The sequence below is a fragment of the Perognathus longimembris genome, chromosome 2, assembly GCF_023159225.1.
Source record: "Perognathus longimembris pacificus isolate PPM17 chromosome 2, ASM2315922v1, whole genome shotgun sequence".
Taxonomy (NCBI): Eukaryota; Metazoa; Chordata; class Mammalia; order Rodentia; family Heteromyidae; genus Perognathus; species Perognathus longimembris.
In genome coordinates, this window is record NC_063162.1 from 35998179 (window position 1) to 36070267 (window position 72089).

General features: G+C 37.5%; 1 protein-coding gene across 4 annotated transcripts; it reads right to left on the reverse strand.

Annotated features, from left to right (window-relative positions):
• Nucleotides 1-8651: 8651 nt before the first annotated feature.
• Zwint (ZW10 interacting kinetochore protein) lies at nucleotides 8652-16371 on the reverse strand. Of its 4 annotated transcripts, none has more exons than XM_048335456.1 (8): nucleotides 16300-16371; nucleotides 15141-15231; nucleotides 14871-14994; nucleotides 14555-14709; nucleotides 14345-14401; nucleotides 13896-14038; nucleotides 13691-13816; nucleotides 8652-8664 (listed from the first exon to the last, which is right to left on the reverse strand). In XM_048335456.1, exons 1-7 carry the CDS (start codon nucleotides 16338-16340, stop codon nucleotides 13714-13716), a joined length of 714 nt encoding a protein of 237 aa, XP_048191413.1. In that variant the 5' UTR covers nucleotides 16341-16371; the 3' UTR covers nucleotides 8652-8664; nucleotides 13691-13713. The 4 variants fall into 4 exon arrangements, with proteins under 4 accessions (XP_048191413.1, XP_048191419.1, XP_048191406.1 ...); XM_048335462.1 differs by lacking the exon at nucleotides 8652-8664 and adding an exon at nucleotides 12623-13290 and having other exon boundaries at nucleotides 13712-13816; nucleotides 13896-14035; XM_048335449.1 differs by lacking the exon at nucleotides 8652-8664 and adding an exon at nucleotides 12623-13287 and having other exon boundaries at nucleotides 13712-13816.
• Between the last annotated feature and the right edge of the window lie 55718 nt (nucleotides 16372-72089).

The window sequence follows — 72089 nt, forward strand, 5'->3', positions numbered from 1 at the left end:
AGTGACAGAAGGGTGAATATTGTCAAAGTACATTAAATGAATGTATGGAAAATACAATAAAACCTCTTGCTCTGTACAACTGATATACAGTCAAAGAATGTTAAAACATGAGAGTTCAAACTTCCACAAGGAGGGTATAGCATTATGGACAGACTAGAGTCAACATGAATTTCAATAAATCCCAAGACAATGCTTTTCCATACAACAAACTTAGAAAAATGTATGTTCTGTGATATTTTCTTGATATGTACAAATTGTAGCTTAGGTGTCCTTATACAGTTTAGTGAAGTTATACTGACACGAATTCTTTTTTTTCAGCTTTCAGGGCCAACTAACAAAAAATTAGCAAATATTTCCTACCAATATCCCTAATTTATATACATTGTCTTCATATTCCATGGTTACACACACACACACACACACACACACACACACACACACACACAATTTAGAATTAATAGTTTCACATTATGGAGGTAGATTTTAGATTTTATCAGTATGACTTACTTTAAACCATTGACATAGCTTTGTAATAATTCTCATCACTTTATCTTATAGAATAAAAAAGAAGATAAAGAATGAAATATGTAACATTTTTTCAGGCTTCTGACCAAATCAGAGAGAGGAAGGCTGTTTCTGTCAAAGCTCAAGCATAACAAATAAATAAAGCTACAAGAATAACAGAACAATTACATGTCTAGGTGTTAAAGGTGGAATTAAGTAACCAAGGTGTTCTATCTTCAGGCCTTACTTGATTAAATCTTTACAAATCAGGTTGACTGTAAAAGATAGGCCAGCTATCCATCTGCACCTGTAAACTAGTGCAGATTCTGTTTCTATTCTCCTGTGTTATGACAGAGGATTAACTTTGACATTTACACATCAGTTATCAGATAAAATAACCTTTAAGACACTTTTCAGAACTTAAATTCTACAATCTTCTGATTCTGAGCATTGGAACTACTGAGTATCAAGGACAAATATCCCTTGAGGAGGCTGACATGCCAGTGAGAGCAGCTGCCTGCTCACTGATGGGTACAGATGTGGGGAGATGACCTCCATCTGGAAGTTCAGCAGGCCCTCTCCCCAACAGAGCCCTATCTAAATGACTGTCTGTTTGCATTTTTCACTTGCCTCCCTTAGCTAACCTTGAACAAGGTCAAGCAAAGACACACTTGATCATATACCAATCAAATTCTACTGCTAGCAACCAAGACAAGGAGATTTCTAAAAAATGATCAGAGACAGGCTTGACAGTAACAGTCTGAGGTTATTCTAGACTAGAGAGACTTCTTACTTAGGAACCGTCTATGTTGTTTCTGTCAGCTCTTTTGGTCCATTACATTTATTAGTTTGGATATACCTACTTGGTGTCATGAGAAGGGTTCCAGCCTATCAAGACCTTGCCTTAGTGTATTCTACCAAATGACTCACAGCTAGGAATATTTTCATTTCACGATATAATATTCTTATGGCTATGCATTTGTTAGGAATCTGAACTAAGCACATTTTGTCAGATCTTTTCTTAAGACATTTCCATATCTAATCATTTACCATACCTCCAAATGAGAGCATTCCTCAGTATTAGCTCTTGTCCATCCCTCCTATTTACATTTTTCCCAAAGATTCCTCCTTGATTTTCTTTTGTATTACAGGTTAAATAATATCATTCTGGCATCAAAATCCTTCCTAATTCATCTAAGGTAAAAGTTTAAATGCCTTACTAAGGAGTACAAAGCTACCATGTGACCTGACCCTGTGTTTTTGAGGTTTTTTTAGGCATATTTCATACTTCTTCCTCTCCATGCTTATTTTTTTCTAAACTTCATGATCTTCCCATTACTCTCCAATCTCTGTTGTTTCAAGATCTTTGCTATTGTGCGCATCTAAGAACTATGCCCTCACTCACTGAGTTTCTGCCATGTTTGGTCCTTGTCTGTTCTAATGCCCCCTTCCCAATGTTAAGCACAGATACAAGTCTTTCATTCTATCTCTTTTATCTTAGCTTCATCTCATATAATAGTAATGTAATCAAAGTCAGAAATTTGGGTTTTATCTTTATGTCTCAAATGGTGGGTATAAACCATGGCATACAAAACAGTGAATTTACTTTTAGAATAAGTCTCTTTTAATATGTGATGCATTTCTGCAAATCAAAATGGCACGGAATCAGTAATGATATGAACCATTGGCCCAAACTGTACACAGGCATATTTCTTAGGCAGCACTGAGTGACAGCTTTGAAAAGATTTCATATATAGTCAGGCTTCCATACTCATGGATTCTCTGCTTGTGGATTCAGCCAATCATTGAGCAAAAATATTTGCAGAAATTTGCTTTAGTGATAAACATAATCTGGTTTCCTTATTCCATAAACAATATGTTCTAACAACTATACTACATTGTGTATATCTTATTAGATATAAATAAGTATATATGACATAAAGTATGCTGAAAGACATATAGGTTATATTCAAATGTTATACTATTTCTTTTTTTAAAATTTTTGTCAAACTGATATACAGAGAGGTTAGTTTCATATGTTAGGCATTGGATATATTTCTTATACTGTTTATTACCTCCTCCCTCATTTTCCCCTCCCCCTTTCCCCCTCATGAGTTGTTCAGTTCATTTACACCAAACAGTTTTGCAAGTATTGCTTTTGTAGTCATTAGTCTTTTTTACCCTGTCTCTTGATTTTGGTATTCCCTTTCAGTTTCCTAGTTCTAATACCAGTATACACAGTTTCCAATGTATTCAGATAAGATACAGGGATAGTGCAGGTACACCACAGGAAGGGGATACAAGAAGATCATAATAGAAACTATGGTTACACACAGCATGTTGAAAGTAGTTACAACAGTGATATACAAATGTTATACTATTTCTTAAAAGGCTGGTCTGGGGCCAATCTTTCATAGATATGGAGAGATAACTGTGAATTATACCCAAGTTGGTCAAAGTTATATAGCTATCTTACTATCTTTCTAATGATCACTTAAGCATATTTATCCATTCTATCTTACATGGCATTAGGTAAACTCCTCCACCAGTATTGCTGCTGAATATATGCTTTATGTTGATTTTAACACATTTTAGTTGCTACAGCAGATATTTTACATGGAAAATGTCTATCACTTAGTAGTGGGCAAATGGAGGCAAAGTTCTGGGAGCTATCTTTCAGTGGCACTTTTAGGAGAGAGGCAGGGTTAACTACTGATGCCTGTTATGGGAACACAAGCTGAGAATGGCCATTATATAGAACAATTTATACCCATGATCAAAGCCAATCAGAATTGGCATGGCATGGCATGGCATTACAGCAACCTTTCATCTAAACTTAAACTATAAAACCTTACCATAGATATTCAAAAATGTTTGTGATCAAAGGACACCTGAATTGTTTGTTATGATCATACACAGGAGGTCATTTTATGAAGAAAAATCAGATGTTCAAAAGACCTCTGGTTATAGTCAAAAGACTATTCTCCCATGAGATATGCTTAACATAACACCAGACATACAAGGAAAGTGAATGAGCATGCTTACTTTTCATTCTTTTACATGCATTAGGTAATAAGTATATTTCCTTTTTTGTTTGTTTTGTTTTTGTTGCCAGTCCTGGGGCATGGACTCAGGGCCTGAGCACTGTCCCTGGCTTCTTTTTGCTCAAGGCTAGTACTCTACCTCTTGAGCCACAGCTCCACTTCTGGCTTTTTTCTATATATGTGGTGCTGAGGAATCGAACCCAGAGCTTCATGTATATGAGGCGAGCACTTTACCACTAGGCCATATTCCCAGCCCGTATATTTCCTTTTGTACAGAGCCATCTGCTCCCTCATTTTCTCCCATTTCCTCCCATCTCCACCAACGAGTGGTATAGTTCACGTTCATCAATGTCCAGTGTACTGCATATTTTTATCATTTTTTCTCAGATACTGTGCCTCTCTCCACTTTACTTTTCATTTTGTTTCCTAGGTAGACAATTCAGCAAGACAATTGGTGCAAGCAATTAGTGTTCAATACAATATGAGATATCCTAGTACTTTCATTTTTGATTCAGTAGGACAATAAGGGTAAAATGAGTAAGGTCAGTCCAACAGGGATATATGACTATAAAATGGATCTTGGAGTTAAAAAAATCAGAAATGAAACTGAGGACCAAAAATAAAACTTTATGGAAACTTTAGAAGGATTTGTTTTAATGATGGAGATTCAGTACCCAGATTTCTTATCAAGCACATGTACTTCTGTGAAGACAGAAATGCCTGGAGAAAACACAACATACTTACTTTCCTTAATTCAAATTACATAAAAATTATAAATGCTCTATAAATTATATATAATTCTTAACATATATTCTTAACAGTATACATTTATTTTATGTATATACAGATATAAACATACATAGACATGCATATGGGCACAGATATATGGATATATATATCTATATGTATATCTACAGAGATGTATACATATATAGATATATCATATACATGTATCCATATATGCATATATGTATACCTATATGTATGTGTATATATATGCACACATATATATATATATACATTTTTTTTTTTTTGGCCGTCCTGGGGCTTGGACTCAGGGCCTGAGCACTGTCCCTGGCTTCTTTTTGCTCAAGGCTCTACCACTTGAGCCACAGCACCACTTCTGGCCGTTTTCTGTATATGTGGTGCTGGGGAATTGAACCCAGGGCCTCATGTATAGGAGGCAAGCATTCTTGCCACTAGGCCATATCCCCAGCCCCTATATGCATATATATTATATTTCAAATTTTATATAATTTATATAACATTTACAATTTATATAATTTCAAGTATATACAAATATAGATCTGTAAACATACATCACTTTATATACAACTACACATGTAACATATATACAATATATAATTTCATAGAATTAATCATATGGAAAATATGTTCTAAGATTGAATTTCAAAAAGAATATATTCTCTTTACCAAACTCCAATATTGTCAAAGTAGAATATTTAAAAAGCAAACATCTTGAATTCTTAGATAGCACTAAATGTGAATGTTGCTTGTGACAGAAAATTTAAAAATGAACAAGACTGTCATTTAGCTTCTTTACAAATAAACAGGAAGCTAGGGTAAAAATACAGCAAACTCTTGATAGCAATCAGTACTACAGCAAAGATAGATGAGATTCCTGTAGTTTCCAGGTGTCTTCTTAATTGAAATAAAAGACTCCTTTTAAAAATAAAGCAAAATATCATATAAAAAGAGAAGATGCTATACTTCACAGTATAGAATACATTTAAATGAATATAATTATGAATATGCATTTTTCTTAAATATTAGACACATATTAGAAGTACTGTGTCACAAAGCTTTTGTAACCTAAGATTACAAAGTAAAAGTAAACCATTAAATAATATAAACCATATTTTAAAATTAAATTTTTAAATATAAGCAGAAATTATTTTTATGGAAGACATTAAATACAGATTTTCCCAATATGGCATCTCTTTAATAGGAATTACATTTCTAGAGGTAATATAAAATGTAATACAAAAGGAAAAATTATTAGATATAAAACACATTATGCCTTAACCACTATCAAGCCCCAGTTTTTTCCTGATACAAAATATATCCGTTACTGATAGACTGTGATGGTTTGGACATAAAATTAATCTATCTTCCTCTGCTACATATACAAAAGATCACAGGTAATGGTCTGGCCCCAGCTGGTATTGCTACTGACGGAATTGACTGAAGTCTCTGACTTCAGTGAATTAATCCATAAAATCCTGGTTACTTTGAAGGCTAAGATTTAAGGACCAAGCTTCCCCTGCAGACGAATCAGAGACTCAACTCAATTAACTAGAAAAAAATTAAAAATAAAACTAGAACTGAAGACGTGGGTCAAGTGGTAGAACACCAGCTATGAGCACAAACTAAGCTAGCTTGAGACTCAAGTTCAAGCCATGATACAGGCCACAAGAAAAGAAAAAAAATATTTTTTTCTAAAGATAGAGAAAATAGGACTGGAGGGGACAAAATAGAAAACCTTCTTACAGTACCAGGTATTTTCCTAAATAACAATTTTACTATTATTTTTTAAATTTAATATTCTTAAATTACCTGTAAGGATTTGACCGAGGTTAGGCAAATTCCAAGTTTATAGGTTATAGTAAGAGGAATTGTGGGCTGGGGATATGGCCTAGTGGAAAGAGCGCTTTCCTTTTATACCTGAAGCCCTGAGTTCGATTCCCCAGCACCACATATATAGAAAATGGCCAGAAGTGGCGCTGTGGCTCAAGTGGCAGAGTGCTAGCCTTGAACAAGAAGAAGCCAGGGACAGTGCTCAGGCCCTGAGTCCAAGCCCAGGACTGGCAAAAAAAAAAAAAAGAGGAATTGTGATCTCTTGAGGTTGTTTCAGAGTTGGGCTGGATTGTCTTCAAATAGTTCTAAAGTGTGTTATTTTCAGTCACTGTCACTTTCAAAGACTCCTGTGTCCAATATTCTCCAACAAATTCTTTGGAATATTGGATAAAGTTAAAGAAAGAAGTGAATAAGACTGCTTGTTAGGCAAAATTTGCCTAACACTGAGCAATGTGTATTCTGATTCCTGGAACATTTGACCAGTTTCCTAAGACTGCAGAGCAGTGAGAAACCACTGTGGAGGGAGGCCTTTCTCTGCAGGGGACAGGGTGTAGAGTGTAATACTGGTGACATTAACCAGGGTAAATAATACAACCATATTCCCTCCACACCAGTATCTGTAAAGCAGTGCTAAAATAGCAAGATTACCATGAATCAGGAAGGTAAAGGGTTGTTGGTGGCAAACTATATACAATACTTCTGAGAAAAAAATATTCTGTGATACCCATCTTATACTCTACAAGAATTTTGCTTTGCTATAAATCTACAGTTATACTTGGTCTTTATGGGTAGACACCTGTCAAAAATATTCCTATAGCAAAAAGTCTGAAAGCCCAAAGTTGTCCAGAACATTTTCAGGACTTTACTACACCGTATTTAGGAAATCATGTAAACATTCTCCTTCTCTCCATCTCCACACCTATGCTAATACTTCATTAAGGTTCTCATTTAAACTATTACTTTTTTTTTTTTTTTCCAGTCGTGGGAGTTGGACTCAGGGCCTGAGCACTGTCCCTGGCTTCTTTTTTTGCTCAAGGCTAGCACTCTGCCACTTGAGCCACAGCGCCACTGGAGGCTGTTTTCTGTATATGTAGTGCTGGGGAACTGAACCCAGGGCATTTATTGGAGACAAGCACTCTTTGCCTAGAACTAGGCCATATCCCCTTTTTGCAAAGTAATTTGAACAGTCCACTGCTTATGCCAAGGTTGACACTGACATCTCACACATAGTTCCTTTTACATGTAAATATTATTAGATATAACTTTTAGTATAGGATTCATAGTAATTGTTAATCCTTCCTCACTTTGTCAATTAATGTGAAACTGAACCCTGTTCTTTGCTAATATTCCTATTACAGAAGAATTGTTTCGCTTTATATTTCCAATTGTTACCTGTAAAACTGATAAAGATTTTATTACTCTGGTACAATTAAGGACTCAGCACAGTGGCAAATGCACTCCAATGTTTTCAGAATGTTATGAGACCTCAGTGACTATTATCAAAAAACACCAGCCTGAGAGTTAGGGGGCTCACTACTTTCCAGTAGGTGGGTTCTCATTTTGATTGGTAACTGTCACCATCCCAGAACACAAGTGTCACTGAGCCGCTTTAGTGATTATACACATAAAATGTGAGCATAACACGCAGCAGTGCATAATTACAATCCCTGTGTTCTCTTAAAGTAGCCCTTTCAAAGTAACAACATTCTAAAATAGAGGCTCAATTCTGGTGCCACTTCAGTGTTTTCTTATGACATCTAATTGCCTAAAATGGCTTCAGCTTTTCAGCTACTGTCATTATATCAAGTCTCAGTAAGCAGTAAGGATGGAAGTACTTGTTCTGCTTTTTTAAATGAGTAATTTGCCAAAAACTCATCAGTGAGCAAGAGTTCTCTCGGTTTTATTTCAATATATTAAAATCCATGTGGAGATTTTTTGCCAGAGTAGAAAACTTCTATTGGTTATGGCTTCAGTGACAGGTTTGACTTTATAGCTGTAAGGGTAGTTTTAAAAACCCATGCCTGTAGTCCTAGACACTGATACCCAGACAATCTTGGTTCCAAGCCAGCCTAGGGAGAAAAGCTTGTGAGACTTCCACTTCAATTAACCAGCAAACAGCTGGAGCTGGAAGTGTGGTTGCTCAAGTGGTAGAGCAATAGCTGGGAACAAGCAACCTGAGAATCCAAGGCCCTTGAGTTCAAGCACAAAACAAAAGCAAAATGAAAACATTGCAAACTCACTAAGTCTTTCCTACCTTAGTATCTTCTATTTAGTTTTAAACCCTAGCCATTTGCATTTGAAATTACATGATTCTCACTCCCTAAACTTCATTACTGATTTTTTATTAGTGTTAATTATCCTCTGTCGTTTTTTGCCAAAACTTTGTTAGCTTTTAGAACCATTATATTAGTTTGAATTACCTTTTCCAGTTTTGGTTGTTTTTTTTTTTTTTTCTCCAAACTTTAACTTTGACAAAGCAGGATAACTGTTCTACAATTTTCAAGCTATAATTCAATAGCTATTTGAGAACATTTACATGTTAATTTCATCTATTTAAAATTGAGTTCAAAGGGCAGCTCTTTGGGGGGAGCCTTCCATTCTATCACCCGATACATACTTAGTAAGAACTAATCAAGATTGAGGTCTCTGTTATATATACTCATCTATGAATGCAAAGATAATGCTTATGACAGGATCAGCATCTCAAAAAAACAAAAAAGCTCCACCTATCAGTCACATTCACTTCCTGCCTTAACTCCAGCTTTCTGCCAATTTTGTGTTTGTGTGTGTAGGCAAAAACCATGTATGTATGAAACATTTTTATCACTGAATTCCTATAATGAAGTAGCCATTTTTTTCATTTTCCTCTTTTTTCTCATGTTGTAAATGGCACACTGGAAGAAAAGGTAGATATGATAGTTATCATTAAGAATAATTTTCTACTTAGAACCAATGTATCCTCTCCAGTTACTCCACTGTATTCATTAACCAAAGTAAACAATTAAAGGTAGTTCTACATTTCATTAAAAAAAAACAAACTAATTTCAAATTACTCCTTTAATTGTAGACTAGCTGATCATCTTAATCCATATCTCATTTGTTTAGGACTGGAACAACTTCTGTTCCCAAAAAGAAATATCTTCCTATAAATACATATCCAAAGTATAAATTGTGGTCATGTAATTAGACATATGATCAAGTTGAAATATCATATAACTACATTTTAATGAGAAATACTTCTGAATATGCTAAAATGTTATTTTGAGGTGAAAGTCTGTGAAGATTTCCTTAATAGCTATAAATTCAAATTAACTAAGTGGGAAATTATACCCTACAAATATGTCAGTTCAAAAAGGCTTCAGAACTAATATTAAAAACTGTTGATGCTCTAACTAATGCCTGCTGGTTTACAAAAGGCTTAAAAACAAAGTGTTTCAGTGAAGCATGTTTGTTAATTAATAGATTACAATTCCAAACACTGTTCATCAGAGTCCAATATTCTATGTATCAAAAGGGTCATTTAAAGACTGGGCTGAGAATAATAATAAAATCAATTTATTTAATTTCACAGTTCACTAGTATTTCAAAACTTATGCATAAGGAAAAGACATAAAAAGGCTTAAAAAGGAAGACAAACATTTCAGTACAAGTTACTTAAGTCCTTTAAGATTGTATTAACCTCAGGAAGGCTCTGAAAAGGGAGAAAATTAACACTGTGTGAAACCAGGTAATCATTCTATTTTCAAAGTTAGCCCAAATTTCTCAAGTACTATAGCTAATAATTCTATACACTTCTAGATACTCAATTTACTTCCCTTTAGAAGAATAAGTTCATGAAAATAATGCCACAATAAGATACAGAAGCCCACTTCCACATTAAGTTCATACTGATGACACAGGAAAAGTATTTATTTTTAGGGACACTTAAGACCTATGTAGATCACCAGTGCTCCAAGAACTACAAGTCTGGTATTATAAAGAGAAGCATGAAGGAAACTTTCTTGTCATAATATTTAATAGGATAGGTAGAGAATTATGAAGCCAGAGTTTTAAAAGTTTTATATATTTCAAATTGGTACAGAAATAATAGAAGGCACTGGCTTTGCTGGAATTATTCTTTAGGAAAATCAAGAATTGCCTGACAGAAACACATGACATAAATATCAAAGATTCTCAACAAGTTGTGATACTGGACCTTGAGCAAGGTTTACTTCTCTCATATTGTTTTGGGAAAGTAATACAACTAATAGTATTTTTAAACCTATGAACACAACAGATTCACAGAAACTACAATGTAATTTAGAATGAATAAACTCAAAAGAAGGTGATATTAAAAAGCTTTAGAAAATGTAGCTGATATCAGAAGCAGATATTATAAGGGAAGTCAAGAATATTTCTTAAAAGAGTCCAGACATCCTGAGCTCCATTTCTGCTTGTATGTGCCATCAAGGATTCTGCTTTATCCTTCATCTCATTCGTGCTCTTTTTACAAGATACTTTGGAAGTGGATTCTTTATAGTGTTTGTTTTGTTTTTTAATGTACAAAAATAGATTTTATGTTCTCTTTCTCTGTTAAATTAGAAGTTCACAATCATAATGTAAAAAGGAAAAGCCTGACGTATTGTACTTCAAGATGTTTCCCTGACGTACACAATCTCCTTGTAAGATATAAAACTGCATTGTACATCAGTCTTCTCACCAATATTAAAATAATTATTATTAAAGTATTTTAGAAGCTTAAAATATCAAACAAAAAAAGAATATTTCTTAAAACTTTAGGCTAAAAAATACTGAATTACTGAACAATTAGTAACTATAGATACAGAAAGCACAACTAATTACAAGTAAAAGCAGACTCCAAAGCATTAATAACACAATAAGACTATTGTGGAGGATGTTTGTAAGTAGCCAAGGAGAACATATGAGAAAGTCCTGGAGGGCTTGGATCCCCAGTACCAAAAAAGAAGACAAAAAAAAAAAAAAAACCACACACACAGAGAAAGTCCTGGAAATCTATTACATAAAACGGTGACTATAGTCAATAATGTATTGCATACTTAAAAACTGCTAAGAAGATAGAGTTCTTTCACAAATATCAGTATATATACATCATAAATATACATATTTTCATGTCAAGTTTTCCTTAATAAAGTTGAAAGGGGAGAAAATACTATAGTTTTTAAGTGGGTAGCTGATTTCTCATGAACAACAATGAAAACCAGTTAACTGGGGAAAATACCTTTAATATATTAAGTTAAAGTTAATGTCTAAAAATAAATTCCTGAATAATTTTTTGTTCTGCATTCAAAAGAAAATGTATGCAATATATGATATATACATTAACCAAGGGAAATCAGGTGGTATTTATTTTAGATGGTGATGTTATTTCACATTAAAACAATGAAAAAAGAAGTGCAAAATTGTAGATACTACAAAGCACCATCCAGATAAAATAATGGTAAAAAATCTAAGTTTGAGAAAATAAATGGCTAGAATAAGCTGAATAAATGTACTAGGTAAGACGAGGCCACGGGGTGCCAGTGACTTATGCCTGTAATCCTAGCTAGTCAAAAGGTTGAGATTTGAGGATTATGGTTCAAAGCCAGCCAGGGCAAAAACATCCGCGAGATTCTTATCTCCAAATAAGCATCAAAATGACAAGTGGAGTTGTGGCTCAATTAGAAGAGCCTTGAGTAAAAATGCTTAGGGCCCTCAGTTCAAGTCCTAGGACTGGCACCAAATGAAAAAAAAAAAGGATGGTCCATTAATCAACCTTCTAAGCTTCACTTTTGTTTAAAATCCATCTTATACACAATTTAGATTTGTTCAATGAAGGCTAACCAAGCAAAGAGGTACCAATCAATAAATAAAATGAAGGACATAAAACTAACAAACAAACAAGTATATAAGAAACATTTACAAATACATATAACAATAAAGAAGCGTTGAAACTCAAGTTCAATTCAAGGGAAAGATGTACAAGGAAAAGGCTAACTGAACAGAGTTCACAAAGATATATTAACAGTAACAAATTTCAAGTCTAAAAGGACTACACAAATGCAAAAGTTCAGTTAAGAATAAAGATACAAATGCAATAATATATGTACCTTAATAAGGTGGCCACAAATAGTGTAAAGCAAACTTAATTAAAGTATAAGGAAAAATAAAACAAACCCATTGTTAAACTCAGAGATTTGCACACACTTCTCTCAGGAGATAAAATATGCACTCTACAAAATAAATAAAACATCAGACACAAACTTGAAATACACATTTGCGCCAAACCCACATGGAAAAGATTGAACAAAGATCACACCAAAGCTACAACTGCTTCTCTTCACAAACTTTTTTACTATATAGGTGCCATTCAAGCAAATTAGAATAAACTTGTATTACCTTCCATTAAGTACAGTAGAAAACATCACAATTATTTTTAAAAACTCCTAAAGAAACAATTACAGTAGAAAATGTCACAAAAGTCTGTAAAGTATAATCTTATATGTTTATTTGAAAAAAAAGCTGAAATACAGATTATCTTCTGATAAAAAAAGGAACTTACAAAGGAACTTCTCCATGGAAAAAACAGAAGATCCCACTGAACAACAAATAAAACATATAATAGATTATAGAAGCAAATCTTTGAATCAAAGTGAATGAGTAAGAGTGATCAAGGAAATATAATGCACACAAATCAAGGAAGTATAATGCACAAAAAGGTATCAGGACATTCTAAAACAGGTTAGGGAACTCACTATTGTATGTAGCTACTTGTATTCATATGAAGGGTCTTACTTGGCACAAAGTAAGAATCTAACAACCACATGCATCAATAAAATTATCTTTTCACAGCTAACCACTAACATAAAGGATTTTCTTCCCTAAATTAAGCTCACAATATCTGCCTCATATGATTTGAGTAAACAACTAATGAGGACACTCATTCTCTTTCCAATCATTCATATCAGTGCAGCTGCTGTAACGTTACCTAGCTTTTCAATAACCATTATTCTTCCCACCACCTTATGAAAGTAACAAATAGGTAACAGAGACAGATGGAGTTTTTAATTGAAAAAAAAAAAACCACACAAAACAAAAAACCACTAGAGATTGAAATGGTCAGTACTCAAGTTCACAGTCCACTCTGCTGGAGAAGAAAGAAAGCAAGAGTTAGTCCTGGAGGGCCATGCATGAGAACAATGTGCTAAATTTCAACCCTTCAACTACAACACACACTCATTCCCACATCCAGTCTCCATTATATACTGGACAGACAGCAGATCTCAAATACAAAATGAAGTAAACCAGAAGCCCCCTTTTTTCCACACCTCATCAGTGACATCAAACCCTGAGTTGGACTTTGATCTTTACCTAGGATCCTTACCCATGCTCCTATCCAGGTACCTTCTAAAAACTGTGGGCTTCAGACCTCAGAGAAGTAGGGCCTAAACGACTGGTCATATCAGCTTCCTAACTTCTCTACCTCCCAGTCCTCTCTTTCACTCATCCTGAAGGATATTATGTACCCAGTGTTCTTATCCTGGGACTGAATTAACTAACAGTCTTACCCTTAAGGAGATGCAGGTGCTGGGGAAGCTCCTGTGGTAGCTTTGTCTTCAGGGATGGAGGATTTGCCCTGTAGGGTATACAGCAGTTGGAGAAAAGTCTGGTGCCTGGAAGGAGGATGTAAATGTGAAAAGAAGAAATTCAGACGAATTACCTAAGTTTTTAGTGCACATTCCCAAATCTCACCTCTGTAGTTTGTCTTGTTCCTGCCCTTCTTGCTGTTTTAGAGTTCCAAGTTCCTGATTCAATTGCTCAAGCTGTTGCTGAGTTGCTATTTGCCGCTCCTTTACCTCTGCAGAAATTTCTGCCAGACTCTGCAGATTCTTCTGCTACCAGGAGTGGAAGAGCAACATGGCTCATCAAATGATGCCTTACACCCATCTCCCGATCCCTCCAGGTTAATCTAGTTTGGGCCTCAAACGAACAGGGAGAGAGGAGAGGGGAGAGGGAGAGAGAGAGAGAGAAGGAGGGAGGGAGGGAGGGAGAGTGGGAGGGAGAGGGAGAGAGAGAGAGAGAGGGAGAGGGAGAGAGAGAGAGGGAGGGAGGGAGGGAGGGAGGGAGGGAGAGAGGGAGAGAGGGAGAGAGAAGAAAAGGGGCAGGGGAGCAAGAACCTATGTACTTTAAAATAGGAACACCTGTTGCAGCTGCCGCTGTTTTTGTGCTGCTCTGAATTTTTCCATGGCCACTTGTTTCTGCTGGTTAGAAAGGGAAAATGACTTTTTTTCAGGTTTGGCTTTTGAAGAGAGCAAGTAAATACAACCCAGCTTATTCATCCTTTCCTCTTTCCCTTCTTGCCTTTCTCTCCCTCAACTCAAGTAACCTCAACTCAAGTACCCTAGGTGCACCTTAGCCTGGAGCTGTTCAAAGGCCTCCTGGAGCTGGACTCGCTTCCTCTGGGCCTCCTCTGCTCGGGACAGGGTACTTCTTATGGCCTCCACGTGCTCCTGGTAGGTGGCCTTCAGCTCTTTCCATTGTTCCTTGGCTGCAGTAGCATTCTGTCCTGAGGTGAGCACCAGGAATGAGAACATGAGTAAAGCTGTCCTCTAGCTTGCCTCCCTATAACTAGGCCTCAGTCCCCCCATTAGCCATATACCAGAATTAACATATCTCTCTCCTTAGCCACCTAGCCCCAGCCCCTATCTCAATCCCTAGTCTACTCACGGCTCATGTCTTCAGAAAACAAGGGGTCCAAGCCGTGGGAAGTATCCTCCTGAGCCAGGAAATTCTGCAGGAAGTCTAGTACCTGCAGCTGACTGCAAAGTAGCTTGTCTTTCTTTCTGGAGTTCTGTTTAAGAGGGAGGAAACAAGGAATATCCTTACCTACTTGCAGTATAAGCCAACAAGGTTGCTTTCCATAGTCCCAATAATTCAACAGAGGATCCTAGGGCTAGCTCCAAACTTCTGAAAACCTGGGGTCCATATCCAACATACCCTCACATATTCAGCCAAGATCCGGGCTGGCAATTCTATCTCTTCTTGCAGACCCACGGGTTCTAGCACATGTGCTGCTTCATCCAGGACCCTGGAGGTGCAAGGAAACAGCAATGAAATGTAGTTACACACATGTACATCTGAGGATGTGTGTGTCAATACTCAAAGTATTACTCTGATCAGTTTGTACAAGTGCATGAAGTGCCACCAGTCTGATACCAAGTAAGTCCATGTTGCATACCGTACTGTCATGAGGAAAAGGACTAAGAGATGGTAAGGAGGGGAAGGAACTAAAAACAAAGTCAAAGAAAAAATAACGAGTGTTAACCTTGAGCAAAAAGAAGCCAGGGACAGTGCTCAGGCTCTGAGTTCAAGGCCAGGACTGGCAAAAAAGAAAAAAATAACTATTGGGTCAAAATCTGAAGACATGAAGGTATGCAGGAGAAGGGCAGACAGAATAAGGGCAAAGCTCTGTGGAGCTCGGGAGCCCTTCTAGCAGAGATCACTAGTTGTGAGTCTGGGTGTCAGAATATCTGAGAATGGGCACCTGACAGAGGGCTCTCAAGGATGCACACAGTGGTCTCGGGACCTGGCAACTACTTCTTCAGACTGGATCTGCCCACTGCTTCGGGATAAAAGAGCTCACAGCGGGTGGGATGCAGGTGACTCAAATCTAGAATCCTTAGCTACTCCGGAGGCTGAGACGTGAGGAACACATTTCGAGGTCAGCACAGGCAGTAAATTCCACAAGACTCCAGTTAACCACCCAAAAGCTGGCCGTGGAGCTGTAGGCAGCTCTATCTCACCCTCCAAAACACAGCCCACTTGGGAAATGTGTTGGGAGCAGCAAGACAGAAATTATAGTGCCCTTCTAGGATGGCTCTGGGATGTGCATACTACTTTAAGAACACGTGAAAAAGGCTATGGATAGACAGGAACGGAACTGTCCCCTTCTAGGGCACCTCTGGAGAGAGAAGGGGCGACCGGCCCTCGGAGACCAATACTCCCGGCGCGGGGCCTTCCGGAATTAAAACCCTGGAGACTGAGGTCAGAATCAATTCACATCGGGGTCGAGCTCCAACAGCTATTCAGAGTCCCTTCCATGGACTAAAGCCCATCTCAGCCAGCTCCCAGCTGCCATGCGGCAACAAATACTTACTTCAGCGTTACCGCTTCCAATTCGGTCTCCGCGGCGTCCATGGCTGCACCGCGCTCAGCTGCCCTTAGTCTGTTTTGGATTCACCTGGAACTGCGCGCCAGAACAGACGATTGGCTACCAAGTTTGGGGGCGGGGATTAAGGAGCGTTCAGCGCTCTGATTGGTAAATTCCGAATCGCCGCCCGCGCCTCGACGCAGGCGCAGTTGTAACTAGGTGCTGAGGCGGGCTAACGCCGTTCAGGCGCATGCGCAAAAACCCATACCTGGTGTTGGAAACCGGAAGTGGGTTCTGCAGGCTAATAGCTTGCAGAGGCTTTCTGCGTTACAAGTTCTAAAAGTTGAAACTTTTTCCTGAGTTTCTCATTTAGAGGAAATGACAGTCACGCTTCATTTTCAAAAGTTACTAGTGCAAGTTGGGACTGTCTGCTGAAAAGCTGAGGCGTAGGGAACCGTGAGAGTTGAAAGCTTAGCTGCTTGTAAGACAGGGTGGAGGAGAGGGGAGCCAGACAGCGCCCAGTGCTTGGCTTTGTTTCTGAAATCTCGTGGCTGCAATCGTTTTCTGCAGAATGTCTGAGAAGGGAAAGAACTCCTCGGAGAGGAAGCTCGGCGTTCTGCAGTTTCCTTGATCACTTGCTTGCACACACATCAGCATCTGAAGAAGTTTCACCAGAGGTTTTTAATAATGCCTGGAGACTGTACAGAGTAAGAATTAGTAACGTAAATTAGAAAGTAAGGTAGTAAATGTAAGTTAGTAAGAACTTTTACAACCTACAATGTGTAGTAGTTACTAGTTACCGAGCTTGACTAAGTGAAAATTTATAATGGAAAAAAAAAAAAAAACTAGTCACTGGTTAGATCTTAAATAAATCTCAGAATCAAGAGATAAGGTCATCAAAGCAGTGGTTAAAACTAGATCCCATAAGTCCAAAAAGATAAAGTGACTATAATCAAAGAGATGATAAGAATGTGTTAAAGGAGGAACTCTAATTTTCCTGGTGGGAAGGTAAAACCGTTCATATGCTTTGGGAAACAATTTTCACAGCTCCTAAAAATGTAAACCATAATTAACATGAAAGCCACAGTTTCACAACTACATGTATCCAAAGAAAAGAAAGCATGTGCAAACAGAACCCAGCACAAAAACTTAATAGCAATATTATTCTTAAACACCCAAAGTAAAACCAACGTACCATGATCTAGTGAATGGAAAAAAAAAAAAGAACATCCTTTTAATGGAATGTTAGTCATACTGTGGTAAGAAGACATGATAAAAAAAATTAAAAAACAAAGAACCCAGAAAATGATTCATAAACTTTTCCTGGTGCTTTCATTGTAAGGCATCTGGGTTGTTTCCATAACTTGAATATAATGAATAATGCTGCAATGAACATGCTTATTCAAGTTTCACTGTTATATCCTCATTTATATTCATTTGGATAAATGACCAAGAATGATATTTTTGGATCATAGGATAATTTTACATTTAGTTTTTGGTGGAACTTCCAAACTGATTTCCATAATTGTTACCCAAGTTTAAAGGGCTGCCAGCCATAAAAGAAGATTTCTGGAAAAAATACTGTGTTTAATTTCTTGATATTAATGTTTTTGTTTCTGTTTCAGTCAGCTCATTAAAGGAGTTACACGTAAATAAGAGCCAAGATATGGATAATGGCATACATTTTTTATCAGTAGTTCATCATATAAGAAATTAGGAAATGCTTCATTGTCTAAAACATGGATTAGACAAATTACCCAATTGCACTGAGGTTTAGTATGATTTTCAATCTTTACCTTTCATAATTTTCTATCTTTTTTCCAGTGCCATCTTGATCAGTAAACTTAAAACGAATTTTGGTTTACACTGAAACACTTTAGAAAGGCCATACCGGATGCCTAGCATTTAGTTCAGAAAGCTATTGCTGGTCTTCTATGAACTATGAATCAGAAAGTCAGTATTAATATGATGCTAGCTACAGTGATTCTTTGCTGGAACTTACAGATCAAAAGAATGTATTTTGTTTTAGGAATGATCCTCATGTTTAGCATCTAAATTGCAGATCATAAGACAATTCTTGCCTTGGCTTGCTAATTCCAGATGGATAGATTCTGACTTATGCATTTCTCAATTCCCTATCTAATCTGTCATTCCTCCAAAAATGCTCAGCAGCCATGCAATTTGGACACAGACTATTTGAACTAAATTACAAGGCTCTCCTGAGAGGATGTCTCACTAGAAGCAAATGCCCATGAAAGCCTATTCAATCTTTCTGATTACAGTCTAACCCTCCAGCTTTCTAGCTTTTGTTTTCTGGTAGTAATGAACTGAAATGCCATGATGAAAGCCAGAAAGCAGGAGATTTGTTGTGGTTATTTGGGTTTATTTCAACTGTATTTTTTTGTCTTTTTTTTTTTGGTACTGGGGATTGAACCCAGTACATTGCACTTGCTTGCCAAGTGCTTTGCCACTGAGCTGCATCCCAGCCTAATTATTATTATTTATTTGAAGAATTAAACACACACATACTTATAATGTTCCCAAGGCTTCCATCTCATTTTTAAGGATATAATTTCAACTTATTTGTATAAATATTTCTTTTTCATTTCAATAAAAGTATCTGCATTGTACATAGTTAAGCTAAATGCTATGTTGATTTGGTTTTACCATTCAATAACCATCACAAATCACACATGGACAGCTAATTAATGATAGGTACTATAAAATGTAAACATTATAAATCATACTAAATATTAATGCACTTGGGAAATCAGTCTAATCCATGTTTGACCCATTGGAACATTTCCTAAATTCTTCTATGATGGATTTCCTCTATATAGTTTATGATTGGATTGGAACTTGAGTTCCTCCTATCTCTGCTTCCCAAGTGTTGAGATGATAGGTTTGTGCCACTATGCCTGGCTATGACATTTTTATATCATGAGAAATAATCAGTGATTCTAAAACGTACTAGGTACCTGTGAAACAAAATTGCGAAAAGTTAACTAACAGCATTTATAGAAATGAAAGAAGCATAAAAGGAAAGAAAGTGGTGTTGGCAGTAGTCTAAGCTAATGAATACATTGCATATTGGAAAAAGAACACTGCTTGTGTTAGTAACGAATGTAGAATTTGAGACAGTAAATTTAATTGTATAAACATATTTCCTGTGTATAAAACCTGGTCTGTTAAGCTTCTAGTTGCAGCTCTCTTGGCAACATGCAGTCTCCTTGGAACAGCCTGGAGCAGTAGGAAAAACTAGTAATTCAATGGATTGGTGAAAAACAATATGGGATTGTATTCATTTTGCCCAAACAATGGCATATGTTTGGTATATGTTAAAGTAGTGAAGCTTTCAAAAATGAAAGGCTAACAGAGATTTCACCTGTGAGCAGCTGGTCACACACTTGGTTTTCCAAATATGTTCACACATTGAGAGAAATCCATGTAGTGGCTATGACTTTGGAGCATCAAGGACAAGTACATCAAATCTAATGTGCATCCAACTATTAATGCAGTCTGTGCCTTTGTTAGAACTTCTGGCTTGCATTATTGAACGAATATTCTATTGCACTGACACAGTCTGCCCCTACAATTAGTGGAGTGTATCATTTAGGTACCATTAGTACTTAAAACTGTTTTTCTGTATGAAGTCATTAGGAATATGCTGAGGGTGCATATGTCAATTCTTTTGGCCCAAACTCAGACATGATTATACGTAAAGAATATTAAGCATATCTTGGAATTGAGAATTGTCAGCAAAATACAAACATCTATCATTGTAATATTATTTGTCATAATATAATAGTTTTATAAACACACATTTTGGAAATCAATCTACACACTCCACCTACCAGGTAAACAGTATGTTACATGATTATAAATGACACTGTGGTCACTCTTTTCAAATGGAAGAAGTAATACTTTTCAGAGTTAATAAGAGCTTTTCTACAATGTGCTTACCAAAAATAATTTGAGCTTTTACACACACACACATATATACTCACCTCTTAGGAAGTTTTTAATGCATATTTTGAACATCAAAATCAAACACTGCATTCACTGAATACAGTGTGAAGTCATGGTACATGGCGTTCATGAAATAAATGTGAATATTTTAGATTCAATGTCTCTAATTCTTTTACAGTTTCTACACAACGTAGACATTCTAAACTTTTTACTATTTTCTCCTCACTAATTTCTACCAGACCATACCAAATAAAAGTCTGGTTTTTATTCTTTATCTTTTTGACATCCTTTGTCTTTGGACTGAAATTCTATCTCTTCTTCAGATGGTAAATCCTCTTGAACATCAGCTGTACACATTGAGTCTTGATAAATAAGGTCAAGAACATTAGCGAAGTTTAGGGTCTGGGAAAGCTCTAGCAGCTACACAGGTGAAGAGAAGCAGAGCTATGCTTTGCCATGGAAATATGAATAAGGTTTTCTTCTGAAATCTACTGAAAATAATTATATTTCACAGACTTTAGAGTTACTTGAAGAATCAAATCATGTAACAAAATATAGGTGAAGTACCAGAGAGTCTGGCTTATGGTGCTGTCTTAATGTTATTACCTACTTAGGCTTTATAATAAAAACATGTCCCAATTCCTTCATATTATTCCCTTATTATTATTCTGAATATCATGATAACCTTGAGAAGAAGTATGTAGATATAATCTACAGTCCAAAATAACTGGAAGGACCAACAGTAGCATATTTCCGGGAAGTCCAAGAGTATTATTCTATAATACCCAGTAGTTTGTAATGAAATTTTAAAGTCAATACTTTGAAGTGAATAGTGTCCCACTCTAGTTGAAATCTCATATCTCATTGGGGCTGTATTTAGAGAAAGAGTTTTCAAAAAACAAATCATGATTAAACAAGTGTGACTACATACTCAATTATGACTTAAATTAAGTGATAAAAGCTGAGCCACAATGCAGTCCCACTGGTGTCTTTATTTTTTTTAAGAGGAAGAGTGAAAAATAAGCACATATCAAGAAGGTAGTATAACTATATAAGTCAATAAGAGAGATCTCAGCAGATACCACCACCTTTGGTACATGCATTTGTACTTCCAGTCTCCAGAACAGTGAGACAATAAACTTGTGTTTTAATAAACCAAATAACTCTGTGGAATTGTGTTACAGTCTGTCTAACAGACGCATTTAACCAATTTGAAACTGAGTATGATGTTATAGCTTTATGTCATTCAGTTATTTAATCACATTATTTAGCTATTAATTGTAAAATTATTTTTACCCATAACCATTTTGGTATCATGCTTTATTTGTTCTTGAGAATTGAAATTGTATTTCCTGTTACTCAGATAGCTAGAACACTTTTATCTTATTGCTCTGTATGGACAAATGAACCATGGAATTATATCAAAATTAATTAAACTATAATACAGGAAAGAATACCTTGTATTTTAAGACTGATGGTCATATAAAAATCTTTTCTATTTAAGAAAAAATAAACTAGAGATAAGTGCATATACTAGTTGTTTAAGGGTAACGAAAATGGAAGCAATTGATTTTGGGCCTCTACATAATTTATTTAATTTATTATTTAAACAGAAAAATGAAAGTCAAACATTATTTTCAATTAAATAAAATGTAATGACAAATGCTTAGTAAACTACGCCCTGTTTCTCATGAAGAATATAGTATACATATACAAAATGAATTTAATAATCACAAAATGAATAGCAAAGTAGGACCATGAATATTAATCATTTGTTAATCAAATATTTTAAAATTAAACTCTAATGTGTTTTATGCCTACCATATGTAGCTTGTATTTGTGACTGGGGAACAATGTTCATCTTGTCCTTCACATGTCTAAGTACATAATAAAAATAAAAACATCATGAAGGAAAACAAGACAAAATTACTGGAATATGAAGTAATGAAGAAAAGAGGTTCATTAGTCTGTGGACCAAATTTTGAGAAGTATGAGTACAGAATTTTCTAGTAATATCCTTCTAGACTTTACATGTGTTTGATGATTTATTACGTCAATTTCACTTAACATAGTTAAGGGGTGATGACAAATTATAGAAAGAGAGTAGGGCTTGGTGTCAGTGATTTACACTGTATTCCTAGCTACTCAGAAGGATAATAACAGGATGAATCTAATTTTAGGAGTCTATCTCTAAAATATTAACCAGCACAAAGGAGAGCTGGAGGTTTGCCTCAATTGGTAGAGAGCAGCCAACCAAGCTGAAGACCTTGAGTTGAAACTCTGCTACTGTGAAAAACAAAAGAAGAAAGGAAGGGAATAAGAAAGGAGAGAGAGAAGGAGAAAGGGAGGAAGGAAAGGAGGAAATGCACCATTATCAAAACAGTAGTACCGAGTCTTAGATTCACTTTCACGTAATAGCCTGATTTTGAATAAGCTGCTTGCACTTGTTCAAATGCTTTTAATTGTAAAGTGGAAAAAAAAGAAAAACAGGTTCAATGACCTCTATAGTGCCTTAAACTTTAACAGCTAATAATGTTTCTCATGTCCTTTCTTTCTATAAGGATAACATTTTCCTTAATATTTCTAAGTGGAACTTAGTAAATGAAATGGGAAACATATACTGACATTCTCATGGGATTGCTATAGAACTCAAACTAGACAACATAAAATTGTCTACTGAAAAGTGTGTCCTCTGGCTTTGGGACATGAAATAGGTTTCTTTGTGTCTCTGATTTTCATCTTTATGAAAAAAGCAGTTTTGTCATTTGTGCTTAAATGATATTCCCATAATTTCAGTTCTAATCTCAGGGAAACATGATTGGCCCTTCAGTTAACATTCAGCATATGTACAATAGTAAGGTCATCTGCATAAAAGAACTTGGATGATGAGCTAGTTGTGCATGCAGTGACATGTAAATTTCAGACACATAACAAACACTGATGAGCTGTCATTTTTTTCTCTCACACTCTTCTTTCTGTTGCCTACTGCTATCCCTGAAACAAGAAGAAAAAGAGACTTTACCATCATAAAGGACTTCTAATTATTTTCACTATCACACCTCTGTGCAGTTCATGTCAATAGTTACCTCCCTGACAGATACTGTAAAGACAGTGAAATATGTTTTGCAATTCATCTTGTCATAATTTTCCCACATGTTGAGCTGGTAAACTTGTCTGTACAGGAACTCATATACTTTGTGTGGAAATAATGTTTTTATTCCTTTTAAGAATGAAATATACTCACTAAAATGATGTGATTAATGCATCATCATTGACTTTTAATGGTTCACTACAAAGACCACAAATATGGTGAAATGGGGGAAATTAATTCTCTGAATAGCAACAAAACTTAGAAAGGGGACTGAATGTTCTAGACTTTAAGAGACAATAGACTATGTTAGACTGACTTTGTTTACCTCTGAAGTCTTGCCTCAGAAATGGGATCATCAGACTAAAGGCAACCGATTATAGATGCTTTTCTTAGATACTCAGTAGTTTTGAGAGCCAGGACACTCCATAGTAAAAATGATTCAGTGTGTCAAGATGAATAACTTATCTGTGGTGCTGGGGTGTATACACATGGGTCCACTAAAGACTGACATGTTGAGTGTATGACAATGTACATATGTATACATAAACTCTACTGAATGTATATCTTCATTGTATGAGAAAATATGAACTTTGGGAATAGTGATTCCTAAGGGTAGATCTCCCATGATTGAGTCACTGCTTTAATAAAGTAAATATTTAAAAAAGACCATTTTAAGCTCTTTCACACTTTATACCATGTGTAGGATATGGTCGCCTAAAAACCAATAAGTCAGTCCTCATCTCGTACCTGATCCACAAGCTCTTTTATTTTGTACAACTCAACCTCTAGCCTCATAAGAAATTATCTCACAACCTAGCTTATAGTGACTTGTGATAGCATCCCAAAGGGAATAGGCTTTAAATTTTTGTCATATGAACTATGAAGTTATTTATAATAGTGATTGGAGAATATCTGTAGGACATCTAGTTCACTTAACAAATATTCATTTATCTACAAATTCTACTGCTTCTGACTTCTGTCTTATTACTCCTTCTTTCTTGAAGTCCTCTGTCTCGTGACTCATATGATCTTTAGTTTTCAAGTAGATTTGTACATGACAATTTGGAGTTTTGGGCTAGATTTGAATTCCTCTGTAATTGTAGGGAATTTGCTGCTTTATATTCCCCCAAGTACCTTATATGTGGCACAAAATATACTCTGAATAGCCAACATTTGCTTCTTACTCACCTAAAAGAGAAAGAAAAAGAAAAGATAAGCACATTTTAATGAGACTAAGAAGATTTATCTCATAATGTCTCTTGTAGCATGCTAGCTATTGAGATGCAAATATAGCTTCTTTAAAAATATTACCATGAAGTGTCCTTGAAAAGGAAGAGGGACCCTCATTCACCTATTGTTGAGAATATCAATGTGATAACTAGCACTCTAAGGCATCCTAGAATATGTATAGACATTTTTCAAGGAATAACAAGAAAGAAAAAGCCGATTACTCTGACAATACCCACTGGTGACATCAATTAAATCCCTTATTTTCTTCTTATGGAAGAATGAACATCTATCAGCCTAGGACATTTCTTTCTAAACCTATGCCACTCAAAACGTGAATTCTAGCAAGTAAAATCCAATCACTAGTCACATATCAATAACCTTGATAAATGAATATTTGACTCTAATTTTATGGCTGTACCTATATCTAGGTAATATAATTGAATCTGTACTTTTATCAGCACCTGTCATATATAGAAATTAACTCTTCCTCCCTGAACGCATCTGATCTCTTCTGATCTCGGAAGCTAAGCAGGGTCGGGTCTGGTTAGTACTTGGATGGGAGAAAGTAACTCTGTGGCAGTAAGTGTCAGCCCTTGAATTCTACAAGGCTTATTTAATTTTAGTTTGAATTAGCATAAGCCTTTTATTTTTTAGCACTTTAGAGAAATAGAAATGATAAAATTATGAAAACCACAAAATGAGCATTAAAGATTACCTTACTATCATACATTTTGCATTTGCAATGGCTCCTCATAGTATTCAAAGTGAAACGATACTTTAGTCTAGCCCATCTTAACTGTTTCCCAGATATTTTTAAAAAGCACTATTTTTGTCAGTGTATTTCCAGGTCAGAATATCTTCTGTGCTAACATTCACTTTCCAATCAACAAGCATTTACTCATGGTCTACTATTTGCTGTGTACTAAGGCGTGAGCTGTTTCTGCCAAAGTGAGATATAGACCCCATCTAAGCCATAAGATTTAGGCATAATATTTAGTAACAGATATGGGGTAAGCAAAGAAGTGAATATATGAAGAAGTCTAGTTAGTGAAGAGACCAAGCAGGTACTATGAAAGGAAATGTCAGTGAGACCTGATTTATATCAGGCAACCATGAGACATTTCTTCATAGCAATCTTTAAGTGCTTTCAAGAAGGATAAGAAAATGTCAGGAAAGTGAATACTGTGAAGGACGTGTGTTTCAACACCTGCAAATAGCTGGTGGCGGGGTGGGGGGTAGGAGAAGCTGAGATGGAAATGATTTTAGAAACAATGAAAATCTGAAAGAATTGCAAGGTGATTACAGCATGTACATGGAAGAGAAAATTAATATTATTGGCTAAAATTAGGAGCTGAGTCACTAAGAGCTAATAGGCCACATGAAACATGGTTTATTGTTCTTTCATAGGGAAACTGGAGGTCAACAAATGATCTTAATCAAGAAGAAAAATATTTCCTATTAGGTTCTTTTGAATTGTAAAGAGGTCCCACATCACTCTGCAAAAGAGAATTAGATGTGATTGATGTGTCACCCTAAATGTTGAAATCAGAGAAGTAATGATGTATTATTGATGTCTTCTCAGAGAATAGCAGCAAGAGGAAATCTGGAAGGGAGGAGAGGGAAGTAGAGGGGAGAGGAGAGAAGATGGGGAAGGTGGGAGGGAAAGAAGAAGAAAGGGAAATGAGAGAGAGAGAGAAGAAGGGAGAGAAGTAAGGGAAGGAGGAAGGAGGGAGAGAGATAAGAGACAGATTTGTTTTAAGGAACATGTGATTGGCATGCATGATCATGGAGGCTGAGAAGTACATCATCTAAAAAAGGAGCCAAGGGATTTAAACCTAGGATAATTGGGTTGAACCCTAAAGCCACTCTAAAACACTGATATTCAGGTTTTGTTGGGTTACAGCCAACCAAATTATGAAGGTCACTGTGTTTATTCAAAAATGACTAATTTAACCAATTTAAAATGTTCATATCACTCCCCCAAAATGCAAGAATAGAAGTGGCAAAAAAAGGTATAAATCCTAAACTGGGTTTCTGAATAATGAGTAAAAATTACCTAAAAAGAAAAATGTTATGTTTGCATGCATGGAGAAAAAAATGAACCGAGTAGTAGAAATTTCAAGGACAAATAAGGACATATATATTTTTTTCTGCTTTTGAGGTTTGTGTTAGAAGCTGCTTTTTGTTTTTTATGACAGTGGCATTTTCTACTCTGTGTGTGTGTGTGTGTGTGTGTGTGTGTGTGTGTGTGTGTGTGTGTTTTCTTAGTGTCCAGTATAATCATTGTTGGGCTATTCTTTTATTCTGGAATTAGCTCAATCTATTTTGTAGTCACCAGACTGGAGGGTTTGCATGCAAAAATGACAGTATGGGATAAAGAAAAGGCACTCAGACTCCTCTTTATTATCAGAGAATTAATCACCACCAATGGCCACACTGGAGTTTAAATCCCCAAATTGATCTCAATCATACATAAATGCTTCTCTGCTCCTAACTGCATCAACTTACAGCCAGTCGCAATTGGAGATGAGGCCTACTGAAAGTGCATAACCATTTTAATACATTTCTCTTCAGTTCCTCAGAGATAACTTCCTTTGAAATCAGCCACATTTTACAAACGTTGATTATTCAAATGGCATGAGAATTAGACACTCTTTAGAGTGGATCTTTTCATTTTTCTACTTCTCTCATTTTCTTACAAAAATACTTTAATCTTTCCTCAGAGGAGGATACTGTTATGTAGTGAACCAGACAGGCTTTGAAACTTAAAAGCACTTATACATGTTTTCTCTGATTTTTATGAAAAGTTTAACAAGTTTTCTTAATGTAAAATGATTATTTTAGGAAACAAAAAAGAAAAAGATAAGTAAATAAAACAGAAAAGAAAAGAAAAGAAAATTCTGCAGCCTGGGAAACCTCATAGAGAAATCACCTTCTTGCCTAAGGTATAAAAGTACATAAGGAGAGACATTTTGTGAGATAGAATTGAGCTACCGTCTGTGAAAAATCTTAATGATATAGCCTCTGTCCCTTTATTTCAGGCAATTTGATCCTGAAAAGTACAAGTTCCTATGGTTAAAATTTCCTGACCATGTACTCAGAAATAACTGCATCATTTTCAGTTTCTCCTTTCTTCCTTTTATCCCCTCATATCTTATTATGTTAGGCAAAGCTCTCAGTAAACAGCTGGACATATATAGACCTGTAGTAGTTGGGGGGGGGGGTGTTCAACACACAACCACATACAAGGAAGCTCATATCACATGCAATGCCATGGCCAGTGCTGAGCCACAAATGTAAATTAGGAGTTGAAATGCCTGTAGCATGATACACTCATGCCTGAGCGCTCTTTTCACTGCTCACATGACTGCCTCCTTTTTATCTTTCCCGTCCCAATAGAAAATGTTTAAAAGATCCTTAACACTATTTCATAACGGTTATGACATGATTCACTGTGTCAACTTGACAAGCATTTTGATGATGAATTTCTGTACAGATTATTTGGGATGTGGCCATGAGGTATTTCTTTATAAAAGATAATATGTGGATTAAGAGACTAAATAAACCAGAGAGCCTCTGTTGAAGTGGTAATGCTTCTCTCATCTGATCTGATGGGAGCTGGAATAGGACAAAAAGGTCAGGAAAAGAATTCACTGTCTCTCACTTTACCCACCTGGGATATGTGTCCTTTTCTGTACTCAGACAGGAACTGCATTACTAGCACTTTTGGGTCTTCAGCTTTGCTGACAGATTTGGGACTTCTCACAATTGCATGAAAGAATCCTTATAATTCTCTGTTTCTGTCGATACCTGTCTCTGTCTCTTTTTCTCCCCCCATCCTCCTCCCTTCCCTTTCTTTCTCCCTCTGTGTTGCATACATATGATCTTCTAATCATTCTGCCTCCCTAGAGAACCCTGACTTTTATTCATAATACTGGTTTGAAGTTTATAATTACATGTGTGACAGTTTCAGTGTTATCATTCACATCTCCCTGTACAATGTTAAATAAGTCCTGTGAAGGCAAATGCCTCTCTTTTTTCCTACAAATGAAACATCCATTATACTACTCAGCACAAAAAAAGGTACTAAATCAATTTGAGCTAATTATATAAGTGAATAGATGAATAAATTAACTTAAAATATGAAATAAAACTTTTCAATATCGGACTAGTTACTTAACATTTGAGGTTTAGTTTACTTGTGTGTATGAAGAGGCAATTGTAATTTTTTAAAAAATGTACTTAACATATTTATGGGAAGATGCACTTTGAAAATGTATGAGAAACTATTTAGAATTTCTCAACTCCATAGAGTAACAAAGGATACTGTAAATATGATTACATATAACAAGCTATTAAAGTCCCAAATATAAATAGTATGGCTTTACTAAGTATCAAACTGACTTAGCAGGACTTCTCTCTTTGTTATACTTTCTCCTCTAGTTTTCTTGTCCTTATTAAATAGGAGTTCAGTTGCATTGTTAGATGAGCTGTGGCTCAAGTAGCTACAGTCTGTTCAACCTTACTTAATACATGCCAGTCAGAAACATGTTGTGTCCCATGGCTTTGTTTATACATAAGTTTAAGACACTAGATGGAATCAGTACATGTAGTCACAATCAATAAAGATGCTACAGAAGTCTCACCACTTTTTGAAACCACCTTTTGCTTACTTATTCAATAATAGAAAGTTCGGGGGGAGAGGGGAATGAGGGAGCAGGTAACAGACAGTAAAAGAAATCTATCCAATGCCTAATGTATGAAACTGTAACCTCTCTGTACATCACTTTGACAATAAATAATAAAAAAATAATAAAAAATTAAAAAATAAAATAACAAATAATAGAAAGTTCAACCAAGTAGCAGTGTGGATTATTAATTATACATGCTGGAATTCTTAGTCAAAATAGACTGTAATACAATTTCAGAAATGGTCGGTTTCAACCACAGAGATTTAGACACTTTAGACCTGCCTCACTTGCAGGTATACACTTCCTCCCTCAGCCATGCTCTATTAACTATGCATTCATGTTAGTGCTAGCCATTATTCCTTTTCAGGAAGGCAGGCAGGCAGGCAGGCAAGAAGGAAGGAAGGAAGGAAGGAAGGAAGGAAGGAAGGAAGGAAGGAAGGAAGGAAGGAAGGAAGGAAGGAAGGAAGGGGAAGGAAGGAAGGAAGGAAGGAAGGAAGGAAGGAAGGAAGGAAGGAAGGAAGGAAGGAAGGAAGGAGCAAGCAAACACATGTTTTCATTTTCTGTCCTTGATGCAAAGAATTGGTGAGTAAATTTAAGATTACCTTCCAGGACTAAAATCAATATAATTAACACAGAGTGCTTGTGTTGGAATTTATATATATATATATATATATATGCACACACACACACACACACACACAAACACACGCACACACACACATACATATATATACTGGATGTGTATGTATGTTACATTATTTTTAAATAACTTGATTTTTAGCACACTGAGAAAAAATATTGAAAGAAAATATCTCTTGACAAAATGTCCTCTTCTTTAGAAGTGTGCATGTTCAGAGAGAACCATGAAAGTATAAGTGTGTGGTTGTCTATAAAGAAGTGTGTGTATGTGAATTTGTGTGTATGTGTGGAGTATGTGAATGTATGTGTACAAGTGTATGAGTGTGCATATAAATTCTTCTGCCTCTCTTTGGCTTTCTAGGTAGTCCACAAGTTGTTGATTCATCTTCAATAAAGAGTTATTATAACCATAAATTATCATTTTGCTAGTTACCTTGATATTCTGGGTGGAACACTTTTGGAAGCAATTCTGACATACTGTTCCACTAGTGTACAAAAAATGTAAAATTACACTGTAAGTAATTTATTACTTGTAATAATAAAATAAACAAGTAAATAAGTAAATTTGGTAGGCCAAATACTGTTTTCCAAGGATGTCATATCATAATACTCAAAACCCGTGCATGTTTTACCTTCCATGGAAGAAGGTACTTTTCATATGTGATTAAATAAAATGATCTTGAAACAGGAGTTGATTATGGATTATCCAAGTGGGTTCACTGTCTTGGCAAGAAGTCTGAAAAGAGAAGCATGAGAGGATCACAAACAGGAAATGTGAGGATGGAAGCAGAGATTGGAAATTTGAAGACCTTATGCTGCTGGCTTTCCACATGACTTTCAGCAAAAATATACAGGCCACACTGGAAAATCTAGGAAAGGGAAGGAAACATCCTCCTCCACAGGTTTAGAGGGAGGGCAGCCTGCCCAACATGAAATTTTTGGCTCATTTAAACTCATTTCAAATTTGTGACCTCTAGAACTGCAAGATAATACATTTACAGTATTTATTGCCTAAGTGTCTTTCTGTTTCAGCTGCTATGAAAAAATACCCTAAATAGTATAATTAATGAATACAAAAACCATTTTTCACAGTTTTGAAGGTTGGGAAGCTGAAAGAGCAAGACTCTGGCTGATTGGGTGTTTAGGGAGGACCCAATTTCTTGTTGATGGATAGCTCCTTCTAGCTGTGTCCTTACATGGTAGAAGGGCATGAAAACTCTTCGGATCCCTTTTTATAAGGACATTAGTGAAGACACTGTAAAACAGACACTTTTCTGAGCTATCATTGCTCAAAGACCCCTGCTTCCTAATACAAAAGCACTGCTGATTAGGTTCTAAATCATGTAATTTGAGGGATGAGGGCAAAAACATTCTGATTATAGCAAGCAGAAAAGGGAAGTCATCTAAAAAGAAATAACTGAAGTTTATACTGCTAGAACTTTGATTGTCTTCATTTCATCAATCACACTTCTACCAAATACCTTGTCTTGAACCTGACACTAAAAGAAAATATTTATCAACTATTCAATAAATATTTACTGAGAATAAATTCCCAGCACTTACAGATACTGGACATAAGTATAAAGCCAAATAATACTAAACCCCAGCCATAGGCACCTGCTCCAGAGAAAGGACTGGAGAATATCATCCATTATGAGTCTCTGAGCACAACATGCTGGGAGAACCATGAGATTAGACTGGAGTTTTCTACAGAGTGCAATTCGTGACAAGGTTCAAGGGAGGTTACCTTTAGAAGTACCTGTAATTCAAGTAACAGCCTTTGTGTGTTTCAGCAACAGATGAAATTCATCCATCATTCCAGAAGGAAATAGATCTCCTAGAGATCATCTCACACAAATATTTCTAAGGATTGGCCGTGACTTATGGTTTCTTTCTCTGTGTGAAATGCAGAAATTTCACTTTTGTACTGGGACAGGTGATGTCAAAGTATGTAGGTCAGTCAACTATCAATTTGAATTCAAAGCAAAATAGTGAAATCAGTTTCCTCATAATGGACACCAGGGTCCCATCCCCTTTCAAAGTAACCACTTGTAAAATTTAGCCCCTCCTATATCAATGTGTGTTCTTAGCATGTGTCTCCTTAGAATGTCACCAATATTGTTCATGTAATATTTGCTATAGTGCTTAAGGGAAAGGGAACACAATAATTGAACAGTATATTTTTCTTAATTAAAGTCTCCTTTTTAAGGAAGTCATAGAAATAGCCACAGTATTTTAAATTCTTTCAGTAGGATAAACTACACATATAAAAAGAAAGTTGCTTCATTTACTTTTAGCAGTGATAAACTCAGGACCAACTTCCTTTCACCTATACCCCTATTTTTAAAGCATATCCCCAAACATGGTGTTGTTTTGTGTGCAATGATGTCTGTGTGCATCTCTAGAAGGTTAAGATACTTAAATAAACAAAGCAAGATTATTAGTAAATATCTATAAACATAGTTCATATTAGGTCTCAAAATCTGCATAGTAATTCTGAATTTGCTTAGCATGTAACACTATCTTTTAGGTTTCTGAAAAAATAGTAGAGAAATTAGGATAGAAAGTTCAAAGCTAGCCTGAGTGACACAGCAAGATGGTTTCTGAAAAAACACTCATAATGTGAAAAAATATGAATTATTGATTCTGTATCATATGATTTTCTCTTAGGTGTTGATTTATTCTTCCTTAAAATACTTCCCTGAGATTAGAGTTATCAAATCCTTTTTGAAGATGGAAATTGAAGCTCAGGAAAGCTATTTTTATCTCCACAAACAAACTCAGTGAATGGCTGAACTTGATTCTCAAAAACAACAATATTTCGCCAAACCCATTCTTCAACTTTACACACATGTTGCTCCTGATTTAGCAACCAGTACTTCCTTTACCTGTACATAATGCAGATTTCATCTTTGGTTAGATTTCTTTTACAGCAATAGGAGCGCCAAATATGCATCTTGCCATCAACATTACTTGTAGGAAAACATGTTTTACAAAAGAGTTTTGAATAATCTGATGTGAAAGGCAGGCGATAAAACACTCTTATTTACAGGTGGTAGTCTTATTTCACTTTGGATTAACTGGTTCTTACAAAGAATAAAAGGTTGAGGAAGTTTGTGAAAACTTCACTGATGATTTTAGAAACCATCAGTAAGAGGTATACATCACAGGGTACACACAAAATATAATTGTTGTTGTTTTTGTTTGTTTGGTCTTGAGGCTTGAACTCAAGGCCTGGGCACTATCCCTGAATTTTTATTTATTTTTATTTATTTTTTTTTTTGCTCAAGTTTAGCTCTCTACCATTTTGAGCCACAGAATCACTTCCTGTTTTGTGGTGGCTAATTGAAGATAATGGTCCCAATGGATTTCCCTGCCAGGGCTGGCTTTGAATGTTGATCCTCATATCTCAGCCTTCTGAGTAGCTTGGATTACAGGCATGCGTCACCCCCTCCCAGAAAATATACTTAAAAATATTTAAAACCCTTAAAATATATTTTTAATATATTACAGTTAAATCTGTGAATTTTTTTCTGCTGAGAAAATTTAAGTATTCAATTTCAAATATTTCTCATAGAACATAATGTCAAAAATACAACTTGTAAAAAAATCAATTAAAGTCACATTATTGATTCACAAAGGCTATAGTTTGTTTCTTTTTTAATTGCTAAGGAAGTAAGTGATCACTATCTACAATAAATGTAGCAAAGTTTCACTTGTTTATTCTGGGTATAAAACCCTATCATCTGAAGGTGGAAATGAACATTTGGAAGGTACATTGCACAGGAACGAGTCTAGGCATTTGGAAATTAAAGCCTCATGCAATACACAGTATGACATTTTAGAAGTTAAATGGAATACAATTCCTTTCAGATTGGATGGCCATTGTCAATCCAGACCACTGTTTGATTTGCAATTTACATTGAGATGAAGCAGAAAGAATTTTTCTGCCTCAGCTTCTTGGCTTTTAACACAATGTTTCACAGATGTCTGACCTTTGAGTTTTAATGTGATAATGCGGCTTCCCCAGAACAAAACCTAAAAGCTGATTGTCAGAACAGAAGTTGTTTTTCAAAGGAGAACGATCCCAAGTTGTATACAAAAGAGATGCCATGTACTTTTTTAAATGCCTAGGCACATCAAATGTCAAGTTCCTGGGGCTATTTCAAAACTGGTAGGTAAATAAAAAAGACAGCATATGTTAAAGCTCTGCTTTTTAATTTTTTTTTTCCAGTGAGTAGCTTGAGGAAAAAAAAGTTGTTTTTATTCTCTCCTTGTGAGAAACACATATTCATTATGATAGCTGCCACTTTCCCTTGAAGTTTTACAGTATACATCGTTGTTGTCACATGCTCCTGATAGTTTGTATTTTGTTCTGCGGATTTTTATTTCACATCTCTTATCTGCACATTAAATTCTCAATAGTTTTTGTCTTCTTATCTACATTCTTTCACTCTCTATTATAATTTACATGCTCAGTTTTGTTGATACATTTTGGTGTTTGGAAGAGATTTTAGGTAGGATTTATTTTATTACAACAGATAAAAAGTAGGAGGGGGTTAAGGGAGGAAGGTGTGGATAAAATCTCCTTCCTGAATGCTGGAAATAGAAGTCGAAAGCCCATAATGAGCTTGCACAGCTGGGAGAATATCTATGGTCATGTGACTAGCAACTCCTAATCCTTAGACAAGGTCTGAGAGAGTATAATGGGTAAGATCTAACCAAAACACAGGTTGTCTTTGGGACCTCAGTTTTCCAGAGATACCTTTAATCTTTCCATATCTTTCCGTTCATTAAGAGTTCCCAGAGTTTTACTGTTTTAAAATTGAGGACAGATGACATTGCCTTTATATTTTTGTTCTTCATGGGGCTTTAACTCAGGGGCCTGGGCCCTGTCCCTAAGCTCTTCAGCTCAGTGTCCTACCACTCTAGCCACAGCACCACTTCCAGCTTTTTCTGTGTCTGTGGTACTGAGGAATCAAACCCAGGGCTTGGAGCGCGCTAGGCAAGCACTCTACCACTAGGCCACCTACCCAGCTTTCTTTTACTTTTTCTTTTTCTTTTTTTCTCTAGGGTAAGGCTATACCAATTTGATCCACAGCTTCACCTCCAGTTTTCTGGTGGTGAAGTGGACATAAGACTTTCCTGCCAAGCTAGGCTTTGGAACTATGATACTCAGATCTCAGCCCCTGACAGCTAGGATTACTGGCCCCAGCAACCAGCGCCTGGAGGAAATTGCCTTTTTTATGTCTCTTACTCTGTTAAATTAACATCTAAAAGAAAGTATGGGAAGAAAGCTTACCTTCTTTCCTTTGCTTCCTAATTTTCACTCCTGGGCCTGGTCCTTTTGAAATTTGTTTAAAAATAGTGTAATTTCCCTTTTTCCTCATCTATTTAGCCTGCCTCATTGTCCTCCTAAAAATGGTTTTGGTCCTTCCTAATCTTAGAAAGATGTGTAAGGAATCAACAGTCTGTCTTCTGTTGCTGCTTCAAGATGAAGGTGGTTTGATGGCTATGCCCAGTAAAAGTGAGTCAAAGAAATGATTCCTAATTTGGTAAAATAGAGAAATTTAATTAACTGGAAATTTGGTTGACAGGATACCTTGATCAGTCTGTCAATACAGTAAATAATTAAGACCACAATATACCAAGTTATTCTCTTAATAAAAACATATCGAAATTAGTGAAGAAAACTCCTTAAAAGTTAAGCAAATAATTCTGAAATGCAGTGCAAGCTTTGTTGATATCTTTTATTCACAAATTTCCAATCATTATTTACATTTACCAATTTCTTTTCTGTCTATGTTTAATCCCTACTGCTATATTGAGGGCAATTTCCCTTATTGGTTATTCTGTGAATTCCTTTTTTCATCTGTTCAGATGTATTTTCCCTGCACATAAGGGCTTTCATTTTCTTTTGTTTTCTCCAGTAATAATTTCAAATCTCAAAAGCCAACTGTCAATAAAGCTGGTTTCAACAATAGCTGAGCCTGTGACAGTTTTTTCCTTTCTTTTGTACTCAAATGAAATGGTTTCAATTAACTCCTCTGAGAAGACCAGATCTGCCAGTATTGCATGTCATTTGTGCCAACTTCTGTTTCCCCACATCTTTCTCCACATCTATTGTTTACTGTGAATTGATGGCTTTTCTGTGCTCACTTTCCCACTTATCTCTTTCTCACTGACTTCAGCTCTTTCCTTCTGTCTGGCATTATAATGCATACTCTTCCTACACCTGAACTACCTGAATAGCTTTGGTCTACTAGATGCTCCAGTATTTCTACGAACATAAAATGTAATCCTGTCTGGTGGCATGGCTCAAACAGTAGAGCACCTTCCTGGTAAGTATAAGACCATGAATTTAGGTACCAGTATCAAAAGATAAAGAGTGTATACTCACTGTATGTCCATCTTCTGTCCAGCTATATAACAGGGAGTGCCAACAAGTCTATGTGCTTACTACAGGTGCTTTGGATTGATATATGGCCAGAATCTTGCCCCGGCCTGCGGGGTTTCGTCAACAGGAGCCCGAGGGGGAATTGACCTGAATGAGAGACAAACCAGACACAAGGAGGGAGACCAAGACAGGATTCTGATCAAGGTCTCAAACTTTATTTTCGCAGGGCAGCTTATATAGTAATCGGCAAAGGGTAACTCACACAGACAGGGTCATTAGGTTGCTAGGTTACAGAACCATGGGATGGTCCTTCTCAGGACAGGGACTGGGTAAAGTTTACAAGGTTGTTAATTAAAACTAGACAAGATGTTAGGCTTAACAGGCAAGGTTGTAAAAGCATCAAACATTCTTATCAGCTAAGACTTATAGTGTCTTCTTGTTAGAGCATGACAAACAGTGCCAGATTTTCTTATCAGTTAAGTTTTATAGTTTCTTTATGTTACATCCTGACAGCCATTTTGGCTCCCGGCATCTCCTCCCTTTTTATTATAATTAAAAAGCCAATTATTACTTTGGTGGGGGTGGAAGGCCCAGAACATAGCCAGCGCTTTAGAAGACTGTTTTTGTACAGTTATATCGGGAATGGGGGCATTAACCCATGGAAGGAAGTAGGGACCCATCCCCCTAAAGTGTTTTAATGATCCTTTTTTGAGGGGAGAGGATTTTAAATGGATCCAACCTCTATGCAGATGGGTATGCTTCCACGAGCCCGAACGGCAATTGTTTATAGCCCTCGCCGGCAGATACCGCTAGGTTCTACCCTCCCATAGGTGCCCATGGCATATGTGTCTAGCCGGTCCGGGTTCCGGCCGCCTTGGAGGCACAAGGCTCTCTGTCCTGGCCACACAGGTAGCAGGACACAGTGACCGAACCGCTGTTGTCCTGCCTTTGGCTGGCCAAATCCAGCCTATGATAGTGAATTTGAAGGGGTTTAGATGCAAGGGAGTCAATTTGCTGTTTTACAAAGCTCATAATTCTATTAAAAATACAGGGGCCGACAGCCACAAAAATTAACATTCCAAGCAGAGGGCCTAGTAAAGGGAGAAGATAGGGAAGGAGTCCGTTCAGTCCGGTCCACAATGGGCTGTCAAACAGTTCTCGCCTCCGTTTGATCAGGTCCTCCTGGAGCCTTTTGACCTTGTCTCTAACGATCCCAGATTTGTTGGCATAAAAGCAGCAGCGTTCCTGTAAAGCTAAGCAAATCCCTCCCTGTTCTGCAGTAAGTAAATCCAGTCCCCTCCTGTTTTGTAGGACTACTTCAGCCAGGGAGTCAATTTGATCTTGAAGATCGTTTATGGTGCTGGATAGTGCCTGAACATCCTCTATTAATTGATTAGACAGTTTTGCATAAGAATGTACAGCTACTCCCAGGCCTGCAGTTCCCGAGCCCAGGGCAGCAGTTACACCTAGTCCTGCCAAAAGGGGTATAAGTTGAACTGCTCTTTTCTTTCTTCCTCCTATCATATCAAAACTAGGAATGGGTAATGGTTCACTACCTGGAACAATGTCTATGTCTGGAAGTAACAAAGCAACCACACACAATCCGGTCCAGTTAGCAGGAAGCATAGAGAAAGCCAAGTTTCCTCCACATACAAATATCCTTCCTTTTGGGGGGCAAAGGGGGCTTGTGGGAGAAGAATAATTAGTTACTTGTAAGCATTTGCCAAATGAGATCAGGCCCACATCTATATCTAGGCTATTATTTTGGAAATCACCATATATGCAAATAGAAAAATTACCAACAGGTTGTATTTTAAAAGGCAGACTCGGACTGCAAGTAAGATTGTTATCTGTAATATTAATTAAGTTATCAGAGGGAATAGCAAGGGGCATGGGCGTTCCTAAAGATATGCATAATCAGCAATCATTAGCCAATTCGGGGTTGGAAGTATTTAGGATGTTAAGTGTGGCCTTTAGGATATCCGAGGTATGGACATCTAGATCTGTTTCCTTGGGCCTTGGGAGGGCCAAGGGGTGGTAATCAATTTTGAGGTAAATTTGTCTTTCTAGTTCCTCAAGCCTTTTTTGTACTTCAGCTTCTCTAATTATATCTATAGGTCCTCCTCCATCAGAGATATGAATAGGGGCTTTAGTGGGCCAACAGGCATCAGCACCTGGGGTGCCCATGCAGGAGGCTTGAGTGTATTTATTGTTGCCCACTACTTGAGGAAAATTGGACCAATCGCCTCCCTGAACTGCCAGTTTATTTTTTTGTAATATGGCAGTAAAATATCTTTTGCCATCCGTACCAGTGCATTCCTGTACAGTGGAATAACAAGAGGAGTGCATTTGGGTAACATAGCTACAACTCTGGGGACATTTTCCAGGAATACCATTATTGGATGGTATAATTTTTGGTTTATTGATGCATATCCATTCTTGTTTTCTAAAACCTCCTGCATTACTAGGCTCCATCTGAAGGTATGCAGTGCTAGTGCCACAGTCAACAACATTAGTATATCGTTTGGGAATAATGGTCTTAAATTGTCCTCCCCAACACTCGCATGGGGGACCAAAAAGGGCTTTAAGCAATTCTTGTTTGTTTATCGGGGCCCCCAATCCAGCATGAGTTGTGAAGGGCAGGGCCAGCAGGATTGTTGTTATAAAGGTCCACGTCATCATTGTTATTCCTGAAAAAGAAAAAGGTGTTCTCAGGGGATCATGTTTCCCTGGAAGATAGGTTATGATCAACAGGTTTAATCAAACGTTCAGGAAGCCAGCGTGCTGCACCTTCTTTGTTGTCAAATATACAAGCAGACCCTCGACCCCAGATTAATACAGGGTCCGGGCCTTTCCATTGAAAGGTCAGTGGATCTTTCCACATAACAGTAGCATAATTATGAATTGTTTGTGGATGCCAGAGACGATCGGCTGCAGATTTTCCGTTAGCATCCAAAGTTAAAAAATTAATGACAAACAAGGCATGATGAAGAATATTTTTGGGGGATCCTTTTGTGAGGTAAAATTCCCCCGTTTTTTATTTCTGAAGAGTATTTTTAAGAGTTTGGTGAGCTCGTTCAACAATTCCTTGGCCTTGAGGGTTGTAGGGAATGCCAGTAATATGTTTTATTTGTAATTGGCCACAAAACTGTTGAAAGTTTTTCCCTGTATACCCAGGGCCATTATCAGTCTTGATAAGTTTGGGCTTTCCCATGACTGTTAGACAATTAAGTACATGGGCAATAACATTTTTAGAGGCCTCTCCAGTGTGGAGGCTGGCAAAAATAAAGCCACTAAAAGTGTCAATAGTGACGTGAAGATATTTAAGATTACCAAAAGAAGGGACGTGGGTAACGTCCATTTGCCAAATTTCATTAGGGACCAATCCTCTGGGGTTGACACCTAAGTGAGGGATTGGCAAAAAGGTGACACAATTGTGACATTGTTTGACAATTTGTCGTGCCTGCTCCCTGGTAATGTTATAGAGGAGGCGCAGGGTTTGAGCATTAAGGTGATGCAGAGAGTGAGCTTCTTTTGCTCGAGCTGTAGGGTCACATTCGACCAAAAGGGCAAGTTGAGTTGCTTGATCAGTTACTTTATTGCCTGCTGTCAAAGGCCCTGGGAGACCAGAGTGAGCACAAATATGTCCTGTATAAAAGGGACAATGTCCAATTAAAATATGTTGTTGGATTAAAGAAAACAAGGGAGTGGCATTTGTAGTTGGTTTAATATAGGATACAGTTTCAAGTAAGGGGATGGAGTGGGCAATATAAGAGCTATCTGTATACAAATTAAAAGGAGTATTAGGTAACTGAATAAACACTTGTAAAACAGCAAAAAGCTCAACCATTTGTGCAGAGCGATAAGGGGATTGTAGGGAAGTGGTTTGGTTGTCAATAGTAAAGGCTGCCATTCCATTTGAGGAACCATCAGTAAACACCAGGGAAGCGTGAGAAAGAGGTTGATGAGAAGTTTGAGTGGGGAAAACAAGGGATTGGTATTTTAAAAATTGGAGGAGTTTATCAGCAGGGTAATGATTATCAAAGATTCCTTGAAAAGAAATGCAAGACACCGTCCAAGTGTCATCATTTTGCATTAGCCACTGAATCTGAGTGGGGGAATATGGCAATATTATTTTATAAGGGTCTCTGCCAAACATTTTTCTGCTATGTTCTCTTTCAACTTTAATTAGTTCCGCCACCCAGGTGGCATAAGGGGTGAGAACTTTAAGCGAGGAGGCAGGTAAATTTACCCAAAAGAGGGGTCCCTCTTGCCAGAAGACTCCAGTAGGTGTAAAGGTGGTGGCACAAATAATAAATTGGAGGGGTTTATTGTAAGAAATAAAAGTTACTTGTTGATTTGTGATGGCAGTTTCCACTATCTTTAAGGCCTCTTGGGCGGGGGCAGTTAGTGACCGACTAGAGGTTGGATTTGGGTCCCCTTTAAGGATGTCAAATAAAGGCTTAAGTTCACCAGTGGTTAGTTTAAAGTATGGCCAAAGCCAATTAATGTCTCCTAAAAGTTTTTTTAAAATCATGCAAGGTACACAAATGAGAAGTCTTAATCTGTAATTTTTGACTAGTAAAATAACAATGACCTAAAATAAGACCAACAAATACTTGCCAGAGTTCTGCTGTAACACTTAGAAAACAGCAGACTGAATGAGATCCATGTGCCATCAAATCAAATCATATTATTTAACCTTACCTTACCAGCAGGTGGAAGAGAACACAAATGAATAACAATCAAGAGGGCAAAGGATCAGGACAATGTAAAAGTCTCAGCTTCAGTGGATCCCAAGTGGCTTATGTCTTACATCCCGAATCAGTAGGCCAGCAGGAGGGATGGGTTGGATCTGGGCAAGGCTGTAGTGGCATCTCTGAGTCCCCTGGATAGATTGTCACACCTTCTTCTGGGTTTCCTGCAAATTTCTACACAGACTGGTTAAAGACATTTGAAACCTTCCAGTATTCCTTGGTTGTTTACCCTGAGTACTCTGGCTTTTGTTGGCTGGTGCCCTACTGGTTTAAGCAGGGTGACAACTTTAAAAGATTTTAGAAGGCTTGGGCCTTTAACCATCTTCTTAGTCACAAAATCCACAAAGGCCAAACGCCAACAAAGTCTGCTCTCTGCAGCAGCCACGACAGTTTCTGAGACATGGAGGGGGAAGATACCAATGCTTCCCCAATGCAACCCTGTGGCCACCAAACACAACTCTGATGCTTTTAACCTTGGAGTAAATTTCTGTTGCAACTCTGTCATGATAGGCCTGCTATAAATCCAACTCTAATCTTGGGAGGGGGTGGGGCAGAGCTGGGCCTGTCAAAATCTTTACAGGACTCATAGATTTCCTGAACAGTTTTCCATGAAAGAGAGAGAAAGGAATCAGTGAAACCAGGCAGTTTGGGAGCAGACTGTGGAGGCAGCTTTCTGTAGCCACGGACTGCCACAGTCCACACAGCTAGCACATGTGCATCTAGCACATATGTCGACCTGAATCCTATAAAGCAAAATATTAATCCTGGGTTAGGAAAATATAGGTTAGCAGCCACATTTGTATACTTGTTTTAAAATGACTCTTGTCCCTTGATCTTAAAGAGTTTATGAGAGCACAGAAAAAATAAATGGAGAAGCAAATCTTAATCTATACCAAAGAATTGTCAGGATTAGATATACATTTGACTCTTAGCATAGATAGAAATAAAGAATAACACACTGGTTTTACATCATTGTACTTATATCACGTGCTGTATATTAGAACTTTTTGGAGTTTTTCTTAGATACACTTGCTTGCACCCAAACATGGGTTTAAAACCTGTTTTTTTTTTTTTTTTTGTTGTTGTTGTTGTTTTACTTTTACCAACAGACATACAGACAGACAGACAAACAGACATACAGACAGTTGTGCACAAGCTTTGGGGCGCGCTTAGAATTGTTTTTTAATTGGCCATGTACATTTTCTGGAATTCCAGTAGCAAAATGATATTATTTTGCCCATATTTTAGAACCACGTGGTTAGAAAACAAAAAACTTTTTCAGCAAACAAAAATTTTCACAGATTATCTGAGAAGCCACATTTTGAGAAACCAGTTTAGTTCCAATGAGGAGCTGAAATGGGACACTATGACCAGAGAAGGTCCAGGAGATGGGAGACAGGGCATGAACAGAAAGAACACAGACATGTGGCAAGGCATAATGGCAAAGGAGCTGGTCAGAGCCTTAGCAGGCTCACAGCAAGACAGCTTCACCTCCCAGCATTTGAATTGCAAGGCACCTTTGAATTGCAAGACCACAGTTCCAGAGTTCAGGGTGGGCTTCCACCTCCAACCAATTCTATTGTCCACCATGTGCTGAATGCTAGAGAAAACTTAGGATTTAGCCAAACAAGCAGAATTTAATGCAATCTCCAAACTTAACAAACATCAATAACAAGAATAAAAAACCTTTCTTTGTGTCTTTCAAACAGATGCTAAACAAACATTGGTACCTTTGGAACTAGCACCAGCCCATCACATATCACAAGCAGGCAGGCAGGCAGAGTTTAGAGAGAGGCAGAAAAAGAGAGAGACAGAGAGAACTTCGTCTGCCCAAGCACTCATAGAAGTTAAATAAAATATTCCAAATTTGTAAGGCTGGGCTCAAACTTGAGCAGCTTTTAGATTGTGCTCCTCCCATTGTAGAGCACTCGGTCAGGAGAAGTTACCTCAGTGGTGTTAGCACTTCCCTAGCCTCAGTAAGACGTCCGATAAAATCACTATACGGCTCATGGGGCCCTTGTCGAATCTTGGCGAGGGAGGTGATAGCAGATCCCTGAGAGGGAAGGCTTTTCCAGGCTTTAAGGGCTGCATGCTGAATTTGAACAAGCAGACCCGGAGGAAATTTAGCCTGCTTTTCATTAGTATTAAATGGTTTATCGCCTAACAATTTTTCTATGGTCCAGGATTTAGAATGGCCACCAGCAGACATATTGCGTCGGGCTATGTCCTGACATCTATCAGCATAATCCACTTTCCATAGGAGGAAATCGCCCGTGTTAGGGTGGCTTTGGTGAGCATGGCCCAGTCATTAACTGTAAGCCATTCATCACTTAGCGATTCTAGAAGGGAGATGGTAAAAGGAGCAGTAGGGCCATATAAAGAAACTGCATTTTTTAGTTCCTTAACATGTCTGAATTTGAGCTCTGATCAAAGCCTCACTGTACCGTCCCTCCTCTGAACTTTCTGACTCGGCAGGCTCTCCTGTCTCTGATACCTCTTTTTCACCCTCCTCTTCACCCTCTATCTCAGCCTCCTCTTCCTCCCCCTCTTCAGGTTCCTGAGTTGGAGTCTCACTGGGGGTATTCTTTGTTGATTTAATCACAGGGAAGGCGTGAAGAGTTTGTTTAGATTTTGGCTTAGTTTTGCTTAAAGAGGTGGGAGGAGATGTTAACTCTAAGTCAAGTTTAAGTAGCTGAGACCTTTCCTTTTTGGCTTGAAGAAGGGCTTTTAAGGACTGAGCCTCCCAGGAGAGTTTAGCTGTTGCTTGTCTGGTTATTTCCTCAAGATCGGGGGAATCGGCAAGAGTGGGAGCACAAAAGGAAGGTGCTGTATTATAAGGAGGTGGCCGTGTGCTGGAAGCGGCCAAGGGGGGGGCCAGTCAGGATTATGGTATTTGGCTATCTCCTCCCCTAAAGTGGCCCTATCTCCCGGTGGAGGCATATCATCATTAGAGCCACCAGATTCTAAACCAGAGAGGGCCGGGTAAATGGACTTTGGGCCCCTAGGCTGGGGATCACTGCTGACTTCAGGCATGGGAATGGAAACAGAAGGACAAGGAGACATAACAGAGGGAGGGCGGGGCGTTTTAGCAGGCTCCTCGTGGAGAGAAGCCTGGCTCCCTTTGAACTTTTCTTTTAGGAAAGTTTCACTATCTTCAACTACCTTGGAAACATCCGCCTGATAATGGCGGACTTGTAGAACCTCATGTATAAGATTCCAATAGGAGAAGGCCTGCACAGGTACCTTCTTGGGACCAAAAGTCTGATAATAATCTTTAAGGCAATCTCCAACACGACATCATCTTTTTTCATCTATCGTCCCTTCTTGTGGGAACCATGTACAAATATCTTCCAAAAATATAAAGAATTCTACTAAGTCCTTTTTCTTAACCCGTACTCCTCGTGCCTTGATAGAGGCCTTTAGCCCCCGGAGAAACAGCTCATGCTTGCTGAGTGTTTGTCCCATAATTGCGTCGCCTCTCTTACCTCACGGATCTGTATCGCAGATGGGCGTTTCTGCGGTGATCTCAGTGCGGATCTTCACTCACCGGCTGGGTGGCGATCCAATGAAGTGTGCAGCGCTGCCCCATGAGGTCGACGTTCAGACCAAACTCCGTTCCTCGAGCCCCACGTTGGGCGCCACTCTGCCCCGGCCTGCGGGGTTTCGTCAACAGGAGCCCGAGGGGGAATTGACCTGAATGAGAGACAAACCAGACACAAGGAGGGAGACCAAGACAGGATTCTGATCAAGGTCTCAAACTTTATTTTCGCAGGGCAGCTTATATAGTAATCGGCAAAGGGTAACTCACACAGACAGGGTCATTAGGTTGCTAGGTTACAGAACCATGGGATGGTCCTTCTCAGGACAGGGACTGGGTAAAGTTTACAAGGTTGTTAATTAAAACTAGACAAGATGTTAGGCTTAACAGGCAAGGTTGTAAAAGCATCAAACATTCTTATCAGCTAAGACTTATAGTGTCTTCTTGTTAGAGCATGACAAACAGTGCCAGATTTTCTTATCAGTTAAGTTTTATAGTTTCTTTATGTTACATCCTGACAGCCATTTTGGCTCCCGGCAGAATCTACTTAAAAATAAAAAATGCTTTCCTCTTTTTCATTTTCTTTTTTTTATATTCCTCAACCAAACTCAGGTTTTCATTGAAGTGCTTCTTCTGCTTAATGTTCTGTACTAAATGGTAGCCATTTTTCTGACTTACTGACGGTACATCACTGATTCTCATCAGCATTCATCCATTCTGTAGTACCTCATCTCTGAACTTCAGGTTAGCTCATACAATAACTAGATTCACTCTGGTTTACATTCCAATTATTTCATCTCCATTTCCTTTGTGTGATCTCTGTCTCATGTTATTTCCCTCCTGTGCCATTCCATTTATTTCTGTGTAGGACAGATTTTCTTTGCAGCTTCCTTTTTGGGGGAAAATTATACATTTTCACTCTAAGGATTTTAAAATGTTACATCAATTCTGGCTTATATAGGAAATCTTAACAATGAGATGTTGTCTTTAACTCATGTCTTTTATCCAGATGGCAACTATGATTAAATGTCTCTAAAACACCACTAAAGCACTTATACTCTAAATACAACATATTTTTATAAAACCATGTCATTTATGTGAAATAAACAGAAATTTAAAATACTCTTCTCTGAGAGTGCATGGTATATTGGGATTGTAAAACAATAGGTATTATATTTACATATTTTGATAGCATTAAGACAAAAGTATACACAGGATCTCTGGGAAGCTAAGATTCAATCCAATGGCGTTGACAATAAATGATTAATTTATCATTTAGTTCCTGAGGACAGAGAATGTGAATATTCCATTTCCCCCATTTTAGCACTTTCTTTACATGATCAGAGTGCCTAAGAAACAGTGAGGAAATAAAAAATATGAAATTTGTGTAAGTTTCTAGCATGTGCTCATGATAGGCCCACGATTATCACATCAGTGACAGAAAAGCTACCAAGGATAGAGAAAGTATAAGAAATTTGACATGACAGATTTCCATATGCAAGTAACTCATCCTAGCTAGATCAAAACTCATAGATGATCAGAACCCTTTAAATAATGTGAGGTAAGAGGATGATATGACCAGACAGATGTTTCAAAGAAGTAATTCTAACCTGAAAAATGGATTTGCTTAGAGGTGAAAAAAATATAGAGGAAGATGTGAGGAATTTCTTAGGTGGCATGGTTGGAAGGCACTGTCATCAAATGGACTTAGCTAGGTAATAGCATGTGTTCCCTTGTTCTGAGTGCCATAATGAACTTGCAGAGAGAAAAGGGAAAGTTACATTTGTTGTCCCACTGAAAGACTTGTTCGAGGAATTAATAGAGGTATGAAGGTAGTCTGACATAATGTCTGAGTTGTATGCAACATCAAAATTCCATTTCCTTTGTCCTGTGCCAGACGCTTAAATATCTTCAGGTATCCTTTCCACAACACACAGAGATAGGAATGAAAGTGACTTTAACCACAATTAAGGATGCATCTAAGTTATTTCTTCCCATTTTGTCCAAGTTAGATAAAAACTCATTATGTTTAAATTTCTTCATGTTTTTAGAGGTAATCAAGTCCTAATCTTTATCCATTGTCCAAAGAATGCCTTCCATACCTTAGGAATTCCTTCCATGCATTTTCCATTTCTACACAGCCATTAGAATTCATTAGATAATATATTTCTTTAGAGGGTTTTCAACATATGAATGTCAATTAATAGAATGCTATTGTATTTATTAATAGAATCCATGAATAGAATAAATAGAATAAACAAAGTGCTAGTTCAAAATGGAACAAGCATATTCAGAATTATATCCTACAAGTTAAATTCATGTTTCAAATTGTTATTCTATGTGGGTGAATGGCTAGTACGTAAGCATTAACTGTTCTACAGTTTTTTCACATACATACATTGTTTAAAGTAGAGGGGGATTATAATTGTATCTATACTACATCCCTAATATAATAAATGTTTGAGTACCAGCATTTTATGTGAGAGTAATAATTTATTAATCGTAGAAACCATTTGAGGACTCATTTACTTCCTCTCAACTACAGTAAAAGAGTATTATTCATCAAAGGGAAAAACACAAAGATGATATTTGTTGTTAAGGAACTCATGTTTTTATAATTCAATCAAACCACAGGAATTTGCTATTAACATGCCAACAAATATCTTTTGACTGAACATTATATTAATAGAGGAAAGAAAAACAATCTCATCCATTAAAATAGATTTGGAGAAGAGATCAAAATAGGTCATTCCATACTTTGTCTTCAGCAAACCTGAGATAAAAATATTCATGTTACTAACTTAAAATTAGGATACTCTGGGGATTTACATCTGGGATAATTGTTATGGGGTTAGAGGGAAGGATTCCCCATCCCTCCCAGAGTCCACCACTCAGACACAGTCTCAAGCAAAAAGATGAAAAAGATGGATTTATTGGGAAAGTAGAAAGCAAACTGACCGGCCAGGGCTGTAGCCCAGACTGAACCACTGATTCTGAGTGGCCTTCGAGTTGGGGTTATAAGGCAAACACCACATAGTCAATCCTGGCCACACACAGGTGGTCAATGAGTTTACAACACACACAGAAAACCACACAGTCATGCTAGGTCATAAACAGGTGGCCAATGACATTGCAGCCTGCCACATAGTATCTGTTTGAACCAACCTATCATTCTAGTTAGAAATGGTGTGTGAATTTGGCGGGTCCTCACAGGATGATGGCGTATGTATTTGGCGGGTCCTCACAGGATGATGGCGTATGTGCTTACTCATGAGGTCTGAGGTAAGGCCAGTCCTTGATGGAAGAGTACAGGTTTAATCTTGAATGTTCCACAACTCAGGTGGCCAAGCAGTTTACACAATCTTATCACAGTGAGGGGGACCTTCCCTGGATTCCCAGAAGGCAAGGCACATCCCAACCCTGAGGCTCAGGGGTAGGGGAGATCTTAGTGAAGATGGAATCAGCTTTTGCTCTCTTTAATCTGAAATGGAGTCAGTCTGACTCTCCTTAACAAACAGTAATAGAATTTCAGCTACATGGGAATAGAAACATTTGCTTTTTTCTTGTTATAGGAATTCTAGAAGTGTGCCATTTCCATCCCTTTGTGAATAAATATGTAACCAAGATTTTCTTAGATTTGTTTCCAATGTGTTTCTCTTTAGCAAGTGAAAACTAACAATCTTTCCCTGGTAGAAAAATGCATCTATCTTGTAATCAGAGAAGGTTGAGAATAATGATTCAAGAGTGGTTATTATTGTGCCATGATCTGCCTACCTGAGTGGAAAAACACAGATAAGAGGAAGAGAAGCTACTGACTTACACAGAGATTAGTGATTTAGATGACACTCTAAATGCTTCGCCACATACAAAAGCATTATGAAATCAGAACAAACACACAAAGCTAATTGCCTCTTTATAGGCTACTCCTATGTGCCCTGTGCTTTGGATAGTTTTCATTTAACCACATTAACCCTATGCTGATCATAGAGAGCACCATGTACTGCTTTAACAGTTCATGACTGCAATGCATCCTGATGAAAGTTACCCTTTTTTTTCATTTTCATTTTAATTTTTTTTCAAATTTTTATTATCATACGTTATCATACGTATTATCATACGTTAGGCATTGGATACACTTCTAGTACTGTTTGTTACCTTGTCCCTCATACCCCCCTCCCTCCTCCCCCTTTCCCTTTCCCCCCATGAGGTGTTTAGTTCACTTACACCAAACAGTTTTGCAAGTATTGCTTTTGTAGTTGCTTGTCTATTTTTACCCTGTGTCTCTCAATTTTGGTATTCCCTTCAATTTCCTAGTTCTAATACCAGTATACACAGTTTCCAATATACTCAGATAAGATTACAGAGATAGTGTAGGTACAACCACAGGAAGGTGATACAAGAACATCATCAATAATATAAGCTATAGATACACATGGGATATTGAAAGTAGTTACAACTGTGATATAACAATTGTTTCCATAACATGGAGTTCATTTCACTTAGCATCATCTTATGTGTTCATAAGGGTATAGCTATTGGGCTCTTGTGATGCTCTGCTATGACTTGCCTAAACCTGTACTAATTCTTCCCAATAAGGAAGACCATAGAGTCCATGTTTCTTTGGATCTGGCTAACTTCAATTAGTATAATTTTTTCCAAGTCCTTCCATTTCCTTACAAATGGGGCAATGTCATTCTTTCTGACAGAGGCATAAATTTCCATTGTGTATATGTACCACATATTCCTGATCCATTCGTCCACTGAGGGGCATCTGGGTTGGTTCCAGATTCTAGCTATGACAAATAGCGCTGTGATGAACATTGTTGTGCTGGTGGCTTTACTGTGATTTTCTTTGTGGTCTTTTGGGTAGATACCCAAAAGTGGGGCTGCTGGGTCGAAGGGGAGTTCTATATTTAGCCTTCTGAGGTCTCTCCATACTGCTTGCCAGAGTGGCTGAACCAGTTTACATTCCCACCAACAATGAAGTAGGGTTCCCTTTTGGCCATATCCCCTCCAACAATTGTTATTGTTAGTTTTCTTGATATATGACATTCTTACTGGGGTGAGATGGAATCTCAATGTTGTTTTGATTTGAATTTGTTTTATGGCCAGTGATGTAGAGCACTTTTTCATATGTCTCTTGGACATTCTCATTTCCTCATCAGAGAAGTCTCTTTGTAAGTCTTTAGCCCACTTGATGAGGGGGCTATTGGTTCTTTGCAGTTTTGCTTTGGAGGAAGGAAATTTTTTTATTTCAGCAAATATTTTAGATATGAGGGCTTTGTCCATTGAATGGCCGGTAAAGATCTTCTCCCAGTCTGTGGGCTTTCTGTTCATCTTGCAAGCTATGTCCTTTGCCGTGCAGAAGCTCTGCAGTTTGATGCAGTCCCATTTGTCCAACCTTTCTTTGATTTGTAGCCTTTCTGGGTCTTTGTTAAGGACGTTCCGTCCTGCGCCAAGGAGCCCAAGTGTTTCTCCTACTCCTTCCTTTAGTGTTTTCAGGGTGTCTGTTTTGATTTCCAGGTCTTTAATCCATTTGGAATTGATTTTGGTGTAGGGTGATATATAAGGATCTAGTTTTAGTTTGTTGCATGTGTTGAGCCAGTTTTGCCAGCACCATTTGTTAAAGAGGCTATCTTTCTTCCATACTATTGTTTTAGCTCCTTTATCAAAGAATAAGTAGGCGTAGTTCTGTGGGTTCATTTCTGGGTCTTCAATTCTGTTCCAGTGGTCTTCATGCCTGTTCCAGTGCCAATACCAAGCTGTTTTTATTACTATAGCTTTATAATACAGCTTGAAGTTGGGTATTGTAATTCCTCCAGCACTGTTCTTTCTGCTTAGGATTGTTTTTGCTATTCTAGGTCTTTTATTGTTCCATATGAATTTCTGGATTGCTTCCTCTATTTCATTAAAAAATGGTGTTGGGATATTAATGGGTATTGCATTGAATTTGTAGATAGCCTTTGGCAATATTGCCATTTTGATTATATTAATCCTCCCAATCCTGGAGCCTGGGAGGTTTTTCCATTTCCTTATTTCTGTCTTAATTTCGTTATTCAAAGTTTTAAAGTTCTCCTCAAAGAGGTCTTTCACTTCTTTGGTTAAGGTTATTCCTAGGTATTTTATGTTTTTTGGGGCTATTGCAAAAGGAGTTGCTTTCCTGATTTCCACCTCGGTCTTTGGGTCGTTAGCATGGAGAAAGGCCGTTGATTTTTGAGGGTTTATTTTATGTCCTGCAACTTTGCCAAAGTTTTGGATCAGCTCTAGTAGCTTGGGGGTAGAGTCTACGGGATTCTTTAGGTATAGGATCATGTCATTGACTTGCGTATATTAAACCAACTTTGCATCCCTGGGATGAATCCAGTTTGATCATGGTGTATGATTTTTTTGATGACCTGTTGAAGTCGATTGGCCAGAATTTTGTTGAGAATCTTTGCGTCTATGTTCATCAGGGAAATCGGTCTATAGTCCTCTTTACATGATGATTCCCTGCCTGGTTTTGGGATGAGGGTTATACTGGCTTCATAGAATGTATCTGGTAGTGAACGTTCTCTTTCAGTTTCAATATTGGTGTGAGTTCTGTTTTGAAGGCATTGTAGAATTCTGCAGTGAATCCGTCTGGACCTGGGCTTTTCTTGGATGGGAGATCATTTATTGCTGTTTCTATTTCTATACTGGATATGGGTCTGTTTAGAAGGTTTAAATCTTCATGGTTAAGTTTGGGAATATGAATTTTTTGTAGGAAATCATCCATTTCTTCCAAGTTCTCGAATTTGTTGGCACAAAGGTTTGCAAAATAGTCCCTTATTATTTTCTGAATTTTGGTTATTTCTGTGGTGATGTTACCTGTTTCATCTCTTATCTTGTTTATTTGAGTGTACTGCCTTAGTTTTTTGGTCAGGTTTGCCAGGTGTCTGTCTATATTGTTGATTTTTTCAAAGAACCAACTCTTTGTTTTGTTGATTCTTTCTATGTTTTTTTCATCTCTAATTGATTTTATTCTGATTTGATTTTAATTATTTCCTTCTGTCTATTGACTTGGGGTTCTGAAAGTTGCCCTTTTGAATATTTTCACCCACCCCTTCCAACCACCATTTTCCTCCATTATCTTAATTTTAGGTTACGTATTGAAAATTTTGCCATTCAATAAAGCAGTTTGTGTATATAATGCATATTGATATTCCATCACTTCAGCATCTTCACCCCCCTTTGGCTCACCCCTTCCTCTATATATCTCAATTCTGGGATATATACTATTAATTCATGCCTCATTCTTCCTCATCCTTCTTTCATTCTTCTACCCCTCTCCCTTTGGCCCTACTCTCTCCTCCCTTGCAATAACCCATGTCCTGGTATTTGTTTTGTTGTTGTTAGTCTTTTCAAAAGAATTATACTATTTGCTCTCTCCATAGAGTCTATTACACTTCAGTTAATTCACTTGTAATACCTTACTTACCACCCAGTGTGATTACTTATAGATTTATAGGCCTATTCTAGCTCTCAGAAATGACAGAAACAATACAACCTATGTTTTTCTGGGTCTGGCTAACTTAACTTTTTCCAATTATTTCTATTTTCTTACCAATTGTACAATATCTTTTTTTCTGATGGATCTATACAATTCCATTGTATATATATACTGCATTTTCTTGATCCATTCATCCATTGCAGGGTGTTTGGAATTATTTGATATCTTGGTTATAGTAAATAGTGCTGCACTATGGTTGTGCTTGTAGCTTTGTGCTCTATTGGATAAATGTCCAGGAGTGGAATACCTCAATATAAAAATGTCTGTTTATGACAAACCTACAGCCAAACTTATACCAATGGTGAAAATCTAAAAGCATTTCCTCTAAAATTAAAAACAAGGAAAAGATGTCCACTCTCCCCATTTATCTTGATAAGAAAAGAGAAAACATAAAGGGAATCCAAATAATAAAATAAGTAATGCTCTTCCTTTTGGCAGGTGACATGATCTTGTATTTAAAGGCCCCTATAGGCTTCTCCTCCAAGCTACTAGAGCTGATCCTAAATTTTGGCAAAGTATCAGGGTATAAAATCAACCCACAAAAATTAATAACTTTTCCATTTGCCAACAGTGAGAAGATTGAATGAAAGAGTAAAATCAGGAAAGAAATCTCATTTATAATAGCATAAGAAAACGGTTAAGTAATTAAGCAAAGAAGTGAAGGACATGTTTGTGAAAACTTTAAAACAATTGAAGAAGATTTAAAGAAAGGACAAACCTTCCAGGTTCTTAAATTAGAAGTAACGTCATGAAAATAACAATACTGTCCAAAGCAATTTACAGATTCAGCGCAGCACCCATTGAAAGTCCAATAACATTTTCCTGATCCACTCATCTACTGAGGGGCATCTAAGTTGGTTCCATGTAGTAATGACAAGTTGTGCTGCAATTAACATAGTTGTGCTGGTGGCTTTAGTGTGGTATTGCTTGTGGTCTTTGGGTAGATGCCCAAACGTGGGGCTGGTGGATCGTAGGGGAGCACTATGTTTAGCCTTCTTAGGAACCTCCACACTGCTTTCCAGAGGGGTTGAATAAGTTTGCATTCCCACCAACAATGTAGTAGAGTTCCCTTTTGGCCACATCCCTCTCCAGCATTTGTTATTATTAGATTTCCTGATAATAGACATTCTTACTGGGGCGAGGTGGAATCTCAATGTTGTTTTGATTTGCATTTCTTTTATGGCCAGTGCTGTAGAGCAGTTTTTCATGTAACTCTTGGCCATTCTCATTTCTTCTTCAGAAAAGTCTCTTTTTAGATCTAAAGCCCATTTGTTGAAAGGGGCTGTTGGTTCTTTGGTTATTTGTTTTGGAGGAATTTAACTTTGTGAGTTCTGTGTATATTTTAGATATCAGGCCTTTGTCTTTTGTATGGCTGTTAAAGATCATCTCCCAATCTGTGGGCTTTCTGTTTATCTTGGAAGCTATGTCCTTTGCTCTGCAGAAGTTCTGCAGTTTAATAGAGTCCCACGTGTCCAACCTTTCTTTGATTTGTTGTGTTTCTGGGCCTTTATTGAAGAAGTTTCTTCCAGTGTCAAGGAGTCCTACAGTTTCTCCTATTCCTTCTTATAGTGTTTTCAGGGTATCTGATTTTATTTCAAGGTCTTTGGTCCATTTGGAATTATTTTTGTTGCAGGGTGATAAATAGGGATCTGGATCAGGAAAATGTGGTACATATACACAATGGAATTCTATGCCTCCATCAGAAGGAATGACACTGCCCCATTCATAAGGAAATGGAAGGACTTGGAAAAAATCATACTAAGTAAAGTGACCTAGACCCAAAGAAACATAAATGGTGTCCCTCATAGGGAATAGTACATGATTAGGGTAGTCACAGTAGATCAAAATACCCCAATAGCTACACCCATATGATCACATATGATGATGCTAAGTAAAATGTACTCCACGTCATGGAAACAAGAGTTATACCACTGTTGTAATTATTTTCAACATGCCATGTGAAACTTTACCTTTTTTGTTTTGTTTTGTTTTCTTGCCTGTTTAGTTGTTTACTTTTGTTCTTCTTGAATTCCCTTCCTGTGGTTGTACCCCTACTACCACTGTATCTCATTTTAGTACGCTGGATACTGTTTATATGGGTATTAGAACTAGGGAAGAGAAAGGGAATGTCAAAATCAAGAGACAAAGAACAAAAAGACAAACCATTCCAAAGCAATACTTACAAAACCATTTAGTGTAAACCAACTGCACAACTCTGGGGAGGGGGGAAAGGGGGATGGAAAGGGGGAATTGAGGGAGGAGTAACAAGTTGAGCAAGAAATGTGCTCACTGCCTTACATATGAATCTGTAACCTCTCTGTACCACACTTTGACAATAAAGAAAAAAGTTTAATAAAAAAATGAATAAAAAAATTCCAGCAACATTTTTAATGAGGTAGAGAGTGCAATCCAAAAGTTCATATGGAATAATAAAAGATGCCAAATAGCAAAAGTGATCCTTTGCAGGAAGAACAGTACTAGAGGAATATTAATATCAAACTACAAACTCTATTACAAAGACATAGTAACGAAAACAGCTGGTACAAGGATAGGCCTGCACACCAATGGAATGGAAGTTTCATTTGCATTTAAAGAATCTCAATTTAGAGTGTGAGTACTTGTGCCTCACACCTGTAATCTTACCTAGCCTACACGTAAAGTCTGTGAGACTGTTATCTCAAATTAATAACCTAAAAGCAGTAGTAAAGTGCTATGCCTGAGCAAAAGAAAGCTTAGGGACAATGGTCAGGTCCTGAGATCAAGCCCAGTAATCAAACCAAACAGATAAACAAAGAAAAAGAATCCTGGTTCAGACAAGAAATTGCATTCTCACTTAGCAATGTAGAAAGCATAAACACTAACATTAGTTTTACATCGATGATTCATTTTTAACTCTAAAATTTGATAGCATTGAAAGTTATTGTTTTAATCAAGTATTTTGTTTGAAAGTATTAAAAAAAAAGACACTGAGAAACAGAAGGAACAGAATCACTTTCTTTACAAGGAAAGCATGAAATCCCCCGTGAAAACTGCTCTTTCTGTATACATTGAAAGATGCAACATCTCTATTCTCAGGGACATGCAGTTAAGAGAATTTTATATGGATTTTGTTAAAGTAACTCTCACCTATTAAATCTCCCCCATCCCCAAATTTACACATTTTCAAAGTGTATTTTTCTTTGTGTTCTCTTTGTAAAGTTACTCAGCACAATTGTGCCATGTGAAATTGACAGGGAATAAACTTCTATACTTTCTTCCTTTCGACCCATCTGCTCTTGCTATGATTATTTAACCCAGATAAGACATGAGGAGGATGAATGTGCAAATTTTATGCTTCTGCAAGGCCTTCTTTTTTGTTCGTTTGTTTTGTTTTTTCCCAGTCCTGGGGCTTGAGCTCAGGGCATGAGCACTGTCCCTGGCTTCTTTTTGCTCAAGGCTAGCACTCTACCACTTGACCCACAGTGCCACTTCTGGCCTTTTCTATATATGTGGTGCTGAGGAATCGAACCCAGGGCTTCATGTATGTGAGGCAAGCACTCTTGCCACTAGGCCATATTCTCAGCCCATACAAGGCCTTTATTATACCTCTAATCCAATGCATTCTATGTTTTTTTTTTAAATTAATTTGTTTATTAATTGAACACAAATTTAATGACAAGGTGTTGTGCAAAAAGGGTACAGTTACATATTAGGGCAGTGTGTACATTCCTTGTGATATCTTACGTCCTGTTTTTCAATCTCTTCTCTAGGTCAGGTAGACATATATACAATATACAATGTATCAAGAACATATACAGTAGCCAGGTGGCCACGCCCAAGAAAGTTCGCCTAGGGCTTTAAATGTAATGTCGATATTAGACCATATGTCCACAGGTGTCTTATATGAACATACATACCTAGCTTTTGAGCTATTGTATTCCCCTGAGAGGTCAATTTTTGACCTTTATATGTTGAGTAATTGTTTGGTTTTAGTTACATACAGTTGGGTCGCTGCCCCAATCCTGTGGGGAATACTATTTGACAAGCAGTTTTTGGTTTCCCAGACTTGGTCTCTACTGTCTCTCTGACTCCCTTTGTTAACAGTCATATATCAGGGAGATCATGCCCCTTTGTTTTCTGTGTTCTAGGCTTGTCTCGCTCAACATTATTTGTTCGAGTTCTGACCATTTCCCTGCAAATAACAATATTTCACCATTCCTAATTGCTATGTAGTATTCCATTGTGTATAAACCATATTTTTTGGATCCATTCGTCTGTGGAGGGGCATCTGGATTGTTTCCATATTTTGGCTATTGTGAATTGTGCCACAGTAAACATGGAAGTACAAATGTCTTTTTGATATCTTGGGTTTTGCTGTTTAGGATAGATGCCTAGGAGTGGTATGGCTAGGTCATAGGGTAGGTCTATATTGAGCTTTTTGAGAAACCTCCATACTGTTCTCCAAAGTGGTTGTACTAATTTGCACTCCCACCAACAATGGAGAAGGGTTCCTCTTTCCCCGCACCCCCTCCAGCATTTGTTGTTGCCTGAGTTCAGAGTATGGGCCATTCTAACTGGGGTGAGGTGGTATCTCAGGGTTGTTTTTATTTGCATTTCCTTTACTACCAGGGATGTTGAGCATTTCCCCATGTGTTTCTTTGCCATTTTTATCTCTTCTCTTGTGAAGTCTCTCTTTAGCTCCTTTGCCAATTTCCTAATAGGTTTATTGGGCTTGGAGGGGCTTAGTTTTTGAGTTCTCTGTAGATGACAGATATCAGGCCTTTGTCTGTTGCTGTGCTGGTAAAGATCCTTTCCCATATGGTTGGCTGTCTTTCTATTTTGGTGGCTATGTCCTTAGCTGTGTAGAAACTTTCTAATTTGTAGTAGTCCCATTTGTCGAGTCTTTCCCCTATTTGTCGTGCCCCTGGGACTCTATTCAGGAAGTTCCTTCCTGTGCCTATAAGTTCTAGTGTCTTTCCAACTCTGTCCTTCCGTAGTTTCAAGGATTCAGGTCTGATATTGAGGGCCTTGATCCATTTTGAGTTGATCTTGGTGCATGGTGATAGTCTTGGGTCTACTTTGAGTTTTCTGCATATGGCTGCCCAGTTCTCCCAGCACCAGTAGTTGAAGAGGCTATGTTTATTCCATTGTACGTCTTTAGCTCCTTTGTCAAATATCAGTTGGCTGTAAGAGTGCGGTTTTATTTCTGGGTCTTCAATTCTAATCTATTGGTCTTCCGATCTGTTTTTATACCAATACCATGCTGTTTTTGTTATGCTGGCCTTGTAGTAGAGCTTGAAGTCTGGTATTGTGATACCTCCTGCACTGCTTTTTTTGCCTAGAATTGCTTTGGCTATTCTAGGTTTTTTGCTGCTCCATATGAATTTATGGATTGGTTTCTCTATTTCAGTGAAGAATGTGGCTGGGATTTTAATAGGTATTGCATTGAATTTGTATAACAATTTGGGCAATATGGCCATTTTCACTATATTGATTCTGCCTACCCATGAGCATGGGAGGTCTTTCCATCTCCTTGTGTCTTCTTTGATTTCCCTTATTAGATTTTTATATTTTTCATTAAATAGGTCCGTCACGTCCTTTGGTTAAGTTGATCCCTAGGTACTTTATTCTTTTTTTGGCTACTGTAAATGGAATTGTTTCCATAATTTCCTTTTCTGTTTGTCTATTGCTGGTGTACAGAAAAGCTGCTGACTTTTGTGGATTAATTTTGTATCCTGCTACTTTGCCAAATTGGTTTATTAGGTGTAGGAGTTTGGGTACTGAGTTTTTTGGGTCCTTCAGATGTAAGATCATGTCGTCTGCTAATAGGGATAACTTGATTTCTTCCTGGCCGATGTGGACCCCTTTGATGTCCTCCTCTTGCCTTATTGCTATGGCTAGGGATTCCAGCACTATGTTGAAAAGAAGTGGGGAGAGTGGGCATCCTTGTCTTGTTCCTGAGTTTAGGTGGAATGATTTAAGTTTCTCTCCATTTAATATGATATTAGCAGTTGGTCTGTTGTATATGGCTTTTATTGTTTTGAGGAATGTTCCATCTATTCCTGTTCTCTCCAAAGCTTTTAATAGGTATGGATGTTGTATTTTGTCAAAGGCTTTTTGGGCATCAACTGAGATAACAATGTAATTCTTAATTTTAGATCTGTTTATGTGGTGAATTACATTGATTGATTTACGGATGTTGAACCAACCTTGTGACTGTGGGATGAAGCCTACTTGGTTATGATGTATGATTTTCTTGATCAGTTTCTGGATCCTGTTAGCTAATATTTATTGAGGAGCTTTGCATCTGTTTTCATAAGTGATATTGGTCTGTAGTTCTCTTTTTTTGTTGGGTCTTTGCCTGGTTTGGGAATGAGTATGATATTAGCTTCGTAGAATGAGTTTGGGATTTCTCCTTCTGTTTCTATTTCGCGGAACAGTTTGAGGAGTATTGGTATTGGCTCCTCACTAAAGGTTTTGTCGAATTCGTTGGTGAATCCATATGGGCCTAGGCTTTTCTTTGTTGGGAGGCTTTTGATTACCCCCTGTATCTCACTGTACGTTATTGGTTTATTTAGTTGATTTATTTCTTCTTGGTTCAGTTTGGGCAGTTTATACTTCTCTAAGAATTGATCCATTTCTGTAAAATTATTATTTTTTGCTGCGTAGAGGTTTTGGAAATAGCTCCTTATGATTGTTTAAATATCGTGTGTACTTGTTGTCATTTTTCTGGTGGAGTCCTTGATTTTACGTATATGAGTCTCTTCTCTTCTTTTTTTTGTAAGTCTTGCAAGGGGTCTGTCAATTTTGTTTATTTTCTCAAAGAACCAGCTTTTAGTCTTATTTATTTGTTGAATGGTCTTTCTATTTTCAATCAGATTTATCTCTTCTTTAATCTTTGTGATCTCTCCCCTCCTAGTCGTTTTAGATTCTGTCATTTCTTGTTTCTCCAATTGTTTTAGTTTCATCGTGAGGTTATTCACCTGCTCTGCTTCCATTCTTTTAATGTGAGTGCTGAGGGCAATGATCTTGCCCCTTAGTACTGCCTTAGCTGTGTCCCATAGGTTTCTTTGTGATGTGTTTTCATTGTCATTGTGGCTTATGAATTTGTTGATTTCATCTTTAATTTGGTCTGTGGCCCAAGTGTTGGATAGCAGTGTGGGGTTTAGCCTCCAAGATGTGTATAGCCTCTGTGGTATCCTTTGTTGTTGAGGGTTACCTTTAATCCACTGTGATCAGATATAATATATGGGATGACGCCAATACTTTTGTATTTGCTGAGGTTCTTTGTGTGGGCTATGACGTGGTCTGTTTTGGAATATGATCCATGGGCTGCTGAAAAGAAGGTGTATTGGGTCTCTGTAGGGTGGAAGGTTCTATATAGGTCTGTTAGATCCATTTGGGAAATGGTGTTACTTAGATCGTCAGCTCCCTTGCTAATCCTCTGGGTGTTGGATCTGTCTCTTGGAGACAGAGGGGTATTAAAGTCACCCACTATGTTTGTGTTTGCGTCTATCTTGTTCCGTAATTCTGTGAGAATTTGCTTGACATATGTAGGTCCTCTTTTGTTTGGTGAGTATACATTTATCACCATGATGTCTTGATTCTGGAATTTTCCTTGTATTAATATGTAGTGTCCTTCTTTGTCTTTTTGAGTTGATTTTAATGAGAAGTCCAGCTTGTCTGAGATCAGGATGGCTACACCTGCCGTTTTGATGGGTGCATTTGCTTGGTAGATCTTGTTCCATCCTTTCATTTGAAGCCTGTTTTTGTCCCTTGCTGTAAAGAGGGTCTCTTGTAGACAGCAGATGTCAAGTTTTTGTTTGCGAATCCATTCTGCCAGTCTGCTCCTCTTTATCGGGGAGTTTAAACCATTTTTATTTAAAGAGATCAAGGATAAGGGTGTTTTTTCTCCTTCCATTTTCTTGTTGGGCTGTTTTTTCCTCTTTTTTTTTTCTTGTCTTTAGTGAGCTGTTCTTTCTGATGGACTTTGGCTATTGTAGTTTCTTTCTGATTCTGTCTGTGTGTCTTTTACAATCTCTGTTGGGTAGGGCTCCCCTCTTAGAATTCGCTGTAGGGTTGGTTTTTTATTTACATACTCCTTTAGCTCCTCTTTGGTGTGGAAAGATCTGGTTTTCCCTTCAAATGTGAACTCCAATTTCGCTGGATATTTGATCCGAGGTTGCAAATTGTTTGTCTGAAGTACTTTGATGGTGTTCTTCCACTCACTTCATGCTTGGTAAGTTTGTGTGGATAAGTCAGATGTTATTCAAATCCTCTTCCCATTATAGAAAGTTTCTTTCTTCGCTTTGGCTGAATTCAGAATTTGCTCTTTAATCTTGAGGTCTGTAGTCTTGAATATTATGTGCCTTGGGGTGGCTTTTCTGGGGTCTGGCCTGCCAGGTGTCCTATAGGCTTCGGTAACCTGGATGGGGTCCCCTGTGAGATTGGGGAAGTTTTCTGCAATAACTTTATTGAGAACATGATTAAGCCCTCTGCTCTGGTATTCGGCTCCTTCTTCTATTCCAATTATGCACAGATTATATCTCTTATCTTTGTCCATTAGTTCCTGGATTAGTCTGCCCTGAAGCTTCACCTTTTCTTGGAGTGTGGTCATTTTCTGGTTGTTGTTGGCTGCTTCATCATCCAGGCGAGAGATTCTGGATTCCATATGGTCCACTCTTTGTGTTATGGTTTCAATTGCGGAGTTTATGGATGTCAGAGAGCTATTTATGTTTGTCAGATCAGCTCTGATCGTGGAAATTTCTTCCTTTAAAGAGTTGTGTTTTAGGGGCTGGGGATATAGCCTAGTGGCAAGAGTGCCTGCCTCGGATACACGAGGCCCTAGGTTCGATTCCCCAGCACCACATATACAGAAAACGGCCAGAAGCGGCGCTGTGGCTCAAGTGGCAGAGTGCTAGCCTTGAGCGGGAAGAAGCCAGGGACAGTGCTCAGGCCCTGAGTCCAAGGCCCAGGACTGGCCAAAAAAAAAAAAAAAAAAGAGTTGTATTTTAAATCTATTTTTTCATGCATTTCAATTCTCAGGATGTGAAGATTTTCTTTAAAGAAGGCTTGCATTGTATCCATTTTTGTTTCCATTTCTTTCTTGGCTTCCTGGGTGTCCTTCAATATTTCAGCTCTAAACTCCTGGAATTGTTTTCTGATTTCATTTCTGAAGCTTTCCATCATTCCTGTTAACATGGCCTCATTTGCTTTTTTAATCTCCATCTCCTCTTCAGTCGTGCTGCTTTTTGGAGCTGGCAAGTTAGCTTGCCCTTTGATGAACTGTGTTATGTTTCTTTGTGATTTGCGCATCTGGAGATCTGTGGATAGCTTCTCAGGTTTGGTTTGTAGCTCTGCCCTCCCTCCTGTGCAGGCGTGTCTATGGCAGCAGGTGCTGCCGCTGTGGCCCCGCCCACGAGTGCAGGGTACACCTACCAGAGCGGGTGCTGTCACCGGGGGCCCCGCCTTCCTGTGCGCTGTGCGCCCGCTGCAACAGGCTGTGACGCTGTGGCCCTGTCCACAGCGGGGTACGCCTCCCAGAGCGAGCCCCGGGTTGTTGGGTTGTGTTTACGCCCTCCTGCGAGTCCGTTGGGGGGGCGGTATGTGTGGGGCCCAGTGGGATCGACTGTCCGGGAGTGGGTTAGCACCCTCAGACCTCACCTCCGCTGTGAGGGGGGGACGTGATCAGGCCCAGTTGTCCCTGTTGTCCTGGTATTGCCCACCAGCGCCTGTGATTTTAGTTGTAAGAGTCCTCGAGGTCCAGGCGCCTGGGGTGGGGCTTGCCCTGCCGGCCGTACCCCTGCCCCTGTTGGGAAGGGGGCGTGGCCGGTTCTGCCAGTTCAGGAACCTGTGGGGCCTAGAGGCTGCTCTGCCCTTCCCCTGCTAAACTGACTTCCCAGTGCCTGGTGGGAGCTTCCCGCCTGATTTGGGGGTTCTTTGTTCCCTCGGGGTGGGGAGGGGGAGGGAGGGAGATCTAGCTTCTTTGTCAGGCTTGGGTCTCTGATAGCTGGTCTCCCGTTGGGGGAGGGGATAATGGGGGACTCAATGATGCTGCATTGTGTGTGTGTCTCGCGCAGCCATTGGTCCTTCAGGAGGTGGCGAAGTGTCATGGTGGCTTCCCCGGTTCCCTCCTTCTGCTGCGCTGGGTTCCCCTGTCTGAACCCAGTGTGGACCCGAACTTCTCGTCGCTGCCTGTGTGTGTCTTGGTCCGCACCCTCCCTAGTGACCATGGGGTCTACCGTTATCTGAATTCTGTGCTCCCAGCAGCCTGTCTGCCAATCGCCGGGTTCCCCTTTCCCAGCCTGGCCCTGTTCGGGCCAGGGTCGGCTGGTGGGGGGAGGGTGCCCCGGAGATTCTCCGGCTCCGTGTAGGTTTTTGGCTCTTCTTTTTTGCTCCTTTTTGTTTTCCTGCGTTTCTCCATGGCTTCTGGCTGCTGGTTTTGCTGGGTTCTTGATGGGGTGTTGGGTGTTGGAGTTCCCAGCTCGCTATTCAGTTGGGGCGAGTCGGGGTACCTCCCTACTCTGTCGGCACCATCTTTCTTCCTCCCATTCTATGTTTTAATACTACCAAATATGGAAGTCAAGGTATTCTTTCTATATCTTCTTTAAAGTCTTTTTCTGTATTACTTCAATATCAGGAAAAATATTTATGGAAGAACAGAGTAGAAAAAAACATACATATGTAATTTTTAATCTATAGTATGAAAGATATCTGAAATGCATTTGTTTATTTATTTATTTATTTTGTGTTAGTCCTGGGGCTTGAATTCAGGGCCTGGGCCCTATCACTCAGCTTTGTAGTTCTAAGACTGGCACTCTACTATGTTAGCCACAATTCCATTTCTGGCTGTGTGTGTGTGTGTGTGTGTGTGTGTGTGTGTGTGTGTGTGTGTGTGTATGTGTGTGTGGTTTACTAGAGATTAGAGTCTCATGGACTTTCCTGCCCAGGCTGGCTTTGCACAGTGATCCTCAAATCTCAACTTTCTGAGAAGCTAGGATTACAGTTGTGAGCCACTTTTGCACAGCTGCAACAGTACATCTTAAAGATGTTTTTGCCTTGACAGCTCAGAATAGGAAAACTCAACTATAGATACAGTTCAATGGTAGAACATTTACTGCCTAAACTGAAAATAGATAGATGACAAATAGATAGATAGATACAGATAGATGGATAGATAGATGGATAGATAGATAGATAGATAGATAGATAGATAGATAGATAGATAGATATGCTTAACAAAACTAGGAGTTCACCAGGCCTTTCAGGCACTGTTCTGCTCTCTTAAAAGTTTGTCTAATTATAATTATAGCTTTGTGTGTATTTTGGCATCCTAACTAGAAGAAATGACTTTTATATTAGTTCACACTTTCAGGTTTTGCATTTTGGCCTGCATTATAGTACCTTCACAAATGAATCACAAAAGAATTTGTTAGATAAAATTTTTCTTTCTTTCCTTTAGTATCTGATATTACTTCTACTGGCAACCATAAATGACATCCTACCTCCAGAGCACTGTTGATTTCTTTTCATAATCATTTTATGGGTCTTTACCCCAGAAAGCGATACTTACACAATCTCAACTTTTCCTAAAAGTTGTTACACAAGTACTTGCTCTACAAATGTGCATACATATAAATATGTGCTGGTGGTCACTTTCTGCACACATCCCAGTACAATACTGAATAATATATGTTTGGAAAAACTCTTTATCTTTTTTAATTGCTTTTATTTTTTCTTGGTTGTAAGGCTGGAACAAGGGTCTGAAAAATGTCACTGAACTCTTTTGTTCAAGGACAGCCCTCTACCATCTTGAGGCACAGCCCCACTTATGGGTTTTGAGTAGTAAAGTAGCGATAGGAGTCTCACAGGGACTTTCTTGTTCAGACTGGCTTCAACTGCAATCCTTATATCTCAGTTTGCTGAGTAGCTAGCATTACAGGCATGAGCCACTGCCATTCGGTTTTATTTTTATTTTTATTTTTTGCCTGTCCTGGGGCTTGAACTCAGGGCCTGACCACTGTCCTTGGCTTCTTTTTGCTCAAAACTAGCACTCTACCACTTTAGCCACAGCGCCACTTCTGGCTTTTTTTGTTTGTGTGGTACTGAGGAATCGAACCCAGGGCTTCATGCATGCTAGGCAAGCACTCTATCACTAAGCCACATTCTCAGCCCCTGAGGTTTATTGCTATAAATTTTAGTTAAACTGATCCATGTCATCTGCTAGCAGATCTATCTGGAAACACAGATATAACCTTAGAAAGATTTATGCTAAAGAAAGTTTCATAAACCTTTGTGCAATCATATTTTATGCCTATTTGTTAATTTGTATAGGTTCCATATGTGTTGTTAATGGCTTTTTAGTTCATACTTTAATATGTAATTTTCAGTTATATTAGTGAATAATTAATATTCAATTTAAATGTTATAAAATACAAAAAATTCATCTGTTTACTCACATAATTAATATCATTTACCAAGAAAACAATATTTTGTACAAGTGTAATTCTCATTTAATACATACACATAAGGGAGAAAGCAAATGCTAGATAAACCAGGAGCAAATATTTGGAAAAGACAAATGAAAGAGCCTATTGTCCTTGAAGGATTTTGACTCCTCACTATGTACTATACTTATTTCACATCTCATAGAGAAGAAAGGATATAAGCATGTGATGATAGTAATAATCTTTACTATATTCCAGTTCATGTATATGTACTGACATTTTTGGTGCTACTTATAACCAAGAAAATTTTCCAGCAACATTTTATATCAAGTTCCTAAATATGCAGTTGCCATAGTGGAGTTAAAAAAACAAAACAACAAAAGGAAAGCAATTTCCTTTGATCAAAGCAAGTGGCTTCATGGAAGAAGATGAAACTTCTTGAGGACAAAACCAGTACTGCATCAGATTCTTGCAGATTCAAGAAGAATTTTGTCAATTGAATTACATTTACTGACAATTTCCAGATAAACAGCCTCTACTTTGCAATTCTTAAAAATAATGAAAAAGTTTACCCACACACAAAAGCAAGAAATAGACCTTGTTTTTCATCTATGAGAATATAAATGATCCAAAAGTGACTCTATTTTATTCGAGAAATTTTGTTGGCATTCTTGCCATTAGAACTTCCAGCCTTGTGTCTGTTGCATTGAAGCCTGTAACTAGAGAAGGAGAAAGAGGAATATGTGATTATGTGAAGCATCGAGAAGGTAACACAGGTTGCTCAGAACTTTATGTCTTCTACATCTTTGTTTCACACTGAAGAAGTAGGCAGGATGGCCCTATAATTTACTGAATATATCAAAATAGCCTTTGGAGACCTAACTAGGTCCCCTCCTCCCCTCTTAAGTACCCTCTTTAAATACCTGATAATACTGAAGGAAAAGAGATATTCAATATATGTCAGCTGCATAAATTCTTTGCCTTGTCACATTCTTTTTCCTCTACAGAAAACATCATGCCTAATGCCTAATGAATGCATATTCTGAAAGGCTTCCCTGAGTTTTCCAAGTGGCTTCTTTCATTACTTCAGAACAATAATCCATTTACAAAGAATGGTAACAAAATAAAAATAATAATATTCAGGAGAAATTCCTTAAGAATTCCTTAAGAAACTTCTATTCTTCAGAAAAGAACAGAGCTCCTTATTCTAACAGCCCCAGTTCTGTAACTGCTCATCAATACGACATGCATTGAAACTGTAAAAAGAGTATTCTGTTACTTTCTCCTTTTTCCTACGTTTTAAGTAACTACGATGACCTTAAGAGTGTCCAATATTCACATCCTCATTCTGAGCTAATAGTTTGAGTGGAATTTATTGCCACTTGTTAGATATTGTTTAGATTCATTTTTGTTTCCTAGGATTTTTACCACCTTAAAAGAAAAAGGAGCCTTTGCTTGTTCCTATTATACTGCAGCTACTAGAGCTAAAAGGGAATTTAAAAAAACAACCTTTATCGAGTGGGCAGAATTGAGATGAACACGGCATATAGGCGTAAGGGAAATAATGTGGGTAAAGTCATTGGCTAATAGCAAAATCAACACTAGGAGTTGAGGTCCTTTGCTCAAGATTAGTGGCTAGAAAAACATACTTTCTCCGAAGCAGCACTCTACTTGGAAATATGAAAACCCACCTCTATTGTCCTTCAGCTAAAAGGAAGAGAATCAAGTACTTTCTGTAATTTTAACCTTGTTATAACAGATGCTGCATGAACTCAAATGGAATTCTGACTGCCTTGAGAGCTGAATGCAACATCTCACCAGCCATCCGTGCACCATGAGGGTATTAAAAGGAGAGAGATAGAAGGAAAAAGTGGGAGATGCCTAAGTTCAGCAATGTGAGGAAAGCATGCACGATGGGAGGAAGAAAGCAATAAATGCTCATGATGTCATTAAGTACAGGGGAAGCCAATGAAAGCAACCTGATAAAGCCATGGCACCTCAGGAGCCGATTTGTAGGAAATATAGTTTATAATAGTTGACTTTCAATATGATGTATGATCTTTAGTTCCTTTTCTGTCTCAAACTTGTCAACACTTTTGATCAGTTTCCTTATAAACATGAATTACTGCTACAATATATATAGGTGAATTATTTGTATTTCTCAAAGCAGTAACACAAAGCTACAGCATGCTTTAACCTGTGTGAGTAGATGATTCCCTAATATTCAAGTTGTTTTAAGGAACCTATGTAAACATTCCCCTAGTGCCTATTTATGACTATTTCTAAGGCAAAAATAAGTTCCAATTCATGGATAAGCAGTTAAGACACTCATGCATTGCATTTTGTATAGGGGCTTTCATATCCACATATTGATTGCTGCATTAGAGCTTTTGCCTTCATGGAGAAAAACATCCAGATTTTAGATATCTCTGTTTTATAATCATTTTTGTGAAAGAAAACATGCAATCAAATGAAAAACTGTAATCAAAAGCCTAAAATTAGCACTTGGAACAGAAGTAAGAAACTTCTGTTGTTTCCTAAGTGTTTGGTTATAGTTTTACAGTGTTTAAAATTTTCCATTTTAAAATAACTTTAATTAGATATAGCGGATACAGAAAAGTACACATCTAATGCTCAAACTGTAATAAGTTCAGATATGTGTGAATACTTGTGAACACATCACTACAACACAGGCTCCTTATTCATTCTTGACAGTCTTTTATGCTGGTAATGACTTTCTTTTTTCCTTCCTTCCTTCCTTCCTTCCTTCCTTCCTTCCTTCCTTCCTTCCTTCCTTCCTTCCTTCCTTCCTTCCTTCCTTTTCCTTCCCTTCCTGCTTTCCTTCATTTTATTTCTGTTTTCCTTCCTTTTTTATCTTTTTCCCTTTTCTTCTTTCTTTCCTCCTTTTTTATTTCTTTCCTTTATCTTATTACTTTCCTTTCTTTTCACTTCTTTACTTTCTTTCTTTTCCCTTTCTTTCTTTCCTTCCTTCCTCCCTCCCTTCCTCCTGCCTCCCTCCCTCCTTCCCTTCTTTATTTCACTCATTGATTCTTTCTTTCTTTCTCTAGTTCATTCTCCTTCTTCCTTATTCAGGAATTAAACCTTTCTCCAGGCTATTAAAGACCTTACAACAAGGAGAAAGTAAAATTTATTGTCTGTATAGAGGGTTAGATCTCAGTGAGACAGTGAGGTTATGATTAAATCTCCAAGTAACTTACAATTGATTTCTGATTTGTTTATCCACAGACATACCTTTTCATTCATTTATTCATTCTTTGATTCTTAGAAGGCCTATTTTTTTTAACTTCACTGTGTAGATGATCATGTGGTCAATTCTAATCTTATTTGGTATAAAGGTATTTAAAGGATGATCTTGAACTGAAGAGTATTACCTTCTCACACTTTGCTTCATTACCAAGGTAGTTATTAGAGTCCAACATTTTGGTTTCTAAAAACTGGCATGAATTTCTTCACTCCTTCAATAACACCTTAAGACATACCACCCAAGGCCTGTTAGATTAAATTGTTAGATTTGTTGCCTAGCTAATGTTCCCACAGAACAGGACAAATTAAAAAGACTGGATTGTTGAAATTATTTCAAAAGATGAACAGTCATAGGATGGAAATAAGCTACAGCAAGTAGAGAACTTGAGTTACTAAATCTCCAAGGAAACATTCACAGCAGATGGTAAAGTGTCTAGTCTCATTGTTATAAATAAATTCCAACGACACTCAGAACAGCCTTACAAAGTTATACTACAATAACAAACAGCAGCTATCCTCTGCAGCAAACACAAAATGCTCTGCCACCCTTTGTACCTTCTGAAATTAAGCTCATTTCTGCTTACACAGAGAATCTGTCTGTAGAAAAGAACTGCTTAGAATATGCAAACACATTCATCTAGAGGACGCAACAAGAAATGCTTGTATTGGAAAAGTTAGTAATATTTTTCTTGTGACTTATTTCCCTTTGCTTTTCAGACAACCATATTCAGATAACCATATTTGCAAGTTATTATAATATGTTTCAGTTCACTCCCAGAATATGCTAAGACTCTTGTTGTTGCTGAAAACCATGTATTCTCTACTTCCAGGAATGCATTCAGCCTAGAGACCCTGGAACATCGACAGGCTTGAGACAACTGCTAGAACCAGAACTGATCCACTGGCCAGGTAGATATAAGTACATTAACTTACATCCTCTAAGATTGAGTGGAGTCACCTGTTAAATGCATCCACACCTACCATATCAACAATTTGAAAGGGTCCATTCACAGAAGGTGCTAAGAATAGTTTCTGACATACAAAAAATTAAATTTATAAAAGTAATATTTACCAATAATTGACTTTAAAGTACATATTAATTCATCCTATGTTATTAATATTTAAGTATCATAATTTGAGTTTCAAACTAAATTAAAGATGTATCCAATAATATTTTCTGTTATTGATTAATAGACACATGCATATTAACTATTTACATGTAAGTGAATATATGTATGCTTAGATACATATATAACTATATATGTGTATATAAACATGTATAGATATGCATGCATGCCTGTATATGTGTTTGTTTGTTTATTTATTTATTTACTAACAGTATTTTTTTGTCTCATTCAGATCCACGTTCGAATTCCAGTTTCTGTTTGTACCATGTGGGAGCTGGGTATAACTGGGAATGTTGCTTAATAGACATCTCAATTTCCTATCTGTGTCTGATGTAGTAATTAAAGTTGAAGAACTGAAGAACTTTGTTCAGAGCTAGACAGTGAGTTCCGTTTGTGGTAATTTTGAAAAAAAATGCTTTAGCACATTCTGTGACACTCATCACATGTAGTGTTTACTCAAGGAAATTTTAGATCTCTGTATAAATAATTAACATTAAATCCACAAATGACTGCAGTCCCTAAGAATACATTTCTTTAAGTCGTTATAATATTGGCCATATGGTAAAGTAGTAGTAAGCCTGCAATTTATGTTCTTCCAAGTAAATCTTTTAAAATGAATATTTATTTGTATTTGTAACAAATATTTCTAATTGTGAGTTTTCAAAAAATGTGACTAGTTTGATATCCTCTGGTAAAAATAAACCAGTTGCTTAAGGGCAGAAAAAATTACTTTTTTTTTTTTTTTTGGCCAGTCCTGGGCCTTGGACTCAGGGCCTGAGCACTGTCCCTGGCTTCTTCCCGCTCAAGGCTAGCACTCTGCCACTTGAGCCACAGCACCGCTTCTGGCCGTTTTCTGTATATGTGGTGCTGGGGAATCGAACCTAGGGCCTCGTGTATCCGAGGCAGGCACTCTTGCCACTAGGCTATATCCCCAGCCAGAAAAAATTACTTTTAAATCTAGTTTTCAACTTATAATAATTTTACTTTAGCTGCTGGCATTTGACATATTAATGTTAACAAAAGGAAGATCTTAGTTTATTATAAGATAGTTTTCCTATACCAAGTTTTTTTCTATTATTTGTAAAACACTTAATAATTCACCTGTTTAAAAAACTATCTGGAACATAAGTAAAGATGTACTTTACTTACGAAAGTTTAAACTTGTTTATTGATTTTTCAGAAAGAAGTTGGATTGCATAGAGTTGTTAGTGTAATTTTCTTCCCTTTCCAATTAATTGTATTTTTTGGCTTATTGTTGCATTTATTGAATTAAAAAGTGAGAAGTATCTTCTTTATAAGTTATTGTTACTTTGTTTGGATGGTTTATTGGTTGTTTCTTATGAAAGTTTGAAATTTTATGAAACAGCATAAAGTTTAAAAGTCAGATACACATTGTGAGGGATGAGGGCTATTGAAAGGGTAACATTGATCAAGGTGCATTGGACTCATAAATTGATATGTTGAGTTAAAACCCCTTGTACAATGACTTAAAGATCATTTTTTAAGGAGATGAGATACTTTTAGGAAGGTGGAAAACAAAGGGGCTAGGGGAAGAATATAGGAGGTCAATACAGTTGAAACAAATTATATACATATATGAGACTTATTGCTTCATTCAATTAATAGTTATTACTAAAAACAGAGAGAAAAAATACTAGATGGAGGTTCAGACCAACAGAGAAATTATTAGCCTTATTAAGCTCCTGCTCCCTGCCCCTGCCCACCACCCTAGTAAATCTAGAATGAAGTAGGTATCTACATTTTAGAGTTGTCATAAGAGTTAATGAGGTAATTAAGCTCTTTCATCATATGAAAGTACCTGAAATTTGTCTGTGCCAATAAATATTAGCTATTACCATAAGGATTATTCTCCTTAAAACTTAAGCCATTTGTTGGATATCAAGTTAATGATCATTTCCTTCCTGGAAAAGTTTGTAAAAAAATCTAAATCAATGATTTTGAAATTTTAGTTGTCAGATTCCCAGTATAATGTAGCCTGTGGGAAGAAATTTGTAGCTGATTTGGGAAATGTACAGAAGCCTTTAATGTTCAATGGAGAACAGGAAAGGACATGATATTAGTCATATGGATTGTGAAATGTATATTAAAATAATTTTACTACTCATTAAATTAAAATTCTCTAGTGATGTCTTTCAAAGCAGAATTTAAACTCCTAAACCAACCTAACTCCAGAAATTTTTTACCACTTGACTTCTTCCATTGCCTTCATATAAAATATATTTAATTCAGCTACTGGTAAACATATCCTTTCCTATGTTGAGGAAGAAGAGGCAGAAATATGATTAGTTCTGGAACCTGAAAGAGCTTCTAAGAAAAAGACTAGTCTTAAGGAATAAGGATTTGGTTACAGTACTGGACAACAAAAGACAGGGAAGAAAGAACCATAAGAGTCACTCAGGTATTCACTGAACTTCACAGCAATGGCTAAGCACATGGACCACAGAGTAAGATAACTTGGGATAAATCAGAATTCCTTCACAATCACTATCATCTTAGTATATGTAACTATCTGTGTCTTAGTTTCCTGAACTGAAACAGAAAACAGGAACAAGTTATAACATCACATAATTTCAATGATTAAACTCTCTTGCATAATGAATAGGGGTTTTCAATATGGCAGATTATTGGAGAATTGTGCTAGAACATTAGCTACATCTGTTTGCCTGAAAATAGTGCAGTATTTAGGATTAGGTTTTGCAAGCAATTCTTCACCATGGGAAGCAGCTCAAAACTATCAAAGACAGCTTAAAAATATACAAAAATGCTCAACACTGAGACATTAACACAGAACTAAATTCCCCACTAAGCGCACAGAACATAGCCTTTTTGTACATGTGACTGTATTCCCTGTGGACATTATATAATTTTCTTTTTCAATATCTGAAGGAAAGCCTTTTATAATTAAAACCACACTTACAAGTTATGCCCACTTACGGAATGGGTATAATTTTTAATGTGAAGTTAGTTCATTTCCCCTAAAATTAAAAAAAAATTATATTGCCCAACTATTGAGCAACCATTACTTTGTAAACAGGCAGATCTTGTTTGCATTCTGGCTCTACCACTTACTAATTTTGCAATGCTGGCAATTTATATACTTTGTGAGCCTGTTTTTCCTC

Bases quoted from the DNA above. Each gene is read 5' to 3' on its own strand.
- Zwint (XM_048335456.1), bottom strand. From the start codon at position 16,340: ATGGACGCCGCGGAGACCGAATTGGAAGCGGTAACGCTGAA. The intron at 15,232-16,299 runs GTAAGTATTTGT...TTGCACCTCCAG, and splicing joins TTGGAAGCGGTAACGCTGAA to GGTCCTGGATGAAGCAGCAC. The intron at 14,402-14,554 runs GTGCACCTAGGG...TCTAACCAGCAG, and splicing joins TTGAACAGCTCCAGGCTAAG to AAACAAGTGGCCATGGAAAA.